This window comes from Cryptomeria japonica, chromosome 1 (assembly GCF_030272615.1).
Source record: "Cryptomeria japonica chromosome 1, Sugi_1.0, whole genome shotgun sequence".
NCBI lineage: Eukaryota > Viridiplantae > Streptophyta > Pinopsida > Cupressales > Cupressaceae > Cryptomeria > Cryptomeria japonica.
The window spans coordinates 707,681,144-707,753,232 of NC_081405.1; the positions used below are offsets into that span (position 1 = coordinate 707,681,144).

At 36.0% G+C, this 72,089-nt stretch overlaps 1 protein-coding gene across 4 annotated transcripts; it reads left to right on the plus strand.

Annotated features, from left to right (window-relative positions):
- The first annotated feature begins 5,968 nt into the window (after nucleotides 1-5,968).
- LOC131046091 (uncharacterized) lies at nucleotides 5,969-44,674 on the plus strand. 4 transcript variants are annotated; one of them, XM_057979753.2, is made up of 7 exons: nucleotides 5,971-6,267; nucleotides 40,370-40,435; nucleotides 40,522-40,596; nucleotides 40,937-41,066; nucleotides 41,176-41,304; nucleotides 44,115-44,283; nucleotides 44,372-44,674. In XM_057979753.2, the coding sequence occupies exons 1-6, from the start codon at nucleotides 6,050-6,052 to the stop codon at nucleotides 44,268-44,270; spliced, it is 774 nt and encodes a 257-aa protein (XP_057835736.2). In that variant the 5' UTR covers nucleotides 5,971-6,049; the 3' UTR covers nucleotides 44,271-44,283; nucleotides 44,372-44,674. The 4 variants fall into 4 exon arrangements, with proteins under 4 accessions (XP_057835738.2, XP_057835736.2, XP_059077660.1 ...); XM_059221677.1 differs by having other exon boundaries at nucleotides 44,495-44,674; XM_057979754.2 differs by having other exon boundaries at nucleotides 5,973-6,267; nucleotides 44,121-44,283.
- The last annotated feature ends 27,415 nt before the right edge of the window (nucleotides 44,675-72,089 follow it).

A 72,089-nucleotide genomic window follows, 5' to 3' on the forward strand; every position in this document is an offset into this window, starting at 1 on the left:
AACCATGGGGGAAAAAATAGCAGATTATGGGAAGGTGAGTGAGATAAACGGAGTTCAAACATGGGTATGGGACTCACTAGAGAAAATTCATGCCCCGGATGATCAAAAGTACAGGCTGAGAGAATTCTTTAAATCCCATAACTTCTTATGGGAAAACAAGTCGGATGTCATCAAATGGGCTGAATCTCAGAGTGGGGAGTACAAGGTGAAACTTGGATATAAATCATTAGAATCAGTAAAAATCTATCCACAGTGGCCCTCAGATTTACTCTGGGGTAAACACTGTTTGCAAGAGCAAGGGCGTTTGCTTGGCTTGCAATACAAGGTAGGGTTCTCACCTAGGATCATTTAAATAGATTAGGGATCTTGGGTCCGAATAGATGTACCTTAAGTAAACAACATGATGAAAATGCAAATCATACTCTCCTATGGTGTCCATATGTGGAGTTTTGTTGGATTTTTTTCCTTCAGAGGTTGGAATGGCACTCACCTATACCCCAAACTCTGGAAGAATGGTTTTGTATGTGGTCGTCTAAAATGTACAAGAGTGTATTCTTCAGTCTATGGTAGGTAACCCCATCCATGATTGTCTGGGAGCTCTGGAAGGAACGAAAAATGAGAACTTTTAGAAATGAAGCTATGCCTGGAGAGCAGCTGGTCAGAAAAATCGAAGGCTCAATTTTGGAACTTGTTAATACAGCTGCAGGTGCTTCCAAAGGGAGTTTGTTCACATCATGGGATGAAAAAATCTCAAGGACAATCTCAACCCTCAAAGTTCCCATGTTGGTAGGAAATTTGAATGCTGAAGAAAAATGGAAAGCTCGATTGAACTAGCAATGGTTGGTTCTTGAGGAAGGATGGGTGAAGGTGAATGTTGATGGTGCTACTTGGGGAAATCCAAGCCCTAGTGGAATTGGGATAGTTATCAAAGATTTCATGGTGAGGTGTTGTTGACTCACAAAGAACACATTGGAGTGGGCACAAATAATAGGCCTGAATTTCAAGCTACTGCTAAAGGGCTGGAGTTAGCTGTGCAAATTGGAGCCCGAAAGGTACATCTGGAAGGGGACTCCATGATTGTTGTAAACGCAGTAAGATCAAAGACAACATAAGACTGGAGATTGCAAAAGTGGGTTAGGCATATTCTGGGCATGATAGAGAGGTTAGAAGATTGTAGAATTGATCACATCTACCATGAAGGAAATAACATAGCAGATGGATTAGCAAACAAGCATCGATGGAGGTATTGCGGAGTGTGGCCTAGCTGAAAGTATAACTCCCAAGGACGCTACTAAGAATGCCAAGTTTATTTAAGCATTTAGGTTTTGCAATGCTGACGTATGTATAGACCGTCAGCAAGTTCTGTTACTGCTAAATATTAGTATAAGGGGTTGGGTTTTACAAGGTGAGATGTATGAGCATTGTTGGATGTTGGGTTATGGATGGGTATAGTCTTTTCAAACTTTGATCGTTATTGTTGTTACGACATTTTTATAATATTTTTATAGTAATATAATGGGAGTTGGCCCTTTCCAGCTATTTGCTTATCAAAAACAAAAAGTATCAAAAAAAGTTTCATTTTTTGTATCATGCAAACTTGACAAAATAGCATGCAAAAAAAACTACCTGAAGTCCTATAACATCTAGCCCCAGCCACCATATTCTATATATTAGTCTTTACAAAAACGAGCACAAAGCCCCCTTACAAACATAATGACATCTTAAAAAATACTTATCAAATTAGGAGCTCGACTCTTGCAATGCAATGATTTTCCTTTTGTTCTCCATTGCTCCAGCTTTCACCTTCTCCCTAAGTTCCATGCTTGGCCTCTCTGTACTTGATGAGGATATGCCAATCAAAAGTTGACGTCACTTCGCACTATAGGATCCCACAAGTTTTCCATGCTTCTTCTTAGGAGGATAAATCTCCTTAACTTGCTCCTAGTTCTCATCCCTTGGTAACCACTTCACCACCTCTTCTCGCACCATACGAGCCTCCTTGGACTTAAGGAAGTCCTTAATGCCTCGTAACTTGATTTGAGCAAAGGCCCTCCTCACCTCCTTGTTTCAATAAGCGCTCCATAGGAGGAAGGGCCGTAATGGTGGAATGAACTCACCAACATGGAGCTAGTTTCCTCTCTGGCACATAAACCCCTCACCTTGACGAGCCATACCAATTAGATTCGCTAGACCCCGACACCAATCATCCATCACACAATTATGCATAAACCAAAAAACAGACTCACTCGTCTCAAACTCTAAACACCAAGCCATGAAACAGAGGCAATATTGATATTGGTATGATATCAATATTAGGCCTTAAGATATCCATCCCCTAGCACAATTCTCACCTTGTTCAAAAAGGTTTGGTCTGCAATTTTGAAACGTGAGTCAAACGCTCATCCGATATCCTCCCCCAAAAGTCCACCATGGGTTTGATGGTCTGCAATGAAAATTTTGCTTGCATCATGCCCCTTTACTTCACACACAGGCTACACAATTCTATTTTCTCATAGATGGTATTATGGTTAGCTTGGCGCCTTAACATACACAAATAAATCACCATTCAACCACATCAAAATTAAAAGTTGACACCAACCTGTCATCTACCACACAATAAATTCAGCTTAAAGCCTATTAGTCACCACTTCACTGTGTACATATCGAATAATCGTTGTGTTTAGAAACTTGCTCTTTCGCATGTAGAAAGTGATCGACATGTGATTTTATAGATCATTTCCACCACCCGTAACAATTCAAAATTGCTAGCTACACTTTTAACTCGTCTCCACCTTGACCAATCCGTGCCAACTGTGTACTTCGACCCAACCTCGGTCATCCCCCTTTGTCTTGTGGCACGAGGCAGGAGTCATGTCAAACTTTTAAGTGCCACCATTGTCACCCCATCACGACACTATAAATGCAATTCTCTGAGCATGACCGACTCATTAACTACAACTATCACTACCTTCACCAAATCTAGTTAACCTTCACCACCTTAACGAGTAGTTATTGCCTTTCAAATTTGAATTCTCTACTTGCTTACGTGCTTCATGTGGCACTACAAGCAATGTCAGACCACTTAGTTTCCCAAATTTGAAGGGAGAATGTCAAGTTGGCCTGAGTGTCAGCATCTGAATTACCCTCCCTAAGCACATGGGATAATTTGGATTTATTAAAACTCTGTAATAATCTCTTTGTAATTTGTATGATTTTGTCAAATTTTTGATTATCTGCATGCTCGCTTGACATTGCATGCACAATAATTTGTGAATCACCTTCCAGGTGAAGGTTGTTCACCTTTAACTTCTTTGCCATACAGACTGCCAGGAAGGCCACTTGGACTTTTGCTTCATTATTAGATCCCCGACCTAGCCTTCGACAACAACTAGTTATGAAGCTGCCCTCACAATCCCTTGCCACATAACCTGCACTAGTAGGACGTGAGTTCCCCTTTGCAGAACTATCAAAATTCACCTTGATTCGATCATGCTCTGGTGGACTGCACTTTGTTCTCCTAGTTTTGCCAAACAAAGGATGAATCCTTTTAGGCCCATTAACAAGCCTTTTTTTTTGGATTTTTTTTTCATGAAAGTTGTCTACATGATTGAGGTATAAGACATATATCAATATTTATTCTCAAGCAAGATGTATTTATTTTCCCCTAGTATCTAGCACGACATAAAACATTATGAGTGGATGAATGAACTAATGAGATGGAAACAAATAAGTGAAGGTTGGAATTAGATCTGAGTTGATTTTCAAGAACTATCTCGTGATGGGATAACATATTTATCCACGCTAAGGGACTGTATATGACAATATTATGTGATGACATTATGCATTAAATGACATGTGGTCCACAAGAATGGACACGTCGAGAGGTTACAATATTAAATCAAATGGCATACAACAATCATTCTTTATCAATAGTGTGGATTCATAGGAGAAAGCGAGTGCTCATCCCATAACATATTTGTTGTTGTCGAGATTGAGAAGTAACATGCCATCTCTAGGCTGCTCTTTTGACATTTTTTTAGCAATTTACTCATCATTACAAAAAAGGCTATACACCATTAATATTCAAAGGTAAGGTGAGTGGATATTAAAGTGGTCCTCATAGTTCTAGATGGTTGATTTTGACACACAACATTTATCGTGACAATGGATAGAAGATGAAATATTTATGTAGAATTAAATCTATACACATTCTCCTACTTAACTGGATTTCCCAAGTTACCAATCTATGTATGAAACTTCTTTGATCATTCAAATAGTTGGTTTTTGGGTTTTTTTTATGACTACAATTTAGAATAATACAAGGTTTCAATTCTGATAGCTTATCCACCATTAGAGATTCTCTCTAAGTTGTAGAGAGGTATCTATTCAATCAACAATATTTTAAAAATCATCTCTTTGGTTGGTCGTTGATATTTTGGATTGTTTGTGGAGTAAGAGGTAAACTTTGTTCCACCACATTTGCTAGTACATTTGTAATAAGTATTCGAAAAAATGTTGTAGTATTTGAATCTATTACATTCTTGGTATATTTAATGGTCTTTTAGGTGTTGATGAATATCAATGAGTTCAAAGAAGGATTATTAAGTAGAAGTGTTTATTTTGCATCATATCTTTGCTACTATTTACAATGCTTTACCTGTTATGGTTGTATATTATTTTATTACCCAATAAGACAACACTCAATAGGAATATTGACCTTTCACATCCATAAAAATATTCAAAACCATTCACTAGTAGTATACAAAATAGGACTAGTGTATATATGCAATATGTTCATCTATCTATTAAAATAACCTTATCCTACTTCTAAAGAAGGAATTTCTTTGAGCTCAACTTAGACTCTTTTTTGAAATGAAATTATATAGCTCAACATTATTATAAGAGGTCTTTTTGCTTTGGAGAGGGTGATAATTACAAGATGTCTAAAATGAGAGAGTGAAAGATCAAAGATCTATGTACCCAATTGTACAACATGAACTTGTCTTGGGGGCATGATTCTTTCCTTAGGCAATTTTGCCCTCAATGGAATTTGACCTCCATGACAAGTGTATGAAGTGCTCACTTGATGCATATTTAAAGATACGAAAACAATGTGATGCTAAAGAATTGGAAGTTTAGAAGGGTTGAAATTTCAAGCTTCTTTATGTCTTAATGAGACCCCTAGGATTAAATTAACAATTTTCAAGGAGATATGTACTCTGACAAAGAATGTTATTGTGTTGATCACCAATATCTCACTAAAGACTAATGAGAACTGATAAACTATATGTTTAAGGATGTCCTTAGAAAGTGATTAGACAATAACTGGTGATTATTGCCAGTGCTTGATATTAATAGACAAGGACATGATTGATTCTTATAACAAGGGAATGCTCTTTGTTCTTTTTTGATATGCTATTCTACTAATGTGATGATGTGCAAGTTTTATATGGTCATGCCTCAATATATACAACTTTAGATATGCAACTCAAACATTTTGACACCCATACAAATGGATAATGTTAGATCCAAGGATTATGAACCTTAGAAAATGAGAATTTGAATTTTGAAAAATGGGGCATGAGCATTCTTGTGATCTTATTTAAATATAATAACCATCAATGCAATCTAATATAGGATGGGTAAACTAATGAGAATTGTATCAACAAGACTCTAAACTAAGATAAATTATATATTAGAACATAAAACATAGATCAACAACAACACAAAAATAATCAAATCATTTGATAAAACCAAACATCAAAACTATCAACCTAAAATAACATAAAACAAATAGAAAGAAAAACATTTTTTTCTTTAATTTGTAGATTTAAAAAATAAAATTATAACGTTGAGCCTTTTAATATTTTGCCTATCCCCGTTTCCTTAGCATGGCAAGGTGAGGAAATATACCCAAACAATATTATATTAACACAACAATAAACTCAAACAAGTCGACATTTTTATTAAATTTCTTGACAAAAAAACGTTATTTGCTTCCTCATAAAACATTTCTATAGATTGATCAATACTTTCCGATGTTCTGTACATGGGTTTAAACAAGGTTTTAGTTATGCAGAGGCTTAGATCAAGACTGCATTTACCTTCTGTATACGTAGGCCTAAAGCAGGCAGGAGGATGGAGACGACCCCTTACTACACAAGTTTCTGAGATAGATGAAAATATTGTCTCTGCGGTTGTATTCGAGAGATTGCCAGTCATTCTTCCCAGGCTCGATCCCGCCCTTGAAAAGTTTCAACAGTTCTCGTAAGTAAAATCTGCCATTCATCAGTTTTTTTAAACCGAAATGCTCAATCATTTTCTGTTGGGTGTGCTTACTATTCAGTTCAATCCATATATTGGAAATGCCCATTTCATTTATCTGGCCATGCGCACACATACCAGTGTATATATATAGTACTTCAGACATAATACAATGAACAAAGGGTTAAGCATTTTTCTCAACCCAAATCAAAGTTGACAATTCCAACAGTCTTAAAGGCGAATGAAACCCAGTACAGGCAATTAACTCGCATTGAAAAATCGACACCTATGTCATTTTTGCGTATATACCTATTTACCAAATCCTTGAAAATTGATAGTGGCTGGTTTTAATCGGTTGGAGTAGCCTCAGTACTTATCGATGGAGTTTCTTTGATTGCAGTTGGGGTTTCTGAACATGATGGAAACCTTTATTTACTTATAATGACCGAGCACATGTATGGTTTCCTTTATATTTTATTTTAATGAAGATTACTGTTTAGAGGTACAAGTATATCGTAGAAATGATGGCTTGAAGATTGTCCGAAGTTGTTCATCAAACTCATTCGTTCGTTTATTTATTTTTGCCTTGTCAAATCTCAGGTGAGGTTACGGGCCATATTTATTGCATTGTGTGGTTATGGTTGGATCACATTGTCAAGATTTGTAAACATGGACCACTATTCAAGCAAGCCTCATAATCAGTATACCACAACCTTGCCACATGCTTCCTGTTGGAATAACAATCTATATTCCGGACCACAAAGTACAGGTAGTACATTGCTAGAGCACCTCGACATGCAAATTGGAGGTCTTAAGTTTGAATCTTAGGTAGTTGTTGGAAAACAAGATCATATCAGAACTCTAATAGGAGCTTGAGTATGGGTGTTGGAAGAACAATTTACACTCCATATGCCCAAGGGATGTGATGCCGATTTTTTCTGCTCTACAAGGAAACCTCTAGTTGCAGCTCGTAACTCTGAGCGAGAAATTAAAATAAACCAATAACACAAGAAAAATTAATAACAATCATTCAAACACTCATATTTCAGAGCTTGATTACAGCACAAATTGTTCACAATGGCTATCCTAGCCCACTCCCCAAAGCTCTCTTCCCAAATGAAATAAAATGCTATTTTGAAAAAAAATTGATTGTAAATGACCCTTTCCAGCAGCTATGAGCCCACAAATGGAAGTTACCACAATATTTCCTAAAATACCTGAGCACAAATTGAAACTGACACACAGCAGGAGACATGGGATCCCCATCTTTAAAATGTTTTGAACCTCCTTGTTCAAAGTATTCGAGAACCCAACTGCCATGGCCTATCCTTCTACCATGTCAGGTTCTGCAATTTTCCACACAATTTCTTCTTTGGCTTCCAACCTCCAATGGACAATAAATCATCCTCCTCTGTCAGTTTGTTCTTTCTATTTTTTCTAGTTTCTTGCAGGTTCAGACCTACTTCTACTTGTCCTCCTCAGAAAGCCGTTTTTGCTTTCCTCATTGCTTGTTCAACCTCCTGTTGCACATGTAGACAAACAATTGAAAATAAAAACATGAATCTGTTAATTTTGTGCCCTAGATCAGTAATCAGATTTATGTCTTTTAATTATGCCCTAGTTTGTTAATCAGATTTGTAACATTTTAGTAAACCATAATTCAGTAAACTCAGAAATGAAACAAGTAAACAAGAGACAAACACAAATACCCTGGGAAAACCTCCAAGGAGGAAAAACCCAGCATTACAGACCCACAGGTCAGATTATATATTCTCTCTTAATTGCACAAATACAATACTTAGTTTGCTTCTCCAGATCTGATCCTTTTTGTATGTCAGATCTGCACTTCTAAGCACTTCAAGTCTGCACCAAAAAAGGCCTATGTCCTCTTGGACAAGTTCGTACAATCCTTGACAAGTTTGCACAATCCTTGGGTAAATTTGCACTTTTATTTGCAGAGCTAGTTCGCTGATTGCATGAATGAATGTGGTGAGTGATTGTGTTTGCAATTTATCTTTATTTATATGGATCTTTGACCTAGGTCATCCTTAATCCTTTTGGCACCAATTTATATTATTGTGGTGTGAGGCTTCTTAGTGTAGCGTGGAGAATGGGGCCGAACTTGTCTTGGGGGCACGCTACGCCTTAAAGATAGGACCCAGTCCTAAATGGGTTCGGATGTTGCCTTAAGGCAATCCGAACCCATCTTCCCTAGTTATAAACAACACTCCCTCTTAACTAGGGAAGAAGAGAATACATAATCTGAACCTTTAGAGTTCCATCTAGCACACAAGCATAGAATGGATCTAGCACACAAGCATAGAATTACATCTTGCACCAAGCACACAAGCATAGGATGGTTCTAGCACACAAGCATAGATTGAATACTTTTCATTCTTGCACACAAGCAAAGAATGATCAAAGCGCAACAGATAGAGTCACTGAGATTGGAGCTCCCTCTCAACCAGGGTTTCATTTTCCACAATACCAAGTCTGTCTCTGAAGTATTCGAACTTCACTCTGGATAAGGGTTTGGTAAGGATATCCGCAACCTGTTCATCTGTGCTAATATACTTTAGCTGAATGGCGCCTCTTTGCACCATATCCCGAATGAAGTGATAGTGCGTTTTCACATGTTTGGACCGGTCAAGGAACACAAGATTTACTGACATCTTTATACAGCTTTGATTATCACAATGAATGGTGGTAGGACCACTAGCTTGACCAAATAATCCAACAAGGAGTTTGCGAAGCCATACTGCTTCTTTGGATGCAACGGATGCTGCAATGTACTCAGCTTCTGCAGTGCTTAATGCTATGGAAGATTGCTTTCTACATGCCCAAGAGATCACTGCAGAGCCCAAATTGAAGCAGATACCCGAAGTACTTTTCCTGTCCTTAACACTTCTTGCCCAATCTGAATCTGAATAGTCTTCCAAGAAGATTGAGGTATTAAGTGAATACTTCAGCCCATAACCAATAGTGCCACGCAGGTATCTTAGAATGTGCTTGGCAGCTACCAAGTGAACAAGTTTAGGCCACGCAAGCTCATGAACTGACTGAGGGCATTCACAGCATAATAGATATCTGGTCTTGTATTGACTAGATACATCAAGGATCCAATCAACTGCCTGTACTCAGATGGATCTGCAAAATCAGAGTTAGCTGCAGAAACATTTAATTTCTTTAAGTTAGATTCCATAGGAGTATGCATGGGTTTACAATCCATCATTCTAAATCTTTTTAGAATATCAATAGTATATTTTCCTTGACTTAGAAAAATTTCATTGGATTTTTGCCATACTTCTAACCCTAGGAAGTAATGCATTAGTCCTAAATCCTTCATTTCAAATTTTGAGGCTAATTCTTTCTTACATCTTATGATTAGTTTATTTTCACTAGTGAGAAATAAATCATCCACATACAAAACTAAAATAAGCATATCATCATTATAAACCTTTAAGTAAATGTTAGCATCAACATCATTCTTACGAAATCCTAAGCTTAGTAAGTACTTATCAATTCTTTCATACCAAGCACGAGGAGCCTGTTTGAGCCCATATAAGGCTTTCTTCAACCTGCAAACATGAGAATCTCTTTTATGGATTACATAGCCTTCTGGTTGCTCAATATAGACTTCCTCCTCAATGACACCATTGAGGAAGGCTGTCTTAACGTCCATTTGATGCAGTTCCCAACCTTTGGCTGCAACAATAGCTATTATAGATCTAATAGAAGTATATCTAGCAACAAGAGCAAAAATTTCTTTATAATCTATTCCTTCCTTTTGAGAGAAACCACAAGCTACAAACCTAGCTTTGTATTTTTCAATACTACCATCAGCATGATGCTTAATTTTAAACAACCATTTAGAAGAAACAACAGACTTACCTTTGGGTTTGGGTACAATGTCCCAGACATCATTCTTGATGATAGACCCATACTCTTCATCCATGGCTGATTTCCAAGCATGATGGGACATAGCTTCTTCGACATTGTGAGGTTCAGACTCAATGATATTACACATCACGGAAATTTAGTTGGCGTGGTTTTGGAATCTCTTGCTATCTCTAAAGGTTCCTCTGGGAGCAGCAAATCCTTCAGCATCTTGAATTGTGTTTCTAACCCAAAGTGGTCTCTTCTTGCAGACCACAATATCCTGAGGTATATCGGTAGAGACCATGGGTTCTATTGGGTCATTTTGAACTTCTTGATTCGGAAGGTCAGTGGACTCCTCCTGTATCTCAGGGTTAGCATCAACTATTGAATCTTGATTTTCAATCACCATAGCATTATTGTCAGATAATGAACATTTAGATCTTTTGAAAACAATATCTTCTTCAAAAGTTACATCTCTACTTACCTCAACATACCTTTGACCTGAAATGTAGATCCTGAAGGCTTTGGAAGATTCACTGATACCCCTTAGGATGCCTTTCTTTCCAGAGGGATCCAACTTGGTTCGTTTTTCTTTAGGCACATGAACATACACCGGGCTCCCGAATATCCTTAGGTGGTTGATGTCAGGTTTGATTCCTGTAAAGGCTTCTTCAAGAGTTACTTTCTTTAGAGCACGATGAGGACATCTATTCTGAATGTTAATTGCTGTTTTGGATGCTTCCACCCATAGAAAAAGTTGCAGGGCTTGATCATGAATCATGGCTCTTGCAGCTTCAACAATGGTCCTGTTCTTTCTTTCAACAACTCCATTTTGCTGAGGATTGTAGGGAACACAAAACTCCCTCTTAATTCTTGCCTTAACACAAAAGTCATAGAAACTACCGGAGGTGTACTCACCTCCATTGTCAGACCTTAAACATTTAATTTGATTTCCTGTAGTGTTTTCAACTAAGGCTTTAAATTCTTTAAATCTGTTTAGGACTTCTTCAGACTCTTTAGATTTAAGAAAGTAAACCCATGTTTTCCTAGAGAAATCATCTATGAAGATAACATAATACAGGAAACCGCTAGGGGATGCTATAGACATGGGACCACATAAATTTGAATGAATTAGTTCTAACTTTTCTTTAGCCCTACTATCGCTTTTACGAAAAGGATTCTTTACATTCTTACCCATTGCACAACCTTTACAAGCATCATCATGAGATAAACTAAGTTTAGGCATACCTTTAACCATTTTTCGGAGAGTGGGAAGAGCTTGAAAGTGTAGATGTCCAAGTCTTCTATGCCATAGCTCACATGATTCAAGGGCCTCATGGATGAGAGCTTGAATTGGATTAGCTGCAAACTTATATAAACTATCACATCTATTTCCAATAACACGAGCAGTTTTGAAATTAGATTTCCTAGACCAAGCAAGTACTTTCCCTTCAGAATATGCTATTTGAAAACCCTTATCTTCTAAGACAGAAATGGAAAATCCAGGTACAAAAAGAATATCACAGAGTTGTAAGGAAATACCAGAATCTAGTTTTAAAGAGGTAGTACCAGAACCTTTTACCGAGTATCGAGCGTCATCACCGATTACCACATGAAGGTTGGTGTCTTTTTCAATTAGTTCTGAAAGATGCTCACGAAAACCTGAGATGTGTTTGGAGGCACCACTTTCAATTATCCAAGTATTACTGTCCATAGGAACATTGCTGGATAGAGCAGAGATAAGAAGATAGTCCTCACTTTGATCGACAACTTCATTTAAATTGACTTCCTTTTCCTTGGGATCATTTTGACAGTCTCTGGCATAGTGACCATACTTATTGCATCTGAAGCAACGAATGTGAGAGGAATCTCTTGACTTCTTCCTTGGATCATAGGAGGAGGATCTAAAATCTTTGCTTCTCTTTTCTTTCTTCCAATGTCCACCTTTCCTAGATTTAGCTAAGAGAACATGATTATCATCTTTGTGAGAGTTCTTGAGTTTTCCTCTTACCTCAATTCGAGATTCCTCTTCAATGCAATCAGATTGAAGACGCTCAAAGTTGGGATGATCAACTCTTCCACCAATGCTATGAATGAATGGTTCCCATTCATCAGGTAGACCATTTAATGCAATCATAACAAGATTTTTATCATAAATTTGGCAATCAAGAGTGCTTAGTTTGTCCTTTAGTTCATTGATCTTCATGAAGTAGGCTATGATTGAGTCTTCTTCTTTCATTTTCATGTGAAGAAGCTGCTGCCTTAGAGCAAGAGCCTTGCTGAGGTTGTTGACTTCATACATCCCTTCCAACTGTTTCATCATTTCCCTGGCAGACACAAATTTTGATATGACAGTGACAAGATGATTCTTAACGGATTCAATTATGATCTTCCTAGCCTTGAGGGAGTCTTTCTTGAACTGCTTCAGCTTTTCAACATCTTCCGGAGGGGACAACCTTTCTTCTTCTACGAATTTCAGCAGATCATTCTCTTCAAGGATCAATAGAATATGGACTTTCCAAGCAGCAAAATCAAGGGCTCCATCAAGTCTATCTTCAGCCCTCAAACCTGACATTTTAATCTGAAAACAAACAGCAACTATATGTAGTAAATGATTTACTAAAATCTGAAGTTAGTGACACCTTAGCTCTGATACCATGTTAATTTTGTGCCCTAGATCAGTAATCAGATTTATGTCTTTTAATCATGCCCTAGTTTGTTAATCAGATTTGTAACATTTTAGTAAACCATAATTCAGTAAACTTAGAAATGAAACAAGTAAACAAGAGACAAACACAAATACCCTGGGAAAACCTCCAAGGAGGAAAAACCCAACATTAAAGACCCATAGGTCAGATTATATATTCTCTCTTAATTGCACAAATACAAAACTTAGCTTGCTTCTCCAGATCTGATCCTTTTTGTATGTCAGATCTGCACTTCTAAGCACTTCAAGTCTGCACCAAAAAAGGCCTATGTCCTCTTGGACAAGTTCTCACAATCATTGGGTAAATTCGCACTTTTATTTGCAGAGCTAGTTCGCTGATTGCATGAATGAATGTGGTGAGTGATTGTGTTTGCAATTTATCTTTATTTATATGGATCTTTGACCTAGGTTGGCCTTAATCCTTTTGGTGCCAATTTATATTATTGTGGCGTGAGGCTTTTTAGTGTAGCGTGGAGGATGGGGCCGGACTTGTCTTGGGGGCACGCTACCCCTTAAAGATAGGACCCAGTCCTAAATGGGTTCAGATGTTGCCTTAAGGCAATCCGAACCCATCTTCCCTAGTTATAAACAACAGAATCAAGTTAAGGAAATAAATAAAATTCCCATAGGTCCTTCCTTTTTTCACATTATGCTATTTAAGCATGTTTTCCAATTTTTTTTTGCAGTTTGCATCTTTTCCATCGCTTGCTGCCTATCATGGACTATCAAGAGTTCATTTTTCTTTTCATCTATTTTTGCTTTCATATCAACTTCTGACATACTCATGATATCATGCCCTTCATATTCATTCTTCACAATGTGATCCTCCTTTACGAGGACTTTTTCTTCTCCCTCATCAAACATGGGGCCTCCAAAGATCTCCCATCTTTTCTGTTGCTTTATCTCTAACATGGATTATTTCCACAACTGAAACAACTTGGGCTGCTCTATTGATAGGCCGCATCCTTTTTCGTTACAGTTTTCAACTCCTTTCCTCTTCCTGGGTGATCATCGATACTTTCCCCCTCTTCAGGATATCACAACTCAACATCTTCAGCCCATTCATCGGTCTTTTCTCTCTCAAACTTTTTGTAAATCATATTTAAGAGTCTTCCATTGACTAGTGATATTAACAATCCCTTGATGGATTTAGTCTTTCCTTCTTCTAGCAGTTCAATCCCTTGGCTAATCCTAGGCTCTATGGCTTTCCTCTCTGAGAACAGCTTTTGCCCAGAATTTTGTATTTATTCTCACCAATCTTTGTCACCTTTGTGAACCCTTGAATGCCTTTGCTTTAACTTTCCCATTATTACTTGCTTCGCACTGCTACAACATCCACCATAATTCTCCAATTAAAAATCTAATTTTTCTAGCTTACTTTGATTGATTTTACTTGTTTCTGTCTCTTCCTTTATCTTATGTTTTCTTTCAACTTGGTTATCCTCTTTTTTAACATCACAAAACAACTCCATCTCTACATCCATAGCTATAGCCATAGCTCTCCTATAAGCCGTCATAACTTTTCTTATGAATTCTCTATTTTCAGCATCTTTGCATGCTCTGGTACCATTTCAGGCCTACAAATTTTGTTGCTGCAAGTTAAATATATTGCTTTCGCTGAAAGTTGATCTAAATAGAATAGCTAAAAACACAGCATAGCAACTAATGCAAATACTCCAAGCTTTCACTGGGCCGGGGTAGCCATTTTGGAGGTGAATTTGCTGTTGTAATTGTATTTGAGTTCAGGATAATAGGATTATTTTTTTCTGCTGCTATCTTTTCTGTATACTGCATTTGTTTCTTTGTCCATTGTGGGTTAATAGAGAATAGGGCAGAGAATAACCATTTTGGAGGAGAATTTGCCATTGTATTCAAGTTCAGGAATAAAAGGATTTCTTTTTCCCTTTTTCTGCTGCTATCTTTTCTGTATGGTGCATTTGTTTCTGTGTCCATTGTGAGTTAACATTAACTGCTATTATGCATTTTTGCTGTTCTCGTTATATCCATTTTCAGTGAGAGCAGAGTATTGAACTTGCGAGGTTGTCTGCATCAAGATGAGTTATCTCCAGTGGTCGACCATCCTGGCATGCAAATAGGAGGCCATTAAATCAAGTCCTTGAGAACCCATGTATAATAGCAGAGTTACAGGCTGCCTTATTGTGGTGGAAGGATTTGAAATTGGGTCAATGCTCTTATTAGTGCTCGATCATTTTCATTACACCACATTTCCTTACACAACTTTTGTTGGTTCCGGCAATAGATGATACTCAGCTTGTTTTTTCGCACTCAATATACTCCTTTTGAACATTGAAGAGAGTACTTAACTCCAGAAAATACTTATGAGAAGACTCCCAAAAGAACAACATAATCATGGGGCTCATGCCCTCCAAATCTGAACCTGGGTCATTATGGCTGTGAGCTTCATAATTTGGCCTAAGAAGCTCTATGCACACGTGGAGCCTTAAGTAAACAAATCACATATCCTTCCAGCTCAAAAGTATAGGTAACTCTTTCAAATATAATTTGACTAATGAGAACATTTAAGTTTATCAGATGAAATACATAGAAAAAACTCATCAAATGTAAAATATATTTGTCCAAGGGTTGAGCTTAATTGGTTAAAACTTAAAATCACGAGCCATTGGCATGGCATACCCTGCAGGGATGGCATCCCCTGGGAACTGCTGCATTGTCAGATGGTTTTTATGTTGTATTGACTGCTTGTTACTTTAGACTCACAGCTGTTGTCTGTAGTTGCTTTGGAGGCCTGCAGATAAACAAAACAATAAAAAAAGAACTGCTGTGGTAAGCTGCAAACTTTACCGCAGTCAACTTGTAAATAAAAGATAGTAAATATGCACTAAATCAATAATCCTTAATACAAAATATAAGATCAACCATGATGTCCCATAAAATTAATTGCATCAATACTTAATTTTTTTTAATATTGGTTCTGCCTTGATGCAACAACCAGAAATGGAAGAAACACAGAAACCAAGTACTGTAGCCCACAAAATTTACTGCAAAAAAAATTGCAAATCCATAAAGACAAAACAACAATGTCTGCTTCAAGGGGATAAACAAAAAAATTTGCATCATGGAACTGCCGTGTGGAATAATTTTTCTTATCTGTCAACTGAGAAACCTGTCTCGTAGAGAAGTGATTCTCCTCCATCATGACCTCAAGGGTACTGTTAACATATTGAAGCCATTAGGCCTGTTTTCTCTGTTTCTGATACGATCCACACATATAATAATGGAAATAAGACAATATTGAAGATAAATCACACACCACACAAAGATGCTTGTGGTCCAAGATGCCACAATATCTAATATTTGCAGAAATAGAATAAACTGTTGAAGTAGGATAACATTGTACAATACTCCTTAGGGAAGAAGCAGCTCAATGCTATATCTCCAAGGGATCCCAAAGTTCAAACACAATATCATACTCAACACATAGCCTTAAAGGATATTCACTTTTTTTATATAGACTTCCTCCTTATAATATAATGGAGAGGTAATCCTATTGAAGGCCTACTCAATGCCTAATGTAATTAATTACACAAGCTGTCCTCATGATCCAATATAGCTAACTTAAGGGATGTGTGCCACATGTTAGCATCCCCATCCACCTAATTACATTATAATATCATATTCCTAGGTACATAACATGCCATCCCTATGACTCTTGCAAGTCATTACAAATATGATTCCATGGCCAATCATCCAACCATCCATAGTTGATCTTTGCAATGGTTTTAGCTTGATGATATCCAAATCCCATCCTTGATCCATATTTTGCTACATCCATTTGATTATCATAGTATGCTTTCCTTTTCTGCCATGAATAGTGATTGCTTCTAGGATGCCACTGATTGTTGTAGTTGTTCCTTTGATTCCATAAGATCCATAGTGATTGGATTGTTGATTCCATGTATTATCATGTCTTCATGATGATTTCCTCCGTGATTCTTGTCTCTCACAATGATGTGGATGCCTATATATTGCACCCTTTGCTATCTTTGGAACCTTCTTTGATCCTTCACCCGTAGTTTTTGCTGGCTTTGTCGACTCATGAAGGGAAGCAAATGATACCTCTTTTTTCTTGATAGCTATCTCCTCAAGTTTGACCCTTGAATCTTTGGTTCACACTTCAGTAGCTTCTTGAACTTTCTTAACCTTGACTTTCCTTAGGTCTTCATTATGGGTAATATCTAGTATTTTAACTTTCTTCCTCTTGTACCAAAGTTTCATGAACGTATTTTGCACATTAATGTTTATTATTCCCAAAGATTCTAATCAAGGATAACCAAGAAAAATATCCAACCCAGCTATATCTAAAGCATACAAGTTTGAATGCAAAACATATTATCCATGGAGAGCTTTAAATCTTAAAAAAATTGAGTATCCTTACCCCTTATTTGATTGACCTTGATGTGCTTTGCTTGTACCTATAGTTTGTTAGTTAATTCCATTCTGATAAAGTTATACTTGCTGCTAGGGTGTGCAGAAACAATAACCTTTGCCCTTTGAATACATCCATGAAATTGAAGGATTGAATCTTCCTTCTTTGGAGCTAAAGTACATGAACTTTTGCCCTCCATCTTCTCTTTGCCACCCCCCTCCTTCTCCTCTTCTTCTTCGTCATCTTCTCCTTCTTCTATTAGTTTGTTTGGTGCCCATCTATTGAAGGAAGCTTGTTCTTGTTCATCCAAAGAAGACAATGTATTACACAATGGTATAAACCAGTAACTAGCTCCACTATTTAGAATAGAGAGAAACCTACTTTCTTACCATAAGTTCTCTTTTATTGGTTCCACCATTTTAATGCATCTCCACTATTATCAAATTTAGGAATCTCCATTGAAACTAGGGTTTCAATAAATGATCTTACTACCAAATCTAGTTGACAAAACTTTGACTTGATCATTTAATAATGTCTTTGGCCACAAAACCAAAAATACAAATAATTGACCCCTAATTGTCATGTCCCCTTCACCCAGGAGGAATAAGTAATATTTTTTTAGTTAAATAAAAATAGTGTTTATAAACACCAAAAGAATAATATTAAATAGAGTAATATTATTATAATAATATTCATTATTTTAATAATAGTAATAGCTCATTTTGTTTGAGGCTATTAAGTTCTTTCAAAATTCTGTGATCAAAATAGAAGAGATGGAGATATGATCTGAAAGTTGTATTTTATCTGCTATAGCGTGTTTTCAAGATGCACCACACTTGTCAATTTTGGTGTGTACATCCTCCTCAATGTAAGCATGCTATATAAGTGGATGAGGGGTTACGTAGTGAAGAGATATGTCTTCCCACGTGGGAAGACACATCTCTTCCCTACGTACCTCTCACCACAGTATATAAACTAGTCACCGTTTACTTACCCGATCAGAAGGAGTGCGACTTGTTTGAGAATCGCTTTACCACCCGATACCTTGAACGGTGTAACCGTTGGTCAAACGCGATAAGTTAACTTTGGTTTTATTTATCATTAGTTAACATTAACATATTAGTATATGTAATCAAATATATATATATCGGAAGCATGAAATAGTACGCCCGACGGTACAAAATTAACAGTCCCTCTTAACTAGGGAGGACACATTTCATGTTAGAAAAAACTTCACATTCATCCATTGATTGCGAAGAGAGGAGATATCACACCATAGTGATATTCAGAGATATGGTTCAACAATGAATATCAAGTCTCATGATACTCACCATAACTCATAGTTATCAAGTAAGGTATGTGCACTGGCATCAAATCACATGATGCCTACCATACTGAAAATGATTTCATGGCATGTCCACGAATATTATGCTCATAATACTCACCATGATCTCTATCATAATTATGGTTTATTTAATGATATCAACCAACAGATATCTACCATAATGTCTCAGAGATATATATACTATCATGACATGTCCACAGATATCAAGTCACATGATATCCATCAAGATAGTTAAATTGATAATTGTAAAATCGTCACCTTACAATATCAATTTGAAACAAGTGTTCATTATTGAAAAGTCGTCACCCTTCAATAATGTTCACAGAAGGCCCATGCAGTCATGGAGTCACACACATGACAAATAAAAGAGTTTACACACTAAACATCTTTAAATATATTAGTATATCAGAATAAATGAGACTCTATCTCAAAATTAAATAACATTTTCAACCATACCAAGTTTATCTCTAAAGTGTTCAATCTTGATCCTGGAGAGAGGCTTGGTAAGAATGTCTACAATCTGATCACCTGTACTAATATAATTCAGTCGGATCACATTCCTTTCCACCATATCTCGAACATAGTGATAAGGAATCTCAATGTGTTTAGACTTGTCATGAAATACTGGATTCATTGAAAGCTTGATGCAACTTTGATTGTCACAGTAGATGACAGTAGGATTTAAGGGCTGACCAAACAGTCCTACAAGCAATTTCCGGAGCCATACAACTTCTTTTGCTCCCATGGAGGCTGCAATGTATTCAGCTTCTGTAGAACTCTGAGCAACTGAAGACTGTTTTCTACATATCCATGAGGTCATTCCTGATCCTAAACTGAAGCAACATCCTGATGTGCTTTTCCTGTCAACTATGCTTCCAGCCCAATCAAAATCAGTGAATCCATGTAGGTCAAGTTCTACATGTTTATATTTCAAACCAAAACCAATAGTTCCTCGAAGATATCTCAGAATATGCTTTGCAGCAACAAGATGTATTTCCCTAGGTTCACACATGAACTGACTTAGTGCATTTACAACATAACATATATCAGGTCTTGTGTTTACCAAATACATTAGAGATCCAATAATCTATTTGTAGGAGTATAGGATCTGCAAACTCTGATTCTGTAGCTGTTTCCTTTAGCTTGTGCAGATTTGTCTCCATAGGTGTGGTCATGGATCTACAATCCAACATTCTAAATCTCTTGAGTATATCAATGGTGTATTTTCCTTGATTAAGGATTATACCATCTGCCTGCTGCAAAACTTCCAATCCAAGGAAGCAGTGAAGAATTCCTAAATCTTTCATATCAAACTCAGAGGCTAATTCTTTCTTACATCGAGAAATACAATTATCCTCTCCTGTGATTAGTAGATCATCAACATAAAGAATAAGAATTAATAATTCACCATTGATTACCTTGTAGTAGAGATTTGGATCTGCTTCATTCTTGAAAAACCCTAATTCCAAGAGATAGTGATCAATTCTTTCATACCATGCTCTGGGGCCCTGTTTCAGTCCATAAAGAGCTTTCTTTAATCTGCAGACATGTGATTCAGCCTTATGAATCACAAAACCTTCAGGTTGCTCCAAATAAACTTCTTCTTCAATCTTACCATTTTGAAAAGCAGTCTTGACATCCATTTGATGGACTTTCCATCCTTTAGATGCTGCAATAGCCAAAATTGCTCGGACAAAAGTGTATCTGGCAACAAGAGCAAATGTCTCTTCATAGTCAATACCTTCTTTCTGTGAGAAACCTCTGGCAAAAAACCTTGCTTTGTGCTTCTCAATGCTGCCATCTGTTGTATGTTTGACTTTGAAAGATACCACAGATTTGCCTTTAGGCCTAGGCACAATATCCCAGACATCATTTTTCAGAATTGACTGATACTCTTCTGACATAGCATCTTTCCAAACTCGATGCTTGAGCGCATTTCCAACACAAGAAGGTTCTGCATCAATGATCTCACTCATCAAGGCAGTATAACTGGAAAATAGGTTAGGTCTCTTACTTTCTCTGAAGGTCCCCTTTGGAGCAGCATAATTTTCAGCTTCTTGAAGCATCTTTTTAGCCCAAAGTGGTCTCTTCCTAGTTTCGGAATAATTTTCTTCTAAAGGTAAGCCTTGAACTTCATGTTCAGCATCTTCAGGGGTCTCCCTCTGAATCTTAGAGGTGGAATCCTCATCCAAGCTTGTAGGAGGATCTTGGTGTTCTAATTCATTAGAGCTTTTGGACCTCCTGAATGCTATGTCTTCCTCAAAGATGACATCTCTGCTTAGTTCAATTTGTCTTTGACCAGGTATGTATATTTTGTAGGCTTTAGAGGTTTCACTGTACCCAACGAATACTCCTTTCTTTCCAGAAGGTTCTAACTTTGACCTCTTTTCTTTGGGGACATGAATATAGACTGGACACCCAAAGATCCAGAAATGACTTATGTCAGGTTTGTTGCCAGTAATTGCTTCTTCACGGGTTTTATTGTCAAGAAGAGAATGAGGACATCTATTTTGAATGTACACAGCTGTCCTAGATGCTTCAGCCCAAAATGAGGTTTCTATATTTTGGTCAAACAACATAGCCCTAGCAGCTTATACTATAGTCCTATTCTTTATTTCAGCTACCCCATTTTGTTGTGGGTTATAAGGTACAGTTAACTCCCTCTTAATCCCAGCATTTATACAATAATCTTTAAACATATCAGAAGTGTATTCCCCCCCATTGTCTGGTCTTAAGGTTATGATTTTCTTACTTGTCATATTTTCTGCAAGAGCTTTGAATTCCTTAAATTTAGAAAGGATTTCTTCAGACTCTTTGTACCTCAGAAAATATATCTAGGTCTTCCTAGAATAATTATCTACAAATATTACATAATATAAAAATCCCCCTAATGAGGGTACATACATGGGTCCACATAAATCAGAATGAACTAATTCTAATACATTTTTGGATTTACTGTTGCTAGAATTGAAAGACCCTTTAGTATTCTTTCCCAAGGCACACCCTTTGTAGGCTCCTTCAGATTTTTGACTTAGCTTGGGTAAGCCGATCACCATCTTCTCTATCTTAGGTAGGGCATGGAAATGAAGGTGCCCTAATCTTCTGTGCCAAAGTTCATTCGAATTTGGAGTCTCATGATTCAAGGCTAGAGGTGGAGTGGTGCAAAGTCTGTAGAGGCTCCCTTGTCTTACTCCAATGGTGTGGGCTTTCTTGATGGTGGAGTTCTTCGGCCAAGCAATTTCCTTTCCTTCCATAAAGGTTAATCTGTAACCCTGATCTTCAAGTGTAGAAACCGAGACAAGGTTTCTCTTTATACCAGGTACAAATAGAACTCCAGTCAACTGTAGGGATATGCCTCACTTTAGGTTGATATTGCAAGTTCCTATTCCCATAATTGGATAATTTGAGTCATCACCAATTGTCACTTCTTCATTTGAACTTTCCACAAGTGTATCTAGGTGCTCACGAAATCCAGTGATGCGTCGAGATGCTCCGCTATCAATCACCCATGTGTTGAAACTAGAGGTGACTTGACTAGAGAGGGCCGAGTAGAAGACTAGCTTCTCGGAATTACTCCCTTTCTTAATTTCTTCCATTGAAGCTTGTTGTTTGATCCTGTCGGGACACTTCATTTCATAGTGCCCATATTGGTCACATCTGAAACATTGTACTTCAGAAATGTCTCTCTTCTTCTTTGAAGACCTCTTCCCATTTAAGCTGTTGTCCCTCTTTCTCTTGAAGTTCTTCTTCTTTCCTTTCTTGTGGGAATTAGAGTTTAGAACTTGAATGTCTTCATTACCATTGTCTTGTTTTATTCTTCTTGTGACAAGCTGAGATTCCTCTTGAATGCAATCGGTTTTCAATCTATCAAACTTAGGAAATTTAGAATGAGCACTGATTCCTTGAATGAACGATTCCCATGAGGTAGGAAGTCCATTTAGGGCCATCATAGCAAGTTCTTTGTTGTCTACTAGATGTCCAATAGTGGATAGTTGATCCCTAAGCTCAGTGATCCTCAAGAAATAGGATGTAACTATTTCTCCTTTATTCATCTTTATATGGTGTAGTTGATTCTTTAGGGTGAGAGCCTTGCTAGTGTTGTTGATTTCATAAATGTTAGCTAGTGCTTTGAACATCTGAAAGGCCGTCTCATATTTAGAAATAACTGGTACAACGTGGTCTCTTACTGAATCCACAATTATCTTAAGGGCCTTCTCATTGTCCTTGCTCCACTGAATTTTCTCTGTATCATCAGAGGGTTCAGGAATTTCACTTTTGACATGGGAGTCAATTTTATTTTCTTTCAAAACAAGCATGATCCTGAATTTCCAAGATACAAAATTTGATGCTCCATCTAATCTATCTTCAAACCTAACTCTGGTTGCCATTAGGATTATGAGAATGTGATCTTAGTAAGAGCGTGGTGAAAGTTTATGAGATCGTTACAGAATTTTAATATGATCTTCCTTAACTTCGCTCTGATACCATGTTAAGTTCTTTCAAAATTCTGTTATCAAAATAGAAGAGATGGAGATATGATTTGAAAGTTGTATTTTATCTGCTATAGCGTGTTTTAAAGATGCACCACACTTATCAATTTCTGTGTATACATCCTCCTCAATGTAATAAGCATGCTATATAAGTGGATGAGGGGTTACGTAGTGAAAAGATATGTCTTCCCATGTGGGAAGACACATCTCTTCCCTACGTACCTCTCCCCACAGTATATAAACTAGTCCCCGTTTACTTACCCGATCGGAAGGAGTGTGACTTGTTTGAGAATCGCTTTACCACCCGATACCATGAACGGTGTAACCGTTGGTCAAATGCGATAAGTTAACTTTGGTTTTATTTATCATTAGTTAACGTTAACATATTAGTATATGTAATCAAATTCATATATATATATATATATATATATATATATATATATATCGGAAGCATGAAATAGTACGCCCGACGTTACAAAATTAACAAAGGCAGACTCAATTTTAATTTTTGGTGTGATTTTTTGGGCCCTAGTGCCTTGCCCAAATGGGTATTTATTTGCTTGTTGCTACTGGGCACCATCATTTGCAAATTGGCAAGAATTTTGGGAATAATTCTAAAGTGGTTGCTTGGATGAAAACTCCAGTTACCTACAAGGTTAGGACACAAACCCTAGCCTTTCTAGTCAGTTTTCCTACTCAAATTTACATCTTCAAACCCTACTTTTAGTATTAATCTAGGACAGTATTAATCTACAGGTGACCTCCTTTTGTGAGGGTCTGCAACAGGGCTACAACTAGGTAGCAGATCCATTCAATCAACCTACTTGAGCTTATCCTAGTTGCCGTTGGATCTTAAGAACAGTGCTGGGCAAACTTTTGCAGGACTGTTAGAGAATCTGGGCAATGTTACCATCTGTTACACCTTGAGGACGAAAAACCTTATTTGTGTATGGAGTTCTGGGAGATTGGAGCTGCATTCACTTGTAAAACATACAACAGTCAAAGTGTTGTGGACTATGCTATTTGTTCACAACATTACACCTTGAGGATAATGGAGTTAGTGATAGGAGTCCTCAATAGGGCTACATTCAGATCATACCCCACACACACATGCACGCGCACACACACACACTTGCACCCACACACACGCACACACACACACGCTTGCACCCACACACACGCACATGCACATGCGCGTGTGCACAAACAGACAGCCATCCACATAAAGATGTAGCAGGGGGAACAAATCCACTCCAACCAAAAGAGAGCATCTTTATAGGCTAGAATCTTAATGACTCAAGAAAATAAAAAACTCTTCAAAGTTGCCCTCAAACGGTTTATTAGGGAATATGAGACAGTCCAGATCATGGAGAGAATTATCTTATAAGCAAGGACATGTTGGTTTCCCTAATTCACAAGATGATTGTAAGAGGACTAGATCCAAAAGAGAAGCAAAAATTACTTTTCTGGCAAATCCTTGGTTCGATGTTGAGTGCAAGATAGCAAAAAAGTAAAAAGAAATCTGCGAGAAGGTGGGATGGCAAAGAAAGTAAGTGTGATGTCCCAGTCAAAATCCAAACAAGCAACTTCATCAATAAGTCAAATGATTTGCTATTAGAAGTGCTTCAATCATCGACTTCACTGCTATATCCTAAATGGTCGACATAATAGCCAACATACAAAGACGACAATACAATATAGTTATAAGAATTGGCCAAGGAAAGAGTCTAAACAATGAAATTTAGGCACATTATACATTTCTCCAATGGCTATAGATATGTTCAAGAGTGGAGTCAAATTTGACCAAGCCATATGAAAATCCTTACCCAAGATTGTCAACAGCCTCAATCACCGATCAAGAGGAATCAAACAGCATATTGTATCAATGTCTCCTTAAAAGCATTCTATTACATCCAGCAAATATTGTATCATAGCAAACAACCAATGGTAATCCACATATACCAGTTATATTAGATATTACCTGTTCTTAATCGGAATCGGTCATCAGCATAGTACGATCCATTTCCATACAAGAAGAAAATCAATAAGCTAATCGCATGAAGTAGTTAACAATGAAATTAACACCGTTCAGCCTTCAGAGATGTGATTTAAAGATATATTTCTAAATTACTCCCAAGGGGTGCAATTGACAAGGAAGGTATTAATTGAAATTGAAAGGGGATGTTTATGAAAAGACATGTCTCTTCAATCCAAGGAGTAAGACTCTTGGATGTAAAGGCATATTAAAGGAGTATTGAATACTATTTCAAAGCATCATTGGATTGTTTCTTTATTCTATTCATCCATAAGTGGATCACTCATTTGAGCAGTTGCCTTTTGGCTAATTTTGCTGCGTACATTTAAGGATAGCAATCAAGAACAGCACCACCATCCTTGTATACTTCTAAGGTCTAAATCAGAAACAGCAAATTACATCATCGCTATAAGTGATAGAGAGCAGACTTACAGCATACTTCATATTGCCATATCAGGAACAGCTATAAACAATTGAGAGGAGACTTACAGCACAAGTTACATTGCCATATCAGAAATAGCAAGGTTTGCTCTATCATTTGTAGATTGGAGTATAGCAGAGGTCATCATTGCATAATCCCCGTCGACATATCAAGGAAAGCAAAGATACTCTATATTATCTTATCAACAAGAAATATAAATTGTAGATTTGAATATCAAAGATATTCATTGCATCCCATAAACTTGATTAATATAACATGATTAAGATTGTCATAATTACCGTCATTGATAAGTGATATCAACTGTAAATTCTAAGGATAAACATTTATAAGCAGATCATAATATATTATTTTTATAATAAGTGGTATTAATTATCTTTTTAGAGTCTCTGATTGGAAAGAAGTCTCTTGCAATTGATTTATAAGTGAATAGTCCCTTATTCCTAAGAATTTACATAAGGGGACATTACAGTCAGAAAGAGTATGAAAAAATGTCAAGGTGTAGAAAGAGAAATATGTGAGCACAAGAAGGGTGGAGCTGATTACCCTTGGAATACAAAACCCCGAAAGATCTTGGAAAGAGCTACAACAAAAGAGAAAACAAATAGAAAACAATATCACAGGTTGTCGATGGCTTGAATACGCAAAAATGTTATATGAATGTGGCTAGGATAAACATAGGCCTCTGATAATCATTACAACTACTAAACTTTTCATGAATGAAGATATCGATCAGGGCATAAATCATATAGATGGGCTGCAAGCATAACATTTAAAATGGGGTATTGAGGTCCTTGCACCTCATATCAAATACATTTTCAATATTGTCACTCAAGAGGGCTTCTCGGAAAATTGGATGACAAATGTTGTGATTCCTCTTCACAAAAGTGGTGATATCAATAATCCATTAAATTACTGCACTACTATGTTTAATACCCTCCTTGGGAAACTTTTTGGAAGCATGGTTGAGCACATAATCAGTAGTTGAGCAGGAAAAGGAGGAAAAAGAGCTAAAGGACAGGCTGGTTTTAGACCAAAACATTCCACCATCAACCATGGTGTTACCCTTAGGTTCTTGGTTGAAAAAATATGGAATGCCCAAGGTGGTGAGGCCTTTTACTGTTATGTAGACTTTAAAAAAGCCTTCGACATGGTACCACATGATAAACTGTGGAATATAATGGAGGAATTGGAAGTTCCAAATGTGCTTAGAGCTGTAGTATATACACTCTATGAGCAGGTCAAGGCTAAAATCGGAACCATAGATGAAATGTTAGAGTGTTTTGACAATGATATTGGAGTCAAATAAGGCTGCCCGCTTTCCCCAACTTTGTTTGGGCTATACATTGATAAGTTAGAAGAGTGATTAAACAAGGCTGGTGGGGAGGGAGTTCAGTTTGCTAAATATACAATAAACCTACTCCTATATGCAAATTATCTCATAGTAATTGTTAAAACGGCTCATAGTCTGAGGGAACACTTGAAGGTACTTGAAACCTTTTGTCAAGAAGTTGGGATGCAAATGAACGCTAGCAAAACCAAAGTGATGATCTTCTCTTTGCAGAGAAATAAAAAGAAACAAAATAACTTCAATTATGAAGGCAACCTGTTGGAAGTAGTGAATGAGTACAAATGGCTTGGGCTCGATTTTTACGGCAAGCTTAATTGGGAAATGTGAGAGGAAGAAGAATTCAAGGAGGGTGTAAAGCTCTATATTCCCTACAAAATAGTTGTAAAAATGCAAAACTATGGGACTGGAAAACCAAGAGAATTCTTTTTGGTTTGTTGGTCACTCGATTGATTCTCCATGTATTCTCCATGTGTGTGAAATTTGGGGCAGCAGCATGTTGGATTAGAAATGGAGGCAAGTAGAAATTATCCAAAACATCTAATCATAAGTAGTCTCAAAATTAAAACTGCTGTTCCATATGAGATTTTATTGGTGGAAATAGGTACCTTCCATTTGGAAGGATCGGTGATGGTCCAATTATTAAGCTACCGAATAAGAAGACTCAAAATATGGAAAAACCTTGTTGGCCTAAGATGATTATGGAAGAAGACTTAACTAGAAGGAAGAGCTCATGGATGAAACAAAATGACAAATAGATGAAGAATGGGACTTTAATATGCAAGATTGCCCAAATACCAATAGGAATTAAAAAAGTTTGTGAGGGAAAAATTTAGGAATGAGAGCCGGACAAAACAAAGTGGCTGAAAAAAATCTTATTATATCAAAGAATTTAACCCCACAGGAGATCATGAAGAAAACGCCTACATAGGAGCGGATATTAATTGGAAAGCAAAAATGTTGATAGCCCAATTAAGGACTAGTTTTCATCACTTGAGATGTGAAATTGGTAGATGGATGATACCTAAAGAGGAGTGGGAAAAGAAAATATGCTTATTTTGTAACACTAGAGTGATAGAGACAAAATGACACTTTGTCATGGAATGCTCAATGTACAACGACATCTGTACCAGCTACGAGGATATCTTGAAAATTGTCAATTTAAGCATGTTGTTTCAGGATGCAAGGCTGGGAAAAACAACAAACTTATTGATCAAAATTCATTGTCGAAAATCAGATCTAAAGAGGAGTTCACAAACTGTATAAAGGGGTCACATGCTATTCTTGGGTCCCATAGGCTGCTTTGGCCTCATGGACATTATTAAAATCATTCATTCATCCGTTGCATTGAGAGGAGCGGTAGTATCTAATAATAACACATTTTTCCTTCACTCTGCTGCCACCTGGTTCCAGTTTGGAGAGCAACTTTGGGGTCAAGATGAATCAGATCTGCATTACAATGCGTAACTGTGCTTGAAATCTGGGCGACCAGACCGTTGCAGCAACAGATTGAACCAGTTAGAGGGAGACGTGGAAGCTGCAACAACATACTGAGGGTTCAACATGCTGCTCTAGGGTCTGAACATCAGTTTGGAGGGTGAACCATGGTCCAAACTACCCAGGGAAGCCTGAAATGACATTCTTAACCTCCTGAGTACAGAAATCTGCAAGTTGAACGATAACAGTGAGGGTTTCATTCCTCAAACACTCAGTGCTGGGTGTGACTGGGGGTAATCTCATACCCAAGCCACCTAGAGTGTCCAAACATCATTCTACGGGTGTATATGGGTCTGTATCTGAAGGATTAATCCAGATCAGCTCATGAGTTGCATTTTATGTAGTGTATTTCAACAACAGAAATAAATTTCCTTATATTTCATACCCAGATTATATGTGTTTTGAAGTGCTATTCACTGGTTAATGGCACATCGAGTGTGGTTTACTGAGCTGTCATTTTTTTTACTTTGTGGACTGTGAAAGAGAAGTTCTTTATCAATTTGCTGTTATATTACTGTAGTATGGGGTGTAGATCCAAACTTCAATTTTATTTTGTTGACTGTAATGTCCCCTTCTCAGTGATGTGCATTCAGTGGTCCATTGGCCTATTCCGGAGACCTGCAGGCTATTTGGAAAGGAGAATTAGGGTTTCCAACTTTTGTGGAGTTCTGCACAAGCTTTTTAGGGTTTGTTAGGAGGGAATTCTTTAGTTCTGCTTATGGTTTCCTTCTGGGTTTTCCATGAACTCTGGGGTGGCATAACATGCAGTTGACTCTTCGGTGAAGTGTGAACTTACTATTAGTATTTTTAGTAAGTTAGGGTTTGGTTGTTTGGATGATGCAATTCTATTGAGCTTTCCAAGCTCTTTCTCTGGGTGCGAAGATCATGTTTTTCAGAGCAATATTTCTTGACTTACTATTTTTAGTAAGTGGTTGTGTTGAGCATTTCTATTTTTAGTAGTCTCAGACAGGGTCCTGATTCAGCACAGTTCAGTGGTCTTCATTGCACAACTTCATCCTTGATTTTGATGATAATCAGTAATAGAGTTATAAGTTATTGAATTGAATATTATTTCCTTATCCTAAGGTTTAATATTCAATTACTTTATTACTAATTATTCGTATTATGGGCAACTTAAGGGAAAATATTTATTTGCCATCTATATTGTTATTTTTCCTAAGTCTCGTGGCATTGAGAATGATAAAACATTTCATGTTTGTATTATTTTTAATATTGCAAGTTGTTCACCTAAGGAAAAGTTCGAACTTTGCCTAGGGCGATGGGGAAAGTGGACGCCATGTCTAGTGGAGGACATGACATGAAATGAAATGAGTTTCAAGTGATTTTGGGTGCCATTTGCATTTGAATTTCAAGGGAGAAATCTATAAATACAGGTGCTTGGCCTCTCATTTGGTATCTTGAGAATTTTACACCGTTATGCTATTGGTTTGGCGATTGAAATCTGAGCTTCGAAGTGTGGCTTCCTAGCTAAGTCTTAGTTTCGTACTTGGGAGATGGTACCTAGCTGTGTTCTTGCATTTCCAGTGTTGTTAGAGAGTGTTTTGCAGATTGTGGAGTGTTTTTGTGTGAGTTTGGAGTGTTTTCTTGCTGCTGGTCGCGAAGTTGCTAAAACCATATTTCGCTTATACCTCTTGGACAAGTGAATCTTTCATTCTGGGTATTTGCTCTATCAAATCCTGGCATTGAGGCGATATAATTTGCAATTTTATAGCTTCTGGTTTGGAGAATTTGATTTTTAGTTGCAAATCGTACCATCTAGCTGGGTCATACCATTCCAGAGGTGCATTGGGACGCATGCTTCTGTTTTGAGGTGACTGGATTGCAGGTTTTGTGTTCTTGAATCATTGTCCAGGTTATATCTTTCATTCGCATTTGATTTGGTGAGTTTCCGTCTTTGTTTGCGTGAGTTATGATCATTTTGGTGTTATCGGTTGAGAATAGTCACGTGTGTGTTGACTTCAGATTTTCAGTTCAGCAGTAGTGGCTTTATTTGAGTTAATTTGATGGTTGTTTATTGCTGTAATCTGCATTGGATATCATCTCTAACCTTCCCTTTCTATATTGTAAGGTTATGTAGTAATACTCCTAACCATTTCTGGTGTGTTGCTTGCCCACTGCATAAGTGGAAGAGGCTGGCCTAGCCGCCTACTTGTTATGTAATTCAGTTTGTTGCTCTGTCCTCCCACTAAGTTAGTAGTTGAGTGATATTATGTTTGTAATGATCCTCCCGTTGCATAAGCGGTCGAGTTGAGCTTTATTGATGTGTTCAGTCCTCCTGTTGAAACATTGCGCTAGAGTGATTCGTGTTGAGTGTGCTCTTGTTGCCTTGGCTGGTTTAGTGCCAAGTATCTTGTTTACCCACTGGATAAGCGGAAGGGGCTGGCTTGCCTCCCATTATTGTAATCATTACTTTCAACAGCTTGTGGCTAACGACCCCCTTCTACCGTATGCTCTCACCCTCCCAGTTTGGGCTCTTGGTGATCAAAAGGTGTAGGGTTCCTTTTAGTTGTTTGGATTACATTGTTCTAACCTTAACGGGTGATTGGTGTGATTGTGATCTTGCTTTAAAAAAAATAAAAAATAAATTGTGGGAATATTACATTGACACTGGTTAAAACAGTGAGTTAAACTCTAGGGTCACTACACTAATAAATTTTCATGAGCTTTCTAGAAATATAAAAATATATATCTTTTGTGATTTGCGACTTGAAGTGTGAATTTATGAAAATCATGAAATTGCAATAACTCTTCAATATTGATGATCAAACTCTGTTTGTAGCTTCCTTATATGATCCTCCAACTTTAGTACAAAAAAATGTAGAAAAATATGCAGCCATTTGAAAGATACAGGCAAATTTTAAAAGAATAGGTTGTCTTCACCTTTTGCTAGAATTGTAGCTCTAATACCACTTGATATGATTTGCACATGTAATAATAGAAATTTGACAATGTTGAAGATGAATTAAGCACCACAAAAGAGATGTTTGTGGGCTAAGATGCCTTAAATCCAATGTATGAAGAAACATGATAAACCCTTGAGGTAGGGTTAAAACTGTACAATGCTCATAAAAGAAGCCACTTTGCACTTCATCTACAAGAGATTCCAAACACAATATCATACTTAACATATATCCTTACAATGATATTAATATTTTTTATATAGACCACCTCTTAACAACGTAATGGAGGGATGATCCTACCAAAGGCTAATCATTGCCTAATCAAGTTCCACTTGATTGACTTAACTAACTTAAGGGATGTATGCCACATGTTAGTATCTCCATCCACCTAAACATTTTATTATATAAGGTCTCCAATGTCATGCCCCCACCTAGGTTGCAGCAGTATTAATAGTTATAACCTAGGCATCTAAATTGAAATAAAAAAATATAATTTTATTTCCTATAAGGGTCGATCCCAATTAAGTCCCAGTTAAGGGCTGACCTAGTCAGACCCAAACAACACTTGAGCAAGAGGGGATACATCCCTTGCAGAGAGCTATTATTTATGAAAAGAGGTGACCTGTTGATGCTGTTTTTATGGTCTATGCAACACATAGTAAAATACTAAGTATTCTATCCTCTCTTAAACAAAGACTCCCAAATGCTAAGTTGCATGATCAAGTGGGACGACTCCAAGGTTCTCGAATGTTAGGTCTTGTTGTGCTCTTGGATAGAGTCAGTTTTATATGATGTGATATCACTGGAATCACAAGGTAGACTTACATTGAATGCTTTGAATGTCGCTGGAACGTGGGATCTTACTTGATTGAAAAAAAGGGGAAAAGGATAGGGTTGAGAGAGATCTAATCTAACTCCTAGGAATGTAAGAGCGATGGACAATCTTTAATGAAATTCAACTAAGTCTTTGCTTCGACATGCAATTAACATCTTCACAAGGCTAGTGCGATCTTCTAGGGATAGCTTTATGATTTTCAAATCATCACCACAAGCATAGATACCATCAAGTTGATGTATATCAACGAAGAAATGATAATTGAAGTTAAGCTTGGCTAAGATGGATCCAGTTGACTATGCAAGGCACTTTACCATTGGCAAGGTGTTAGCAGTATGGATGTACGAATTTCCCCATTGATCATGCACAAAGTTTTTTCCATTCATCTAAACAACATGAAAATTAAATGAGAAGTAGAGATCATTCAAATTGTTGAATCAACAATGAAGTTTACATGCCTCTTATAACAATGTCTCGGCAACAATCTTTGCCTTCTCTTCCTACTCTAACTATTTGCTATTGAACTCTTAACTACTTTCTATTCACCTTTACAAATGAAGAGGTAAAGTCTTATATAGTGCTCTCATTACAATTGAGTGGCTCAGATTGATTCTCGAACAATGGCCAAGATCAAAAGATAGAAACCCTAATTAGGGTTTGTTGAACCCATTACAAAACATTTAATGCTTGACCAATGATATAATTACAATTGATGGGACACATGTCCTTCCTTGAAAATTTGACCAATAAATGGTGATGTAGGTGCCTCAAACTATGTTCCCACATGTGGTAATTGTCTCCTTGATGGATGAGCTAGGTACATTGAATTTGGATGCCTTGGCTTGAAATGATACGATTGAATAAATGATGACTAGGTGCCACCTTAGCTTGCTCGATCTTTGTAACTCATCACAAGTTGTAGATGAATGAGGCATATCTCTTGATACTCAACATTATCCAAGCTCGATCAACGAATGACTTTGCTCAAGTCAACCCTCTAACTTTGATTAACTCTTTTGAAACTATCTCTTGTCTTGATTACTTCTGTCCTAGAGCTTCCATCTGGCTATATTGGCAATGATTCTTGGATTCCAGAGGAAATTCAACATTGTGAAAATTTCTCCCTTGAGTGCTTGATGCTGATGCTTATGCTTGATTGATAAATTTGCAACTTGAGCCTTGATTTGCCTGCTTGGACTTAACTTTGTCATGTCCCCAATTTTTGCCTGCCCTTAGTGACGACATTTTTAGCAAGGTTGGTCTATTAGCTAGTTCCCGTAGGCCAGCAGAGCGTGGAGGGAACCAATTCAGGGGCTTAGAGAGTCATGCATGAGCCTTTCAGGCAGTTTGGAGCAGTTGACAGCAATTTCCTAAACTTTAGGAGGGATACCTATTTTTCAGGGATTGATTGAGAGTGGCCTTGGGGGCATTCAGAGACCTCTGGGAACGTTTTGGAGACTTTGAGTGCATCTCCAATTTTTTAGGAGGAATTCTCAGTTCACTGACAGACCTTCCAGTGGTACACACAATAGAGGGGGACCATTGGGCTTCAGTTTCAAGTTGACAGGGTCAATCTCCTACTTTTTAGGAGCATCCCTAGATTTTAGGGGAGAACTACCAATTGGCCTATGAGGTTCAGGCATCCTTCACAGTCAAGTGGCTACAAGCAGTTTTCAGTTTTGAGCTTATTTGAGCATTTTATGAATAAATTGGGAAATATTTCAATATTTCCTAAGTTGGGATCACTTTATATTACAATAAAGTATTATAAAGTACCCATGAGGCACATTTACCTAGAAGTTATAACTTAAAATGGGGCCATTTTATATTATGATAAAATAGACCCTTGGCTTAGTTGGAACCAAGAGAAGGCATTATAATATGAAATAAAACATTGTTAATACATGAAATGAGAACCCTAATTCGAAATTAGGGTTAAGGTTGGGAAAAAAAGTGAATAAAAGAAGGAAAAGGTACCCATTTGAGACATATTGAGGTTTATTTTTGACATCAGCGACAGGTGTGAGCTCTGGAAAGGAGTATTCTAAAGTAGATTGGCTTCCAAGAATGAAAACTCTTGGTAGATTAGGTAGCTGGATGAAAACCCAGCTTACCAGGTTACAATTGCAATTCACAATTTAGAAAAATCATTTCAAAAGAGGTGGAATTCTTTGCACGTTGACTGGTTTCAGTTTGGAAAGGAGTATATTCATTGTGCAGATTACAAATCCAGACGTTGGGCAGCAGATAACACTCAATTCAGACCTCCAGCATCAGCTGTACAGCCTATAGCAGGAAATACGCCCTCCTACAGTCAAGCGCTAGGGTTTGGAGACAAATCAGACCTTAGATCAGAGAAATTAAGTCTGATATCTCAAATCAGAACCAAGGAAAGCCCTTACTTGTTAGTGGAATTTACCCAGATGGCAGGAAATTGCGGGTCAAACCTATTATAGTCATTTGATGCTGACCCAGAACTCAGATCAGACCTGAAAATTCATATCAGTCTGATATCAGACCTGTCTACCTCAGTCTGGAAGCTCATACCATCTCCAAATAAGGCTCAACATCATCTACAATGAAGAGGAATCATTCCGGGTATGTGTGCATGGTCGGTGAACCCAAATCTTTAATTTGGATTAAGTTTGTAACTGCTGTAACAGTCTGAAACTTTCATATCAGATCTGTTATAAGTTGTAATCAGACCTGATTTATATCAATTAAAGGCAAATTTGGGTGTGGTATACTTGATCTGTGCTTATGCAGTCACTTGTTTATCATTTTTTGCATTAGTTTACATATTGGCATTGAGGAACTTTCAACAAACATCAGAAAATATTCATACACTCAGAAATCAGAACTGAAACACTCTTCATGCCAAATGTTTGACAAAATGTCAAGCAATCAAATCTGAACATTTTGGGTCAAATTAGAGAGGGGATCTTTCAAACTTGAAGCCTTAATCTTGATAAGGTTGGTGTGATAGAAGCCTTCTTTGTTCGAAACCTTGAGCTGATGTTCTTTCAATACAATGAAATTGATCCTCTTTACATTACTTTACATGTTCATTCCACTTGCATCAAACCTGGAAACAAACAAAACTTGAATCAAAACATTGTGAAAAGTACTTAATCATGCTTTCTACTACCTCCTTTAAGTCTGGAAATGAATTTTCTGATCATGAAAACATCTGATTTTAATTCTGATTTCTCTCCTTTTGACTTAATTCTTCATCAACTTGACTCTGATTTTGTGTCTTAGGCCTGATTTATGTCCGATTTCTCACTTTTGTATGCCTGATTTGATAAGTTTCAGGTCTGAGACAGATCTGATCTGCATTGGTTACATGTGGCAAAGCAAGTGATTTCTTCATTGATTGCTTAACTTGCTACTTCATTCGCTCTTGAATGTTAGATTGCACTTCTACTTGGGTGGCGGAAGTGCCTATGCCTTAGGTCACAAGGGACGGATACAAAACCTTATGTTGCCAATGTTCTTTGCCCAAGGATGGATGAAATTCCTTAATTCGCACTTTTCCTTAGCTCAAGGACGTCTTGAAAATCTACGGTGTGGATGTCCTTAGCTCAACGACGAAACGTTCTTAGCTCAGGGACCAAATGTCCTTGTCTTCTCTTGCCTTAGTCTTAATCAAAGTCGCCTCCAATCAAAGGGTGAATTCGCTGTGTAAGAGATCAGGCTGCCTCTCATCATAAGCCTGCCATAATTCGAGTCAGAATCGCACTTAATCAAGATGAATTCGCTGAGGTCTAACGTCTGATCTGAATTAAGATTAGCCATGTTTGAGGTAGATATTGCTGTAGAAGATGATCAACTTGCTTAACAACTATCTATGAATTCGCCTTCACAAAACATCAAACAGTCCAAATAAAAAATCCCAGCCTATGAAGATGAATTTCACCCTCCAACAATAACAATCTAAGCTTGATTGCTTGTATTGAATCGCTGTCTTCACTAGCTCTCAATATCGGTTATGTGTGTTTGATCAAATGAAATGATCAAACACATCTTAAATTGCCACTGTGCTGAGGTACGATTTCCCACCAAAACCGATTTAGGATCCAAACATTTAATGATTGGAATTTAAAACATGAGGGCGACTTGGGATCATGCAACTTAAAATTAAATAAAATGTCCTTGCATCATGGAGAGATCCAATTAAAAAGGTGCACCTTAAATGTATCCTTCATTTTGATCAAAACTTGTTTACCAAATTAAATGCCATACACATTTTGCTAAGAGCGGTTTCATTTCTTGCTTATTGTGTTGGTCTTGTTATAGCCCATAGGAAATCGCAAGGCAAAATTTGCTCCAAAAGAAGCGGTGATCTGGCCAGTGAAGTGGCATCATCAATGCCTTGGAAACATTTTTTTGCTATCCATCATCTAATTGGTGGGGCCCAAGCAATGCTACGATAGTGAAAGGAAATTGTAATGCCTTGAAAAACTTTTTGAAGTTCCATGTTTAAAGTTTGTGGTGGGCCCAAGCAATGCCACAATAGTGAAAGAAGGGACCGAAGTTGGTGAGGTGGAAGGGGTGTACGGTAGGATGAGGGAATGGTAAGGAGAAGCCGCAGGGTTTTAAAGAGATGCAAGGGGTAAGGTAGGTGACGCGGTGGATAGGAGGTAGGAAATGGAAGTAAAAGGGAGGGTTAAGGGGGTAGTGAAGGAGGTGTCGGGAAATAGGGAGGCATAAGGAATAACGGGATAAGGGAGGCAGGCTGGGATAAAACCGGGGTGGGTTAGGATAGGATAGGGGTAGGAGGTGATAGGAAGGAAGGGAATAAGAAGGGAAGTTAGAAAGTGGGAGGTATAAGGGATGAAAGGAAATGATAAAGGAAGATGAAAAGATGAAGAAAGATGGAGGGATAAGGGATGAAAGATAGAGGATGGAAGGAGAGAAGGATGGGTGGAAGGTAAGCGCTAGGGAAAGAAAGGTGAAAGGAGAGGGAGTTGGTAAGCGGAAAGGTGAAAGATAGGGCTTGGGCAGCCACTGCCAGTGTTGGGAGAGGCAAGCTGGAAGCTTAGGAAGGCAAATAGCTAAAAGACTCCACAATTAACATAGAAAGCAGAAAAAATTGGGGGTCCCCATTTGCAATGGGGCGATGTGTGAAAACGTCACAACATGACCCTTCAGCCAAAGGGAAGAATATAAAAGGAAAATGCATTCATTTGGAAAAAGGGCATCCAAGAAGGATCAGGCAGATAAGTGCAATAGCAGAAATCTGCATTATTATCATCAACTTGGAACTGGCAAGATCAAATCGACAAGAGCGACCTTACACGTGATCTGCACACATCTGGAAACAGTTAGATGAAATCATCAAGCAATCCAGATTAGAGAAGTTAATTGAAGGAAGACAAATAAAATCAGACATTGACAGCCGATTCAGCATACAGTAATATTAATATCCCTGCAATTGAATTAAGGAATAAGGGGATACAAGGAGGGGAAATAGCAATGAGGTCCTCTCCTAAGTACGCCAGCTCATGGTGGTGAGTGAATGGTCCCACGAGGCCAAGGGGGCACAAGGAGTATTGCCCTTGGGCTGAGGAGGGAATGATTCTCAGGACACTCTACTGTAATCGTCCTGACTTCCCTATCATGATTGGCCATGAGATTAAGGAATTCAGATCATAGGGGAAGGTAAAGTAAGGATGGTGAGGGGAACGGCTATAGGAATCCTCACTAGGTACGCCACCTCATGGTCGTGACCAAATGGTCCCATGAGGCCAAGAGGGATTGAATATCTGCTCTTGGGCCTAGGGCAGAGGAACATTCAGGCACCCTAACATATCCTAGCCTCCCTATGGTTGAGATCCATCATTAAGTTTTGTCTATTTTATAATCAAGTTAACATTCCTAAACCCTAGCAACGAGATCTATGTATTGCTTTCTATTTCTAACAAAGATTTGTTTAAATATGTTTTTAAAGATTATCTAACATGTTCGCAGGACCTCAATTTGGATGATCTAAGTTGGTACATAACCCTATTCCATCTCCTACTTCATTGGAAATTTAATTTTAGGACAAAACTAGGGCATTTGTGAAAAGGGACATTACACACAAGTACATAACAGTTTCTCCCTGCATTCAAACAGCGGTCATACCACATTAAATCCGCAAAACAAAAGACTTTTTGTTTTCCTCTCTGTACCTATGCAGCCATCATACTATGTTAAAACCTTAGCCAAAAGATAATAGAAAAAAGAGCAAAGTACATATATGTCCTAAGTTTGAATTCCTAATAAAAAAGACTACCTGCACAATCATCACATTAAGTAGATTCCAAGGGAAAATTGACATAGACTTGACAGTTTAAACCCAGAGATTTTTTTTTTGGACAGAAAACAGAAAAGAATCTATACAGATGTCACAAATTCTAACCACAATAAGAAATATTACCTACGATTTGAAAGCATGAATTTGATTTATGTTTACTTGATATCAGTAAGTATTAGGGCTTCAACTTACCACTACACTACAACCTGATGGGCAATAGATGATCGTTAACATGGACTTGAATTGGTTTTATGTTTTTTAACAGGTGCTAGAAAACTTTTTTGACTAATATGTAAAAATTTACAAGTTATTATCTGTTTCAGGACTTACTGGAAAGGCAAAAGAAAGTACCACTGCAAATGTCACACTGAGATAAATGGGACCTAAACAGGTGTTTCACATACTGGTTATCAGCCCTAGAGAGTGTATAAATAAATATGGTTAAGCATTTGTTGGGGAGAATTAATTTATAGGGAGTTAAATAACTTCATACTTATTTCTTATTCAATGCATCATATGCCTTTGCAGGCAAGAATATCTATTTTGAGTACTAATCCTTCAGTATTAAAGCAACACTGATCTAGATTCAGTCCAATGTTTTTATGGATGCTGCATCCAATGCTACATTGTGAATTGTCATATCAAGATTTCAGTGTCAACGAATGACAAGACGATATAATAATATTGAATAATAGGGTCCATGAAATTCACGGGGAAACTCATTCAATATTGTTGAGTAATAGGATGAAGACTTTGGTGATATGTAGTCTGAAGTGGCAGAAGCTACCTGCACTCTTATCTATTTGTCTGGTTCTTTGTGATTATCCATGAAGAAGTTGATTAAACTGGACCTGCTCCCTACTATCTATAGGACGCCCCCGCCCAATATAGAGGTAGGGGGCTGACTATAGCCCTACTATAACTACAGAAAGGGGGCATACCTTCATAGCTCAAGACACTACGTTATCTCTAACAGGTTTCTAGCAGTTTTTAGAACAATTTATTAGCTTGTAATAAAATTTATGGAATAGAAAGAAGTGTATCATTCAGCAATGCATTTCCATTTGAAATGCTAATCAGGACAAAGAATGGCATCTGAGCTGAAAACTAAAAATAACCAGACACAAAAATAACAGTAGAATGAAGTAAAACTATCAGAAACAGATGCTGCAGTCAACTGCTAGGCACACCCCATAGTCTTGAGCTGTTCAATAACTTCAAATATTTTACACACAACAATCTGAAAGTAGGCACAGTGGTTTCTAAGAATTGTTTCTCTCTGAAATACAAGGATGGTCTGGACAATTAGATCAAGTTGAGCTAGAGACTTATTGTTAAAATTTTTAACATGTCCCTTTTAAGATATTTGGCAACTTCAAATTCTTTGGGGCTATGGAACAGGGAAAGGAATGTTCTCATCATTCGTAGAATAAGAGAGATTATGAACATGTCTGCCTCTTGCTTTTTTAGGTATAACAAGAACTATTTATTCTAGATATTAATTTTAAAATGACAGAAAGAGTTTAGTTAGGGGTTTTGATCTGGATTATTTCTGAATTTGTATAGAATTTAGATTGAGCCACTTATCAAGACATGGACTTATTATTTATGATGTTTGATATGCTTTATGGAATTAATTGCAAATTATTTCCAAGATAACAATGTAGTATCAGGACTTTACCAAATGATTGTGTGGCTAGATCACCGTTTCTGCAATCAGGGCTTAGTTGTTGAAATTCTTCATTGTGTGCTTTCATCATGTTTATTTCAGCTCTTTTTCTATGATTGCACAGGAGTAATAGTTAATATGAATCTATAAACTCTAATTACTTAATACATCTATAGAATTGGTGTATATTTCTGCCGAACAGATTAACTTACTTGACTTTTCTTTGTTCAGGTTCCAATGGCAGCATCAATATCGTAGAATATACCCAGATGAATTTTTGCAGAAACCCATGACAAAGTATGTTTCTATTTGCTTGCCCTTTTGATATTCTTTACATAGTCATATGTTATCTAGAGTGATAATGTCACTTATTTTGTCTTTAGGGAGAGAGAAGAGCGAGCAGTAGAATTTGCGCCAGCTCCAAGAGTTACAGAAGCTGACAAGTCAAATGACAAAAGGTTGTTTTAAAAGTTGAACTACATCATGGTGAACGTGGCTTCATCTTTTCCATTAACACCATACTCTCTGATTTGTCAAACTTTGTAAGTTAGTGTAGACCATAGGGAGCGACTATCAATGTCTTTGAGTTTGGATTATATTACCTTAAATATTGAAAACAGTGAGCTTGCTTAAAATGAAGGTCTTAAATGAGAGTGACTTTTTTAGTAACACCATTATATTGCTGTTTAGTCGTGTTTTTTAGCTTTTGGAATGAGGAGAGTAACTGACTGTAAATACTTATAATGTCTTGTATTTTGTATCAGATATATGTTTTCTATTGATTTTTTTTTTCTACAGGTCACTACACAGGGCACTAGATCGCAGACTTTATCTCATTATCCATGGAACTCCATATGGTGCATCAGGAGATAATCCTGTATGGCACTTTCCAGAGAAACTGTACGCTAAAGAAGAAACATTGCGTAAGGTAAACTAGAGAAAAGACTCTAAACTAAAACTATTGATTGTTTGTTTTAAGCTATTTCTTGAGGGTAGTAATTAAGAAATGTCTGTGTGTTGTTCCTTTCTCTGAACAGTGTGCAGAGTCTGCCTTACAATCTATAATTGGAGACCTCTCGAATGTTTACTTTGTTGGCAATGCTCCTTGTGGCCATCTCGTTGTACAATCCAAGCAATCTGGGCATAAAGATCCATCAAACTTCAAGGTACTTGTAAATTATTTTCACTGGGAAACCAAAGCAAGGGGTAACATTGCCTCATCCATCAATAGAGAGAAGTTATTTTGTTCCTTAGCGGTGGAACCTCAGGAAAACTCTAGAAAAAATAGCCTAGACGTTTTTAAATGAGTCATTTTACAGAACATTGTATGAAAATTCCAAGCATTCATCATTCATAATGATAAAATGTCCTATATATTACCGATATGAATGCACAAACAGTATCATATTCGTGTCTACCTTATATCATCTACTGTCACCGTTGTTACATGAGGTCCAAGAGCAGAAGGGCCCATAAAAAAATGTAGTGCTAGAAATTAGAAATTTTATGTCCAAAAAATCATAAAGCTGAGATTCAGTAAATCGCTATGCTTCAGTTCATTATAACCTTCAACTATCACATATCTTGAAAGAAACCACAACTCAAATTGCAACTTTAATTAAAACTGAAATGTATCTAATCAAAGTCTTTCAAAGATTTAGAATAGTACTCAGTTTACAGTCTTGTCTCAAATCAGGACAGTATTGAATCAGTTACACATGAACACATAACCAAACACAGAATGCATTAGATTTTCAACTTGTAAGTATTCAAATCTTCTAGAGGAACCTGCTTATTCTCTTCTAGGATATTTGCAGCTCCACAGTGTGTAAGGCTTTGCTTAGAATGGTCAAATGGAAGCACTCTGGAATGTTGATATATGATCTAAGATGGCACTGGTTAATCTCATGACCATGTCCTACCCCTCGAGTGACCAGGATTAGGCAAGGAAGCTACAGCAGCACAAGTGTGTCACTACCACTTATTTTGGCATTTTATCGGGGAAGAAATAACTTTGAATTACCTGTGAAAGAATTTCTAATCAGCAATATCCTCTTTAAGCATGCGTTTCTATTTCCCCAGGCACCAATCTGCAGCAACTCTAGTTTCCTGATCCACAGAATGGATTTCTCAACTTCTCAGTTTCTTTATTGTGAGTATCCATCATTTACTTGTTTAGTGCTTTAGTCCTAGTATACTCATTTTCATTTTGCCTTATTGAGAGGTTAAGTTGGGGATCATTTTGCGAAGAGGAAGCAATTACCTATCTGTTCTCATTTCTTCTTTGTTCAATGCCTCTGATGGGCAAGATAATTTCCAGAATTTCTGAGAAACTAATCATATTTTTCCATCTCTCCCATGTTTCTAGAATGATTTTGTTAAGGCTTCAAAACAGAGTAGCCAAAAACTCCTTTGCCCCTCCATGGGCACGTGTATCCCCGTATTCAAAATGGATATGTATCCGATACGACCCAAATACATATCTGATACTGTACCCATACGTGCCCAAAAAAACTTGATTTTCCAACCTTGCCGGATACTATGTGATTTGATTTTTTAAAAATTTGATATAAATCTTCCTAAATTTAATTAAAAAAACTTCATTCATGCAGTTAAAAAAAAAATTTGATATAAACAAAACCTACACCAAATGAAAAAGACAATGAATTGTTTTTTTGTTTTAGTGACCCATTTTTTGGGTTATCTTCTAGTGCAACTCTACTATTTTTTGCATATTGTCAATTGTTAAATCAACTTTATAATTATTTATGTAGCAATTATGTGTCTATATTGCTTTTGAAGTAATGAAAATCTCTAATAAAATTGTGTTAAATATATGTGTATGTGTTTTATATGAATGTCATATCCAGCTGTATCCATATTGGGGTTCTTAAAAAAATGGCCGTATCCATTTTCATATCCGTATCCATGTCCATGCAACTTTGCTGCAAAATGTATTTTTGCAACTCCTTGAGCTCTCTCATCCTAATGATGGTATGCGTAGTGTGACCTGAAACGTTGATGCAAAAAAAGTTTTTACACAATCAAATCCAGAAGCACTGAATATATAGTATTGTTATCCTTTTCAGTGCGATTAGTGGCATCATTGTATCTCCCTCAATGAAAATCCATTTCCATTTTTTTCAATTGCAATTCTAGTTACTCCATAGAGTGCTTTTGCTTAGGATAGATGATTTGAAGCTCATCCAAAATCTTTCCAATAGATTAACAAGGTCCTTTCTTCCCTGGGAATCGATTCAAATGCAAGGAGGAGGATTTGTCCATGTAGATTGCAACTTTCAACATTCTGGTACCACTAATGGAAGACGCTATCTTATCCATGATCGAAAGGAGCTTTTTAAGCAATTACCGTGTTCATTACACTGCAATCTTGGAAGAATTTTCCATAATTTTCATTAACATTTCAGGGAGAAAAATGCATGAGAAGCTTGTGGCAAACAGAAATGGAGAAAAAGACATTATCCATAAGAATAAGCTTTGGAGGGTTCCAAGAAATGGAGGAAAAGGAATTGAACCAGTGAAGTCTTATTTCTTGTGTCCAACAGTAAATTGTACTTGGTAGAGTAACATCAAATAACAAGATAGTATTTTCTATATAATATGATTGGCTTTGCTGGAATTGGCCAGCTCTTTTCAAGATTTTTTTTTTTTTTTTTCGACTTTATTGTATGTCAGCTCATAATCACCAACATAAATTATGCTTTGGAAAGCTAGTCATAGGGTTTCTGATTATTCTATTGAGTTGCCAATGTTTCAGACTTATTTTGTTAATTAGAATTTTACTACGATTTTATATCTGATTTGAGGGGGATAAGAACTATTATAATTTGAGTTCACTTTATTTACCCATTTATTTGCTTTTCCATCTACTTTTTCTTCATAATAACTATATGTTAATTACACCTAGTAAGTTTTTTGGTTCTGATTGTTTTCGTGTTTCTTTTTTTCTTTTGAGGGTCAGCGCTTTTTCTCCAAAGCACAAGTAATTGACTACCAGATGAGCTATGATTTCCTTAAGTGCAATGATTTTCTCTGGGTGAGTAAAGATGAACTGCTGGAATATTTTGATGCGGATGAACAGCAATATTTAAAGAAAATGCTGATCCATTAAATTCATATTGAAGGTAAGAAATCACTGATGCTTTCCAAAAATGTTTTTGTTTTTCCATGTATATTTTCTAGTTTCTAATGTGCTCGGACATATGGGTTCAGGCATACCTATTTTTACGTGCTACATATTTAGCAGATAGGCTATATTGTGGGGGAACCCCACCAAATTCGTGTGATGTCTCACACTGACAAATTTTTTATTGGTTTTCCATTCTACGTTTGGAGACCGCTTACACCGCTGCAAACCCACTGAAAAGACTGGATATTGTTTCTGTAATTTTGACTTCCAAAATATAGCAATTTAAGTCATTTAGCGTGTATGTTCAAAACAACGGTACCTTCTTTCGCAAGGAATGTATTTTGGAAGCTACAGAATGAAACAGGTAAAGCATTGGACATTTTTCATTAGGGTTTCAAAATTTAGGGATTGAATTAGATGCATACATTAGAGGCTTCAAAAGTTATGGGTTCAGTTGAGTTGTTTCAACACATTGATTGCTATTAAGTTTTACGCAGATGCAGATTTTTTAGATGCCCTAAAATTAAATATTTTTTGCAGGGTATACTGTTTTATTTTAATTTATTATAAATTTCAGTGTAATTATCCTTTCTCGGTGAAATCCATCCTTAAGAATTTATTATATTGGATATCTTTGTAAGTGAATTACCTCAATAAAGGTCAGTACACTGGCAGCCAATCTGTTAACACTCAATTTGTGATTTGGGGTTCGTTGAGATTTTTCCTTTAAATAATGCAGCGAATTTGTGATACAACGGGCTTTCATTTTCATGCATTTATAAAAACATAGGTTGTTAATTTTTAATATATAATTAATTGTTATGTTTAGAATAAAATTTTGTTGAAATTTGAGGACAAGATATTGTCAATTTTTTTTTTTAATAAAAAACAAATTATATATATATATATATATATATATATATATATATATATATAATTTTAGATATATATATTGATATCTAGCGTTTTTTAAATAGAATTTTGTATATTTTTTAATTAAAGATAAAATATCATTAAAAATTTAAATATAAACTTATTTCAATTACAATTACAAAAAGATAAATAGAAAAATGATACAAAATTAATAAATTTTACTTTTGAGAGTGGAAAAACGTATGTAGTAATAGCAAATTTTATTTATTAGGATTTTTCATTAGAAAATATTATTATGAAAAGAATTGAAATATTTATCTTTTCGAAAATAAAAATGCAATTCTCATTTTAATTAACATTAATTTAAAAATTAAGTATTAAAATTTTTACGCGGTACTACATATTAGCTTTTATTTGATAATATAAAATTTTGATGATATAACAAGAATAAAACAATGATACAATAATAACATAACATAATATAATATAGAAAATTATTAATTTAGTAATAAATAATAATAATAATAATATAACATTTGGAATTAACATGATTTATTAATTAAACTATTAAAATATTAAATAGTATATGATAAGTAATAAATCAATAATAACAACAATATAATATTAACATTATTATAATATAATATAATATTAATTAGAATAATATGAAAATAACAAATGATAATTTGAACATTATTAATATAATATTAACATTATTAATATAATATCAACATTATATTATATTATAAATATAATTAAATTTATATCATAATGAAATTTATAGAAACATATAATTAAAATTATGTTTTACAGTAACATATAAAAATAAACACAAATTATATGATGTTATTTATTATTTTACATGATTCAATTATAGCTAAGAGTTCAATTATTTGCAAGCTCAAAGGTAGAAATACACCTACCCCTATTTGTACTGGCCTAGATGCATTCTCATTGGCGAATTAGATAATATTACAATAATAATTTTATTTAAGGATCAATTAGAGATGTGGTTAGGATTAAGATTAGCTTAGAGTTAGATTTTACATTGATGTTGACAATTATAATTAAGGTTAGTTAATAATTATGATTTACTACATCCAAATTATCAAGCATTATCTTTAATTTGATTTAGAAAGTGTCAAATGCATTTAAAGTAAATCTAACTTAATAAAATTCTCTTAGTTTTAGGTGGATTGATGTAAAATAGAAAATCCACGTACTACAATAATTTGATTTTAATATGTTTATTTTAAAAATCTACGTTATTCCAAATCTACAATAAAGGGAAGAAGATTGCACAATGCAATTCATAATGAATTTGTAAATAATGTTGTAAAATAATAATAAATCTAACAAATTTGAAGATTTATTTTTAATGTAATGATGCAAAATATAAACAATAAAATATGATCATTTAAATTTTTTTATGACATGGAGTATCTTACTGATTGTGAATGAAGATAATTATAACATTGTATTATTTTTATTAATTATAGTAAAATCCAATTTAACAAGATTTTTTTAATTTATGTTGATTTAAGAAAATAGAAAATCTTATGTTCTACAAAATATATATATATATATATATATATATATATATAATCACACACATGATAATATAAACATGCAAGAAAATTTTACAAATCTTAAATGAATCAAAAGATTGAGTTGTTATGTACAATTGCAATAAATTGTTTTTAATTTTGCTTTTATCTTAATTCAAATGAGAGGCTTAAGAAATCTTATGTTATAATGGGAAATTATCTTTTCCTTTTTTAAAAGACAAGTGCGATTGGATTTTATACTTTCAAATAGTTGTTGCAAGTGTTGTATGTGATTAGCCATAGATTTAGTGAAAAACAAATCATCAATGTAGAATATACAAAATGTTATTAAGATGTTTCAATATATTACTAATTTTTACCTAAGAGTATGCAAGTGTAGTGCTTATGGCAAAAGGCATGAAATTTCACTCATAAAGTCCTTCGAGATTTGTGTCATCCAATATATTATTTAGAGTATATTTTACTATTAGCGTAACCATTGCACCTCATTCGGTACAAGTGCTAGTTATATGGATGTCATATCACTAGGTGGAAGATAAATATCATTTAGTGGGTTGCATTGCACATCAAAAGAATAATGCCTTTTCAAAGCAACATTGCATAATGTTGGGTAGTGTTGGAATGTGTGCAGGCATCCCATGTGATGATATTTATATGTGTCCTTAGCATTAGGTTAATCAAGATTGCTCGCAGGCGAATTGTAGGTTTTGATGTAATAAATTGTCTGAAAAGTTTTTTCTTTATGTGTGTCTTGCTTTGTTGTAGTTTTACATGATATAATATTTCTTGAGTGAACCAAAACCAATTTAGAGGGAGGATGATTTATGTTCTAAATGTATGGCAAACCCAATTTGTGAATTTGCCTTAATTTGAAGTTTTGGCATTTTAGGTGTGTTTTTGTTGTTGTTGGGATGCCAAAATGGCATTTGTAAACACAAAAAAATCCATTAGTTTTGAAATATTAGCCTTTTCTTCTAATCATACATATAGACAAGAGGTCATAATATAAACAATTCATAGGATCCCATTAAGATATGAAATCTTGCTACCTCTGAGGAAAGGGGAAACTCTCTTCACTTAGACTATATCATGGGGTTTCACTTTTAGGTGAAATAATTTGTACGATCTCATTAAGATATGAATGTCTTTGGGGTTTCAATATAATAGCATGGTGAAACAATTTTTTTTACTTTTAACTTTTTTTCCCCTGGGAAACAAAATGCTAAAATTAAGAGGGTTAGTAAAATTGTATGATTAAAATCTATTTTTGTGTCTCAAATATGAATCAGAACCTAAAACAATGTTCAAAAGAAGTTTTTAGTTTGTTTGTTTAAATTTCAAAAGTTTGTTGTAGTATTAAATTGGAGAAGAAAGTCTTCAAGGATTTGCATTTGAATTATTTAGTAAAAAAAATAATATGTCGTGAATTCTTTGGGAATGAGAAGGTTGGCTGCTCAACTTTTTGTGGAGTTACTTTTGACCCACTGAAAAATGGTTTAATTACACAATTTCCTTCAAACTTCTATTGCGTAAACTCAACAATGCTATTTATAACTACAATCTAATCAATAATGTCTCATACTCACTTTTTAGTTTGTCAGTCCAACCATCACTTATGATTAGTAGTTGCTTAGGCACCACCTTTTCACCATTGCAAATATTATAGAGAGCTTGAAATTTGACATTAAATATTTTCATGTCTTTTTACTACCCTCTTCAGTAAACCTCCAACACCAATAGATCAAATATCACCAATGGATATTTGATCACCAAGTTTAAATCTTAACAAAAGAAAGTAAGCTCTTAAATATCACCATTAATTGTTGACGTTGCTCTTTCAAAATGTTGGTTTTCAACTAAGTTCCATTGGAATACTTGGAGCCATAAAGCAAATGCCATCCCACAAGTTTTTTGTGTTAGGATCACCATCTTTTACAATAGTTTGCTTTGAGAGGAGTAGATCTACTCACTTTCTAACCTTTGATGAGATTGCCATTTCCAATTTTGCATAGAACCTTATCATTTTGTTTCCCTAGACCTCATAGACCCATTGTCTTCAATGATTTTTTCCTTTTAATGCTCTAAATAATTGCAACATAACAAATTCTCGCAACAAAAGATCTTTTGAATCTAATCGTTTGAAATCTTATCATGAGTCAAAGGATTCGTGCTACTACTTATTAAACACTTGTGAGCCATACCATTGACAAAGAAAAAGCTAAATGCCAAATAAACCCACCATGGTCGCTATCAAACAATGTAGGAAGTAACCATATACAAATCACCACATGCCAAAAATCATTATCTACAAAAGAGGTGAATAAACTTAATCACAAAACCAGCTTGCATACATCACTTCCTGCTCTCGTCAAATCTTGAATGATACCATATACAAATGTTATTATGGGAAGCAATGACTCTAAACTATCATGACAATTTAAACAAGGTGGTTATAGAGTGGAAATAAGTCTTCAAAGGGGCCCACCAAATTAACTCATCGTGGGGTTTTTTAATTTCAGTAAAAGGAGTTTAAGTCTTCCCTAGAGATTAGCTTGATTACTAATCAATATTGAAAAGGGCAATTTGTCAATCTTGATGTTGGCTAAGAATTTCACCATACTGTTACCTTCATGAAAATAATAATAATGTCCTTGAAGTCCTTACAACAGACACCACTTAGGCTTCAAACTCCCCTCTTAACATTCAATTTGGACAATTACATTTTTTTAAACATTGGATAATATCAGTTGAATCTTCTTAAATTAATAAATTCCTCCAATCTATTGATTTAACTAATGGGAGACTAGTGACCATCACTTCCCATTTCAATCTATTATTAATCCCAACTTTAAAAATAAAAAATAAAAAAAAATCATTTTTCCAAAATATTGAATAAAATTTTCATTAAAATTAACTTGAAGAATTTTTTAAGCTAGGGTTTCCAATAAAATCAATGGCTTAGTAGATAGAAGAATTATTCCAAGTTTATGACACAGTGCTATCTTTAAAGGACCATTACATTGTGGGAATATTATCATTGATGCCAAAGGGCAAAATCGATGGCTTAGTAGATAGAGGAATTGTACTAAGTTTATGGCACTAAGATTGAGTTTAGCTTATCACAACAAAGACAATTTCATCTTCAAATTGCACAAGTATTTTGGCATCCAAGTTGAAAGAGAATCATTTAAGGAAAATATAATATTTTGGACGACTCCCTGATGTAAATAAAATCATTTCTTTCGGGTCAACCTTAATAATGTTTGGTGCCCAAATTTGGGAAGGAAAAATTTAAATTAAAAATACTTGAAGTATTTACCAAGAGGATCAACCTCCCTTGATGATAGCGCCTATCTTTGGCAAGGAAAAATAAAATAATTGATGGTTGACCTAATGATGTTGAGCGCCCAATTTGAAGAGAGATTTGAACTAAAATAAATGTTTATCTTAGCTTCAATTTGGAGAGAGACTAAAATTAAAAACAAATGTTTATCTTAGATTAGGCCAACTTGATTTGAGGAGGCATATCCATTGTTGAAGAGTTACATTTGGAGGGATATAAATAGAGGTCACTTGGAGTTCATTTCTAAAGTTTTAAAGCATATTTTTTAGTTGTATGAACAAGAGTTTAAAACAAATATATATCATATATATGAGCACATTTATGAGGCCAATTTAATCTTATCTTGAGGGAAAATTTATGCAAGTTGTGTGAGAGTTGTTTGTGAAGATTTAAAGAAGATTTTGAATAGATTTGTGAAGCGTTTTTGAAGCATTTTTGAAGCCTGTCTTCACTCATATTGTATTGTAAAGTGATAAAAGGTTGGAGTCTTATCGTGAGATCAGAGTCTCTTACTGGATTAGAGTCCAATGATAAAGGGGATTGGTGCCTCTTGTGGTTTGGTACCTATGAAACTTGTAAGAAGATATATAAAAGCAATATTTTGTCGTGGTTTTCTCCTACGAGGGTTTCCACGTAAAATCGTGTGTGCATCTTGTGTTATTTATTGTTACATCTTACTTGTGTTTATTGCTTTGTGATTGCTAAAAAATAAATAAGCAAAAAATTATCTTATAGTGATTCACCCCCCTCTTAGTTAAAGTGTATGATTTCTTCATACATCTCTCTTATAAAAACTTTTTTCACATTTAAACATTACATTAATGTTTGGGATATTTTTTTTATTGAAATGAAAAATGGATATTCTCTTTACAAGATTGATCAATAATTTTATTAACAACTTATTTTAAATTATAATTATTATTTCTATTCCAAGTTATTTTTGTATTATTAAAGATGCAATAGTTTTTATATGAAAATTAGTAAAACACACACATAAAATATAAAAATCTTATACTTTAATAAATTTCCTTAGGTTTTTTTTTAATGATCTAATTTGTTGTTAATTTATTAGATATTAAGAATTGAATAATTAGAATTTTTAATTTAATATTATGTTTTAATAATTTTTATATTATGCATTTTATTTTTGATTAAATAGGTGACAAACAAGGGTTTTGACCCTTCACAAAGACTATTGAAAGGCAAGGCAAAACAAGTCCAAGTTGGCTAGAAACAATAGAGAATAACATGACCAAAAGAAAAAAGTATAGTTGTAGCTGAGATGTCAAAAATGAAAACAAAGAATGAAAGAGTTGGAAGCCCCTAAGGCCCCACTTAGATAATTTCATGCCTATAACAAATTGGTCTTTCACCCACCACTCACCTGTATGAGTTTGGGACCTTATTCTTACAACAATCCAAGAGACATTATCTTCCAAATTCTCAACACAAGGTGAAGTAGGGGCGATTTCCCCATAAAGAGAAAGTCAATGTCCAAAGAAAGAGCCAAAGAATGATGAGGTGAAGGGCGACCTTCCACCACAAGAGTAGCTAAGGGTCGATTTGAAGCAATGGGCAAGATGGGTTGTGAGGCTAGGGCAAAAGGTTCCCAATTAGGATTCGTAAGACAATATTGCATCATTTATTTTTCATTAGTAAAGCAATGTTAACTAGGGCACTGACCCTTAACATAGTAAAAAACTATCAACAAACAACAAGCAACATCAAGAGAGATGATGTTCGCAAAAAGAACAACAACCCAAAGGCAGTTAGAAACAAACATAGTTAGACAGGCAAGGAATTCTATCCAACCGGAGAACAAAAAGACCCCACTCAAGAGGGGGGGAGAGTTGGGGTTTGGGGCAGGGGAGAAGACTTCCCCTTTTGCCTGCGAGCAACCACAGTCTAGGCGATACTGCCATTAGGTCCATCAAAAGAGAGATCAACCGGAAGGGACCCCACAAGGTTACAAACAATGGTGTCAACAGAGTGCTGCACTAGAACAACAAGAGTTTTTTGTAGAGCAGCAACAGGTTGTGACGAAACAACAACAACGGAAGCAAATCCTGCAACAGAGTATCATGGTTGCAGAACAGGAGAAGCAGAAGTAGGGACCCCAGGAGATGAGGCCACAAAAGGAGAAACAAAGCATCAATAGTCATGAGGGGCATGACATCGATATCATCCTCATGAGAGGAGCCAACAGATGCAGAGTCAAGAGCATTGACTGTTAAGTGATCAACAATAACATTCTTCCACCAGGTAGAAACACCTTTGTGGCATGAAATAGAGCAGCCCGAATTGTTATAATAGTGAAATTGTATATTATATTTTCTAATATTTTGGGTTTATGATAATTGGTTGTTTTTTTGTATTGATTAGTGAATAAGATGACGTCTCTTGAATGGAACTTCACAAATAATTTTATTCATACCCATCCTATCATCATTCTAGATCTAAATTCTATATCTAGTTGTTCATCACCCTAGTTCATATCATTAGATGTGAAGTTTGCTAAGGTTTTTTTTTTTATACAAATTTGAACTTCGAACTTTTAAATTTGAATTTCTTAATTTGAGCTCATTTTACTTGATTTACTAGTTATTATTAATTGATTAAAGCATAACTTATTTCAAATTTACATGCTAGGGTAATGCATTTAAACACTTGTTTATTTTAGATTATCACAAGAGTATTCATACAAGAGCATCATAAAATTATGATAGAGCATTGCAAATGCATTATTTACTTGCAACATCATTTTAAGCATATTGCATGCTTGTTTGTTATCTTTGTTTTTAATTCATTGTCATTTAGTTGGTTCACCAGAAGGGGTTTGAATAAGGAGAACATGAACCTCACAATTCAATAGATTCTCCAAAGGTGTTTGTTAATGTGTGCAAGAAAATTGTGCGAAAGTGAGTGAAACTGCATTAAATCAAACAAACATGAAAATCGAACAAACACTCAAGGTTAGGCAAGAGAAGACCAAACCAACATAACATTTGGTGTAAATGAACTATGTTGATCTCCTCATTGTGATGATTTCCCATGACATTTGATTGAATATGTGCTCACTTATTTTTCAGTAGCATAAAAATGCTTGGTTGTAAAATGAGAGATAAAATGGCTATGTGTAGTATATATAGATTGGGGGTAAGATTGAATGGATGGTCAAGATTAGGAGATGATGATCAAGGGCGAAGGATGATTTGATCTTCTCATCCCATGGGATATTTCCAAGTGGTATCATGAGGTGAGAGGAGAGGGAGATGACACTTTGGAGTGTGGAAAGAGATTTCCATAAAGTTTGTCCTCACACTCCAAAGGGGAGGGAGTGATAGGAATGAAGAAATTAAAAATACCTTGAGTGTACCATGAGGAGACCAAACCCATTTGACATAATACAAGACCATGTCACATGTACCAGGGGCCCATGTGCATGATTTGATGGGGAGGATTGTCCACACTTAATAAAAAATAAGTGTGCAAATGATTGTGATGTAGATTAGAAGATAATGAGAAAAGTTGGAGGATGTGACAAGTGAGGAGGATTAAATAAATAAAACTTATTTATTTGATTTTGGAGGAAAGAGATAGTGATAAGTAAATTAATTATTTACCTTAGGACATAGAAAATATAGAAGAAAATAAGAAATATTAATTAAATAATAAAAGATTACTTAATTAATATAGAAGTAAAAAATATGATAAATTAGGGGCAAACTGATCAATGCAAGTGGTCAATTTTAGGTGTCTACATTTTGCCCCTATTTGAGATGGTGTTACAAAGTAGCCTCATTTAAAAGAAGATTAAACCATATTACTTGGAAGAAGATGGTTATATTAGGGAAGACATGTCCTAGTCAATTGAAGGAGTGACTAGGAAGAAAAAAGATGGGATATGGGAACAAGGATACCCCTTCACAAGGATAGTTAGGTTAGAAGAACACAAGTGTGCTCTCAAAACAAATGAGAAGATGCATCAATGATGTACGAATGATTATGGAAGATGTGTAATGGATATAGTATACTAGGATGATGATGTTGATGTAATCTAAATGCTAATGAAATGGTGAAAATAATAAATGGATAGAATAACAAGTTTATATTATGTAAGATGAAACTAAACAATTATAAACTAGGGTCAAGATGATCAATGAAATAGATAGGAAATGTACAATGATAGTGGATGTATATAAATGTCAATATATTGGATGTAGCATCAAAACCAACAAAAGATGGAAAGATAGAAGAAGACACATGTGCACACAAAATCCATGATTAAGTGGGAGGAGAAAAATAGTTATGACGGATAGATGTAGTGGATAGGGAAAATAGGATGAATGAATTAGAAGAATGTAGGATATATGGATGGGGGATTGAGGGATTGGGGGACTGAGAGAGTTGTATGATAAAACACATGTAGTGAGCACTTAATTTGATAGCATGGGATACTATGCACCAAGGTATTTGGAACCAAGATGACTTTGTATCACATGCATGAGTTACTCAAATAACAAAAGGGTTAGTCCAACATCTCATAAATTCATATGGAATTTTGGTGGGAACTATGCTTAAAAACCACAAATAGAAGGGATGCCCACTATAACACAATATTAGAAAGGATCTTTGATAGGGAGATACTCAAAAATTGGCTCAAATTGTGGGTTTGTAATCAATTTAGTTTGCAAGTTCCCTCAAGGGTAATTGTTGAAGGTTTTGTCACTTGTTTAGGTACTATTTCTTTGATGTTTTTCCTTCTCTATGCTTCATACCAACCATGAGATCTTCCTACCATGTTAGTTCTTGTTTTCATTCAAACTCGCTCTCAAGTCTCACAAAGGTGAGACTTTGCTATTTAAGTTCCAACCACCAAGATCACTCACCAAGAGTTGCAGGAGGTCTAGGACATTAACTAACATCCTCTTAGGCCTAATTTAAATTTGTTTTGGTGGTTTTCCCAATTGTCTTCTTACCCGATTTGAAGAAAAGCTCAAAAATAGGCTACAAGAAGAGAGCCCCAATTAGCCCTCTGAAACTGCAAAAATGCTTATAACTCCACAAACTGCCAAAACACCCCATAAAAACTTTGCATTTCTAGATACCCTTTATGGAGATCTTTCAAATTTTTTCTATGAGGAGGTTTGACAGGGCCGTACAACCATTGTCCTATGTAGGTGCCTAAAAATAAGGGTTTTCAAGGGTTTTAAGTCTTCTAAACCTTAACACAATTCCAAACACTTCTTCAAACCACCAAATATCTTGAGAAGGTTTATAACATCATTACGAAGCCTTCCAACTTCTTTTCCTGCAAGCATAAACTCAAACACTTGATGTGCAACCAAGTTTCAAGAGGAAAAATGCTCAAAAACCATTGTCTTACCATACTTAGACTACTCAAAGTGCATTTCCCAACTAATTATTCATTGAAACACCCTTCCATCTGCCTTAAAAGCATTTTAAAAACTTCAATTTACCTTGGGAAATCAAAATAAGGTTCACTTGGTGAGGGTTTGTAGAGAAACTTTGTTTTTCACCATGAAGGTTCACTAGCCGGGCTATAGGAGCTCACCTAGTTAGCAACAAAAACCACTTTCTTTGTCATTAAAAACCAACAAAAACTTGTATGTACAAAAATTATATACACAAAAAATTTAATTTCAGAGGACATGGCGAAAGAGCCAAAGAAAATCAAGTTGCTTCCATTATTGAAGCCAAACCCTTACTTAATCAAGAATAGGGTTAAAACAAAATAATTCTGCTACAATACTAAAACTCCACACCAACATACAAATCCAAGTGAAAGAGATTCAATACAACATGGCACAACTTCCCAAATGAAAATAGTGTTAGTTCTAATACTTAATGTAAAGTACAGATGCCAATAGCTAACAAGATGAGAGGGGGGGGGGGGTGAATCATACAAACTTAAACTTCCATAAAATCAACAGATTCAACCTTGGTAACTTATACTTCAGCAACTTAACCAAAAACTATTAAACATGCAAACTTATGAACACAAAATCATAATAACACTCATAACACCAAATTTAACGTGGAAACCCAAATAGGGAAAAACCACTGTGGGATTTCGGACCCACTAAGAAATATACTCTTCTAGAGTATGCTTGGTTAAAGGCAAATCTTGTTAAAGATTACAAACACATTGCTAGACGTGACCCGATTAAGGGATTTTCCTCAGATCTGTTAGGATCTTCACTTTGTTAGAAGTGACCTTGTTAAAGGATTTCAGACACTCACTTAGAATGTTACCTTGCTAGAGGGTTTACATATAAGACTGTTAAGTCCACTCAGTTAAGAGATTTTTTGTCACTTACAAAATAACAGTAATAAAATCTATCTGCAACTTCACATCTAAAATGCTAAAGCAGATTCTTATTTGCTCAAAACAATCTAGTCATAGGACTTATCTTGTCCCTCTGCTGGGCTCTCTACTCTATTATTCAAACAGGTTTGCAAGCTTCTGTGCTCGGTAATCACTATGTAGCATCCCTGTGCATACACTTGCCCGCATACCTTGTTTATTAACAATTCCTTATTTATAAACAATTGCTAACCGCTAAATCTCCTTGATCACATTTCCCATGATCAATCTTAGCCATCATATCTTCAAACTTGACTAGGTTCAATGTATCCTTCCGATCTGAAAACGTTTTACCTTACCTCGGGACTTGCATTCCTATCTTGGAACTTGCATAAGGTTATTGCGGTTCAATCTGCATTGTAGATCTTCCTGCCGATTTTCCTTTGCCATAGATCCTTAACAAACTTCATACACGGCATACCAATCATTTATACATCTCCAGCTAATCATTGTCCTTCATTAAATAATGCTTTTATCCATCCCATGCGCACTATCATAACTCGGTTGCAACTCGGCAAATACTAAACTTTACTCGGTAGACATTTCGCCTTCATCAACCTATATCGATAACCTTAGGGTTTATCGACTATGTTCCTTAGGGTTTATCGACTAGGTTCATTGCTCGGTTGCATAGTATAGTATTAACCTTACAATCAACAACATATGTAGGATATCAAAACAATCTAAACATCATGATCTCATCATTGTCTAACTCTGTAATAATTGCCCATTGAATAACTTATTCCTCCCTTTATTCATCACATTCTTTCTGTGTCTTTTACCAACATCTTAATTCTCTTCTAATCAATCTTCTCAAGATATGGCAACATCATACTGAATCAGATAATCAATTTCTTGACATCAATGACAAAATAATGTTATAAAGATAGTTATCATCCTTCTTCAGTTATATCAATAATCTTCAACAACCTTCTCAATATCCTTATTGAATATCAACAATCTTTCTTACTGTAATGCCAACAAATAGTATGGCCAAACACACAGGAAGTACGAATTGCTATACCATTTGGAGCAAAAAAAAGTGCAAGAAAAAGGACAAAATTTTGAGTTTTTGTATCGAGTTCTTCTTTTCTTCGAATGACAACCAGATAAAAAGTTGTGAGAGGATTTAAATAGTCACCCACCACCTAAATCATGCCTAGGTACGGACCCATAACCACCTTTTGCATTATTTTACAAATTTGTCCAAATATTGTCAAAATGTTGCTCGACAACATTGACACTTTTTGGTACAATGAGCATTTTTGACTTGTGAGCCAAAAAGACTTAACTCCACCATTTGAAATGGTTTCCTATAACCACACAAACATATTCCAATGCCTAACAAGGTTCTATAAGGAGTTTTGACCATATTTCCACATTTTGCCCATTCTAGGCTTACAAAGCATAAAAGGTAAAAAATAGACCAAAAACTCAACAAACAACAAAACTAAGACATAAAGGACACTTAAACACACTAAACACACCCTTTGGACATACAAAAATTCCATTATTCAATTGTGACCAACATAGGCCATTTCAAACCAAAATTTGATCACTAGGTGCTCCTACACCATACTCCCCCAAAAACAAAGAAGTCAAGTGACTCTGTTTGGTACCAATGAGGGATCAATTCCAGACTAAATAAAGTCTGACTCAGGTACCCAAGTAGCCTTGGAGTCAGGTTTGTTCCTCCACTTGATCAAATGCTCCATATAGGCTTGGTGCCGAGTCTCTTTGAGAATCCTAGAATCCAAAACCTTTTCAACTTGAGGCATGGGTGGAGAAGGAAGAGGTAGGTCTAAAAGTGATTGGTGAACATCTGAAACTCTCTCTTCCTCCTTGGGAAGCTTCCCTTTGTATGTAACCAAATCTTTAATATTAAAGATAGGAGACAATGCAATCTTATAAGCATTAGAGCCATACTTAGCCAAAACCTTACAAGGACCTATCCTCCTCATTTGGAGTTTGCTGGGAATTCATTTTTGAAGTCTGGACTTATTCAAGTGCACCATCACAAAGTCACCAACTAAAAATTGTACATCTTTCCGTGTTGCATCAACTCTAGCTTTGACCTTCTGTGAGGCATCTCAGAGAGCTTTCTTTACTTGGTCATGAACCTCCTTCATAGACTAAGCTACATCATCAACTTGACCACTCCTTTGCTACACATTACCAATATTTCACAACTCCATAACACCCCTTGGGTGCATGCCATACACTATCTCAAAAGGACTCTTACCAGTAGACCTGTTGACACTGTCATTGTAGGCAAACTCTACTTGGTGAAGAATTTGATCCCAACTTTGTCCATATTCTTTTGTCAAACACCTTAAGAGGTTACCAAGTTTTCTATTGACCACCTTTGTTTGGCCATCAGTTTGGGGGTGATAGGCTGAACCAAAAGACAAGTTAGTACCCAATCTTTTCCAAAGAGTTTTCCAAAAATGTCAAGGAAATTTGACATCTCTATCTGAAACAATACTAATAGGCAAACCATGGATTCGAATAACCTCTTTGAAAAACAAGTGTGCCATTTGACTAGCATCATGAGTAGTTTTACAAAGAACAAAATGTGTCATTTTACTAAATCTATCAACAACAACAAAAATGCTATCAAAACCAAGCTTTGTTTTGGGTAAACCAACCACAAAATCCATACACACATTCTCATGGCCTTGTAGGGATGGGTAATGGCTGATAAAGACCAACATTAGTAGATGTACCTTTTGCCTTTTGACAAACCATACACTGCTCAACATACCTCCTGATATCCCTTTGCATTCTTGGCCAATAGTAGAAACGTTGCACAAGTTCTAATGTCTTATTTAGACCAAAATGACCACTCAAACACCCATTGTGCTTCTCTTGGATCGGATTTTCCATCATAGAGCCTTTGGAAACACACAACTGTCCACCTCTAAACAACATACCATTTTGCAAGGTAAAGTCAACATATTCACTATGAAAATGGTTTTGAAATTCTTGACAAACCTTGGAAATGGTTGCAAAATATTCATTATTTGGATACAAATTCTTGAAGCAATCAACTCCAATGCTCTGAATATGCACTTCTTGCAATGTTAGTAGCCTTCTACTCAAAACATCTGCTACTTTATTATATTGTCCCTTTTTATGCTTAATGGAAAATGTATACGATTGCAAGTACTCAACCCATTTAACATGTCTATGACTCAACTTATCCTATGAATTCAAAAAATCAAGAGCTTGATTATTTGTGTAAATAACAAACTCTTTAGGCAGCAAATAGTGCCTCCATTTTTGAAGAGCTTGGACAAGAACATACAATTCAAGATCATAGGATGAATACTTCTTTTTTGCATCATTGAGCTTTTCACTAAAGAAAGCTACTGGTCTATTATCTTGACTCAAAACAACACCAACTACTATGTTACTTGCATCACATTCAATAGTGAACAACTTATCAAAACTAGGAAGAATGCGTACTGGTTGTGTAGCTACCTTTTGTTTCAAGAGTTCAAACCCCTTATTAGCTTCTTTGGTCCACTGAAACTTTTTCTTGACTCCTCCTTTAATAGTATCTAGCATAGGTGCACAAACCTCATTGAATCCCCTTATAAACTTCTTGTAGAACTGTGCCAAACCACGAAAGCTTCGCACTTCACTTGCTGTTTTTGGTGTTGGCCAATTGGTGATGGCTTCCACCTTTGATGTGTCCATTTTCAAGTCTCCACTTGAAACTACAAAACCAAGATAGACTAGTTCCTGCTTCATAAACTCACATTTCTCCAAGTTTATTGTTAGTTGCTCATCATGAAATTGTTGCAATACAATTTTAAGATGCTTTAGATGTTCATCTTTTGTTCTACTGAAAATCAAGATATCATCTAAGTATACAACAACAAATTTACCAATAAAATATTTAAGCACTTCATTCATGAGTCTCATGAATGTACTAGGAGCATTAGTGAGACCGAATGGCATAACAAGCCACTCATAAAGTCCTTCATTAGTTTTGAAGGTTGTTTTCCACTCATCGCCTTCCTTTATCCTGATCAGGTGGTAACTACTCTTGAGATCAATCTTTGTGAAATACTTTGCACCTCCCAAGAAATCCATCAAATCTTCAATCCTTGGGATAGGGAATCTGTATCTGATAGTGATTCTGTTAATGGCTCTTGAATCTATGCATAACCTCCATGTTCATCCTTTCTTTGGTGCTAACACTGTAGGTACAACACAAGGACTTATGCTCTTCTTTATCAATCCTTGATCTAACAACTCTTGTACTTGTCTAGCCACTTCTTTATTATGTTCTGGGGTAATCTTGTAAGCTGCTTTGTTGGGTAATGAAGTTCCAGGAATGAAGTCATTTTGATGGCTTATGGCTCTAGTAGGTGGTAGGGTTGTTGGTGCTCCATCACTTATGATTTCTTTAAAGTTGTCTAGTATTTGCTGCACTTCATGAGGTATTTGAACCTTATTTTCTTTCTTTTCTTATTTTGGCTTCACTATGAGAGCAAACCCCACTCCTTCACCCTCTTCAAGAGTGTTTATGAACTCTTTTTCACTCACCAACAAGGCATTTGGGTTTTTGGACTTGCTGCCCTCTCCTTCATCATTTGAGGACTAAATTTTGTAAGTAACTCCATCTTTTTGAAAAGAATAAGAGTTCTTCACACCATTATGAATGGCTTTCCTATCAAATTGTCACGACCTACCCAAAAGTAGGTGGCAAGCATTCATTTGGGAGTATGTCACACAATATTTTATCCTTATAACCCCCTATTGTGAACTCAACCCAAGCTTGTTCATTCACTACCACATTCCACTCCTTGTTGAGGCAAGTGACCTTATATGGTCTACTATGTGGAACTCTCTCCACTTTATGTTTATTTGTTGCTTCCTCTGACACAATATTGTCTGTAGACCCTGAATCTATCACCACTTTGCAAACCTTACCCATGATCTTGCACTTGATTCTAAATAAAGATCTTTTTTGAGTTGGTTCCTCTTTGTTTGGATCCTTAATCAAGACTCTTCTCATCATTAAACTTTCCCCATCTTTTGAAGCTAAGCTCACTTCTTCTGTCTTACCACTTGCTACATCTTCTTGTACATATGTCACTCTTATTTCACCTCCTTGAGATGAAGAAGATTTCTCAGGGCATCTATAGGCAGGATGACCCAACTTTTAGCAATTGTAACACTTCATGGTGAAGTAGGACCCTCTTCTTGGTCCACTAGATCTACCTCTACTTGGGTTGCTAGATCCCCTTCCTCTATAGCTGCTCTTGCTATTAGAATCCCCACTTTTCTCTATAAGTTTGGACTCTCCTTGGGACCTTTGATCAGCTCCTCTGCCACCAAAATTGCCTCTATGGCCTCTACCATCTCTTCCCCTACCTCTATCTCTGCCTCTATTGCTTTGTGCTTGCTTCTTCCTACTTTTCTCTTCCACTTTGAGTGCTAGTTGGTAGCACTTATGCACTGTATTAGGGCACAATTAACTCAACTCTTCTTGTATATTCCATCTCAATCCATTCAAGTATCTTGCTACCTTGATGTTCTCACCCTCTACTACCTTGGATCTCAAACACAACTTCTGAAATTCCTCAATATAGCTACTCACATCCAATTCTCTTTGCCTCAAGTTTTGTCTCCTCTTGTGTAACTGGATTTCATAATATTCAGGGATGTATGCCTCTTTCACCTTGGCTAACATGCCCTTCCATGTAGCTATGGGGTTCTTGCCCTCTTTTTGCCTCTCTTCTTGGATAAATTTCCACCAAGTCAATGTTGCCCTTCTCAATCTAGACTTGGCCACCTTCACCTTTTGTGCCTCACTGATTCCATCACATTCAAAGTGATTCTCCAATCCCTCTATCCATTCCAGGACTACCTCTGGCTCCATTTTTCCACAAAAAAGTTGCACTCATTCTAAGGATTTTCCTCCTAAGGCTTTAATTGCTTTAAGGAAAGGTTCTTCAGGAAGAATAGGGCCTGGTTCAAGAGTTCTATCCTCTTCTACAACTTCTTTTCCCTTCCCTTCATTAAACTTGTTTGTCACTTTCTCAGTTTTGTCTTCAACTATGTCTAGTTTGCTCTCCAGCTGTAGTAATCTTTCTCTTAGGAGCCTATTTTCTTCTTCTTGGTCTTCTACCTTCTTTTCTAGCTTTGCATTGGTCACCATCCTTAAACTATTCTCTCCTACTAATTCAGTGTCTATCATATGCTAGCTTCTTCTCAAATCTTGGAGGCTCTGATACCACTATGATAGGGAGATACTAAAAAATTGGCTCAAATTGTGGGTTTGTAATCAATTTAGTTTGCAAGTTCCCTCAAGGGTAATTGTTGAAGGTTTTGTCACTTGTTTAGGTACTGTTTATTTTATGTTTTTACTTCTCTATGCTTCACACCAACCCTGAGATCTTCCTACTATGTTAGTTCTTGTTTTCATTCAAACTCACTCTCAAGTCTCACAAAGGTGAGACTTTGCTATTTAAGTTCCAACCACCAAGATCACTCACCAAGAGTTGCAAGAGGTCTAGGACATTAAATAAAATCCTCTTAGGCTTATTTCAATTTGGTTTGGTGGTTTGCCCAATTGTCTTCTTACCCGATTTGAAGAAAAGCTCAAAAATAGGCTACAAGAACATAGCCCCAATTAGCCTCTGAAACTGCAAAAATGCTTATAAATCCACAAAATGCCAAAACACCCCATAAAACCTTTTCATTTCTAGATACCCTTTATGGAGATCTTTCAAAATTTTGCTATAATAAGGTCTGACAGGGCCGTACAACCACTATCCTATGTAGGTGCCTAAAAACAAGGGTTTTCAAGGGTTTTAAGTCTTCTAAAACCTTAACACCATTCCAAACACTTCTTCAAACCACCAAATATTTTGACAAGGTCTATAACATTAGTACAAAGCCTTCCAACTTCCTGTCCAACAAGCATAAAGTCAACACTTGATGTGCAACCAAGTTTCAAGAGGAAAAATGCTCAAAAACCATTGTCTTACTATACTTTGACTGCTCAAAATGCATTTCCCAAATAATTATTCATTGAAACACCCTTCCATTTGGCTTAAAAGCTCTTTCCAAAGTTCAATCTACCTTGGGAAACCAAAATAAGGTTCACTTGGTGAGGGTTTGTAGAGAAACTTTGTTTTTCACCATGAAGGTTCACTAGCCGGGCTATAGGAGCTCACCTAGTTAGCAACAAAAACCAATTTCTTTGTCATTACCAACCAACAAAAACTTGTATGTACAAAAAGGCTATACACAACACTTGACTTTCAGAGGCCATGGAGAAAGAGCCAAACCTTACTCAACCGAGAACAGGGTTAAAACAAAATAATTTTGCTACAATACTAAAACTCTACACCAACATACAAATTCAAGTGAAAGAGCTTCAATACAACATGGTACAACTTCCCAAATGAAAACAGTACAGCCAAATGCACAGGTAGTACAGACTGCTATACCATTTGGAGCAAAAAAAGGTGCAAGAAAAAGGACAAAATTCTGAGTTTTTGTATTGAGTTTTTCTTTTCTTCGAATGCCAACCAGATGCAAAGTTGTGGGAGGCTTTAAATAGTCACTCACCACCTAAATCATGCCTAGGTACATACCAATAACCACCTTTTGCATTGTTTTACAAATTTATCCAAATATTGTCAAAATGTTGCTTGACAACATTGACACTTTTTGGTACAATGATCATTTTTGACTTGTGAGCCAAATAGAATTGACTCCACCATGTGAAATGGTTTCCTAGAACCACACAAACATATTCCAATTCCTAACAAGGTTTTATAAGGATTTTTTACCATATTTCCACATTTTGCCCATTCTAGGCTTACAAAGCATAAAAGGTCAAAAATAGACCAAAAACTCAACAAACAACAAAACCAAGACAGAAAGGACACTTAAACACACTAAAAATACCCTTTGGACATAGAAAAAGTCCATTATTCAATTATGACCAACATAGGCCATTTCAAACCAAAATTTGATGAAGTGCTCCATTAGCTTCACTAGGTGCTCCTGCACCAATCTTAGTGGGAACAACATGGGACAAACCATGAAAACTAAGCACAAAAAAGTCAAGGCATGCCCTTAGTTTCACCATCGAAGCACACTATGATATGATGGATTGTGATGACCCTAAGTAGGTAAAAATAAGAAGCTGAAAATAAAGATAAACAAAGGTCCAAAAGCACCACAGAAATAACGAGCATCTCAATTACCTTTTTCTATAAGCATGATGGATGGGGTAGATTCTACTTGATGTGAGGTTTAATATCCCCTATTGTAGTTTCATAAAATTGTGACCCTCACAATTTTGACCACAACTTAGGCCCTCACTTATGCGACTGCATCTCTCTACCCGACTGAGACCCCTCTCCGCGCCTTCATCCCGAGTCTTCTCCCATCTCAGCCCTGATGACACCTTAGGACCTTGTCCAGGCCCCAAGATAGGGTAGGATAGGGGTGTGGCACCCCTATCCCCCCTCTAAGGGTGGCCCTAAGATGGGTCCATCCGACCCTTGAACCCAGTTTGCTCCTCGAGGACTTAAACCCCCCAATGTCGACCTTCAGTGAGATGAAAATAATTCTCCTAGGCTAGTATAAAAGGGGATATAACTCTCTCATTTTCATAATAATAAATAAGAGAAAATATACAAGCATAAGGAGAATAAGCGAAATTCAAGCGGAAGGTCTCCATTATCGTCATCAATAATTCAAGTTTTCAAGCATCCATTTCTTCTTCATGTGTCTTCTTCATTCATCCATTGGAGCAACATCATAACATTCATTTGCAAGCATGTGTGTGTGTTAGGGTTTTGTCATGTTACATGCCATTTCATACAACATTTGTGATTACATTCAAGAAGGAAAGCAACAATCATCAATCAATTGTAGATCTACATGGTATACATTTCCATTATTTACATTTAAGCATTTGCAATTACTTTCTTTCAAGGTTGATTCCTCAATTGGGGTTTGACTGAGGCAAAACCCCATCCACAACCCTTCTTCCCTTCTTTTCTGTGTGTAGGATGTAGGTACGCAATTGTAATTGTAGGTTTGGACTTCATTTGCAGAGACGAAAAAACCCTTTTTGGCACGCGAATTTTTCGGAGGACCAAGTACACTTTCAACTTGGTCCCAACGACTTTTCTCCAAATTTGTAGGGCAGATCCATATCACTCTAAATATCTCGGATCCGAAGTTACAACGTGATCCTAAACCGGTAACTCCCTATGTCATCCATTTTTGTCTCCTTTTCTACATAGTCAACAAGTCAACATATCTATTTACAAAAGAGGGTAAATCACATTCCAACCCTTGCTATCCACTTGGTATTTACATCCTTAGATTTGGATCTAGTGGATTCAAGCCCCTCTTTTGAATGTAAAGTATTTCCCAAGTAAAAATCCTCCTAGTGGTTTCCTTTCTCTCTCCTAAGTGGGGAACCACTAGGATCCAATTTTCCACTTTACACCTACGAAGGCCAAGGATGGATACTAGGACTAGGATTATAATGACAAGATACAATCAAGATACTTGATACCTAAATGGAGTTGTAGATTTTGTTGAAGAACCAACTAGATAGGGATAGAGTCTTGACGAAACAAGGACAATTGACGCAAATATGGGACCTATGGACATGTATGTACAAATGAACCTAGTGTTAGGGTTTAGGCAGATTTGGAGAAAACACAAACTAACAGTTATATGTAGATACAAATTAACAAAGATGAAGAAAAAATACAACACAAATAAAATAAATATTTAACGTGGTTCTCCCAAGATGGGCTACATCCACAAAACACAATCGTCCAACCTTTTCTTATTATCCAGTAAAACAATACAACACTATTACAACACGTTTTTCATTCCAGCTGCTCATAACATTCATTTTTTAGGACAACATACAAAGTCGGCTAAAATTTACCCTAACCCTAAAAGAATATTCTCATAATATTTTCCTCATACTCGTATTCTTGTGCTTGTACTCATATTCTTGTATTCTCATATTCTCATATTCTCGTAGTTCATGATGCAAGTCTTCTGCAACCACAAGACTTAGAACAGTTCTAATTGAAGTCATTTTTACAACTGGAGAAAATATTTCATCAAAATCATACCCTTTTTCTATGTAAAACCATTTACCACGAGTCTAGCCTTATATCTTTTCTATCCTCCATCCTCCTCCTTTAGCCTATAAACCCATTTATTTGGCAAGAGTCTTTTTCCTACAAGTAATGGGACTAAGTCCTAAGTCTGATTCTTCATCAAGGAATTAATTTCCTCTTTCATGCCTAGCTCCCACTATTGTTTAGCATCCACCTACATTGCTTCTTCATATCCTTCGGGTTCACCAGAATCAGTTAATGAAATAGAATACAAAGAAAGAGAAGATCTTTCAGGAGGTCTACTTAATCTCGTAAAACGTCTAACACTTGCATGAGTTTGTGGGATATTTTGTTGTTGTTGAGCATTAGGTACCAATGGAATTTTATTTTTAGGAATCTCATCCAGCACCACATATTCCTTTTTGACCTATTCATGCTTCTTTTCCTACATTTGTTCTTTATACATGACCTTATCATTGAATATAACATCTCTACTTTTAATTATTTTCTGATTTTCAAAAACCCACAACTGATAACATCTCTACACAAATTTGAAAGTCCCTGCCAATTTACAGAAATACACGGTTAATAAGAATTGTTAGGGTTTAGGGAAATCTGGAGCAAACACAAACTAATAGTTATATGCATATATGAATAAACAAAGATGAAGGAAAATACACAACATAAATACACAAAGATTTAACGTGGTTTACCCAAGATGGGCTACATCCACAAAACACAATCCTCCAATCTTTTCTTATTATCTAGTAAAATATCATGACACCATTACAATGCCTTTTTCATTCTAGCCGCTTATAACATGCAATTTTTAGGGCAACATACAAAGTTGGCTAAAATTAACCCTAACCCTAAAAGAATATGCTCGTAATATTTTAGTCGTACTCATACTTGTATTCTCATATTCTCGTACAATTTCTGATTACTCTGACTCCAAAAATTAACTAAAAAATTACGATTACTCTAACGTAAAAAATTAATTAAAAAAAATATGTAACAAAAAATAATGAAAAAATATGTAACAAAATTTTTCTTCTTGCTATAAAAAATGTTATACACTACAAAATAAATGTTACTTCTAAAAAATTTTGATTACTGTAAATATTAAGTTATTAAAAGTTACATAACAATATGTCCAATTCTTGGTGGAATGGCGCTTCAGCTCAACATTATTATGTTGTGAAGAATTCTTCATAGTGAAGTTTCTCCCAGTTGGTTTCTCAGGATGGTCTGGATGCTACTTTGGCTCCTCTAGCATAAGGGGAGGCTTCCTCTAGGGTGGGTGGCTTTGATTCTTCACGACCTATAGTGGTTGTTGGGGCTTGTGGGTCGTAGGCTGGTGTTTCTTCTGATGTGGTTGTCCTTCCCCTTGCTGATAGGGAGGAAGTCGACACTGTTGCCTCTTTGGACGTTGTTGGTCCTTTGGGCTTGGCTGGCTCTTTCTCAGGTCCTTTACACCTGACTTCTTGGATGGATTCCGCTGCGAAGGTGGAAGAAGGGTGGATATCGGTGAAAAGGAAAAATCTAAATTTGTGACTACTTTTTGATATGACCCTTCGCTCCCAAAAAGGGAAGAAGTAATGTGTTGTTTGTCCTCTTCTGGGTGAGGGAGCTAGCTAAAACCCTCTGTTGTGTGCATTCCTTGGTGTATTCTATCTTTTTTATTGGGCTAGCCTTGGTTTCTTGTTTGTGGTTTGGGCGTGTTGTCTTTTCTTCTAGTACAGGTGCCTGTAAATCCCTGGGGATAGTTTCTTGCTATCCTATTTTCTTGTGTTGGTTTGCGTTAATGGTGTTTAATGTCTACCTTTCTGGGCAGCCTTATCTATTGGGTTCCAGTCCCTATTTCTCTTTTGTAAGGGGTTTCGGATTCCCTCAAAACCTGTTTTTGCCTAATAAAAAATAATATGTCCAATTCATTTCTATTTTTTTTAATTATGTTTAAAATCTATCTAAAAAATCTCACAAATCAGTAGTTTACTTCATCTTCAAATTCTTAAAGGTTTAGTTGCTAAAGTGTTAGAAAGTAAAGATCTGGTGCAAAAAATTGATTTATGTGTCAAGTTTGACCAAAAAGTGTAACCTAGTATTATGGGATCATCCAGAAGTCTCCTTGTGCATTCCTAAACATCTCTATCTCATGAACTATGCATGCTCCAACTAATTAATTAGGTGACATTCACTCTACAACTTCGTAGAGTCCGCTCCACACATCGTCAACCACCATGAAATCAGGGTGAAATTGGAATGCCGGATTAAGGTATTAGGCAAATACATGTATAGGCCTATGAAGTAGATTGTGTCATCATTGATCAATGACCTCCCATATGGGATTGTACTTAGTCTGATTCCTTGATTAAATAGCTCTAATGACCTCCTTCATGCTATCCATGCCCTCATAAATGTAGCCCATTGTGGGATTCTCTCCATTAGCAACTCGTAGGAGAATAATGAGAGGCTCTATGAACTGTGATCATTGTGAAAATTGAAACATTAAGCTTAAGTTTTTAGTTTTACATAAAAAAGTGTGAACAAAAATATAATGGAAAATTACCCACACAATCTCCTTGGCCAATTGCCAAAAAATATGCTCATCAAAAACCCGATCAACTGTCTCAATCCTTGTAGTGGTCTTTGCATATGATGATGTGGTCCACTCCTTACAAACATGCATTTCAAACTGGCCTTGGACTGAAGCAAGGATTGCAACATGATAAAATTTGTTGCAGATTGGGTAATTCCTAGACAAGCCAACTCTTTCTTATTTGTGGAATTCCTCATAAGGTTGAGGACCTAGGTATGATTATATATGTATTTACAAATGTTCCTTGTGTTCTCTACACATGTTTTAATCTAGGGATTTTTTCCAAAATCCTCTAATATGAGGTCTTGGCAATGAGCAGCACAGGGGGTCCAAAACAAGGTGGGGTGCCTCTCTATAAGAAGTTTACCTACATAAACATAATTTGTTGCATTATCTATCACTATGTACCACATTCTCCTCACCCACCTGTTGGCATTATTGGATGAATTGATTATGTGTTGCATTGATGTTTTGTTATTGATGTCAACACTAGCTATTATGGTTGGTTACTGACAGACAGGTTTTGGTTACCGGTAGAAGATCTAGTGTTACCGACAAAAGAGACCATCTGTTGGACACTTCCGATATGTTTGGATCTATGGAATGTGATTGGTTACATGTGGTACATGCTTCTGGAGCACGTCTTGGTCAGATGGTATTGACTTGGTAATCGAATGCTATCATACACTCTGGTAAACCCTTACCGACACTAGTTTAAGGCTTTACCGACAGAGCTCTCACTGAGGAATCTTGACAGGATGCATAATTGGTGTTGGTGTAGCTTCTACATGGATTTCAAGATGCTGAAGATGTTCTTTGATCATGCTTCAACTAAGACATTGCTTTGGTGTGGTGGACCCAAAATAGGTTCGGTACCTATCTAGGTTATGGACCGATATCATGTTAACGTGTATTGTACACGTTACCGGGATGTTTCAGGATGTTTTATGGATTTGTTATTGTTGTTTTGGTCTTAAGCCGACATGGCATATCATTGTAATATAGATTTATGTAATGATTCTATTGTAATATATTTTTGGTGGCTGACCTAATTGGTTTAAGCCTTAGGGTTTCTATAAAATTATGTAAGATCTCATTGTAGATTATGGTATGGGAATGGAATAAGTGTTTGTGGTATTGAAATGAAATATCATATGTGAAGGAGACTTGGTCAATCATAGGTGATCGAATTGGGATTAAGGAAGAGGTCAAGGCCTCCAGTATTGAGCTTAATCAGGATTGTAATCAGACATGGTAGATGTTATCTCTGGTAGTTCACTCTATTGGTTTTTTGTCCATTTATCCTGAGATGGTTGTAGCCTCTCTGTAGTCAGTGAGACTCTTTTGTAATGAGCAGTACGCTCTAGGCAGTGTGCCTTCCTGCATGCGCAGACCCCTCATTATATCACATACTTTCTGCAGAAGTATCATCTAACTGTGGGTAGGCTTCCCACCGTGGTTTTTCCCTTTCTTGGTTTTCCATGTACAAATCATGGTGTAATGTGGTATGGTTGCTTTGCATTGATTATCTGTTTAATTGTTAAGTAGTATTGTTTACCGGTATATGTTCCTACCGACATCTGTATGTGCTTTACTGATACTTGATCTGTTTAAAGGTTATTAAGTGGATTAAATGTTATAATCTGTTAACAATTGATTCACCCCCCCACCCCCCTCTCAGTTGTTCACTGGTTATCCTAACACCACCTCCTCCAACACTTCCTCCAACACTCCACATAGATACTCAACATTTTTCATTTTCCTTGAAGCATCATTTGACTTCAAAAACATTGTGCTACTTGAGAAAGGAAAAAAATGATTTAGTAAAATAAAAATTAAAAAACTTAATCACTAAATCAATATACTTTACAAAATAAAAAGTACAATTACTTAATTAGGAGAAAAAAAATCCAGTAGTGTTCTATTTCTTCTATCAGTCCAACCATCAGTCATGAAGGTGCAATCCTTCCTCCTCCATACCTCACATTGCTCGACAATTCTAGCTTTGACATCAGCCACCTTTTGACTCAAAATAGTACCCTTTATCTTCTCATTATTAGGGGCTTTGAACCCCAGACCACAAACAGTAATGGCATCTACCATAATTTGCTAACAAGGAGACCTAAAACAAATTAAATAAGCAGAATAAGTATTTACTATTAAGTTTTACTTGTAACTTTAAATATTAAAATAATCAATAGGACATACTCTTAATTTATTAAAAGTAAAAAAATCAAGACAAAATCAAAATAATAACGAATACCTTGTTGAATGAAGAAACGGCAATATAACCAAAATTCTCCTACTGCATTTTTTGCAATGTCATGCTTTTCCTTATTCCAACCCATTCTCTCAAGAAATGGTTGGGCACCTAAAGTCCCATGTGGAACAAAAAGTGAATCTAATATCAATTTATTTTTACAAATTCGAGGCCCAATTCTCACACTCACACTCGCACTACCACTACTTCTAGATGTAGGAAATGGAGGCTGAGGATTTGAAGAAGCCTCTCCACCAATGTTTACCATTTCTTCCATTTGCTTCCTTTTTAATTCTTTTTTCTCTTCAAATTCCTCTAATTGAGCTTTCACTTCACATATAGCCTCAAGGGGTGCTCTTTCGCATGGTTTGCAATTATGGCATTGTATTTGTGTGGTGTGATATTCCAACCAATTAACACCTCCCCCACTATATTTCGTTTTGCAATGAAAACATATTACTTCTCTTTTTTTTGATCTGGGGATGACATGTTTCCTAGCCTTATCCTTTCTAATTAGGTTTGCCTTTGGGGCACCACTATTAATACCGGTAGGTTGAGACATTATGCTGCAATATATTATAATGAAAAAAATCAGCATCTACATATTCTAATTAAGTTAAAAATAAATTAAATAAAGAAA

Excerpts from the sequence above, each read along its gene's own strand:
- LOC131046091 (XM_057979753.2), top strand. The coding sequence starts at position 6,050 with ATGGGTTTAAACAAGGTTTTAGTTATGCAGAGGCTTAGATCAAGACTG. Across the intron at positions 40,597-40,936 it reads GACAAGTCAAATGACAAAAG|GTCACTACACAGGGCACTAG; the intron begins GTTGTTTTAAAA and ends TTTTTTCTACAG. Across the intron at positions 41,305-44,114 it reads AAGATCCATCAAACTTCAAG|GGTCAGCGCTTTTTCTCCAA; the intron begins GTACTTGTAAAT and ends TTTTCTTTTGAG.